The sequence below is a fragment of the Tachypleus tridentatus genome, chromosome 7 (assembly GCF_004210375.1).
Source record: "Tachypleus tridentatus isolate NWPU-2018 chromosome 7, ASM421037v1, whole genome shotgun sequence".
Taxonomy (NCBI): Eukaryota; Metazoa; Arthropoda; class Merostomata; order Xiphosura; family Limulidae; genus Tachypleus; species Tachypleus tridentatus.
Window position 1 is genome coordinate 148,881,934 of NC_134831.1, and position 72,089 is coordinate 148,954,022.

Genomic DNA, 72,089 nt, shown 5'->3' on the forward strand with positions numbered 1-72,089 from the left:
CTATTCACAATGAATGGCTTTGTTAATTTCTTTTTCTCCTTAGAAGTAATTCTGTCAAAATGGAATTCCAATTGCATAATTACTAATGATCTAACAATCAAATGACATCATGTGGTGGTTTGTTAGGACACAGCGAAAACACTGCACTGCTTTACACAAGGACCAAGTATTCCACACAATTAACTTGTTCATTGCATTGTGTGCCACTGGTGGTACATTTTCATGTTTTCTGCTGGATGTTGCGAGCCACATGGTACACGGAACAAATAAGCTGTAACTGCACCTCATATCTTCAGAGTTGTAGATGAAAGTGTTTTTTTGTGTTTTTTTTGTATAGACAGCTATAATAATGCCACACCTTCAATCATGTGCCACTGGCAGAGCATAAATGCCATGTTGAAAGAACAACTGAAATAAATTTACATGATTAAATAACTTGTATTTTAAAATTACATCTAAATTTTAAATTTTCTATTGTGTGAAACTGAAGCAAAAAACTACTACCATCCACATTACAGATTATTTTACCTGATGTCCCTTTCTAGCAACAATAAAACCGGGAAATATTCACAGTTCCCTCTCTCTCTGAAAAAAATTAAATACTAAAATCATTTGTTAAGTCATAGTATGCACCATATGTGGTACATTAAATAGAAGACTGTCAATGCAATCATGAAACATAACAAAGCCATAAAATTAATAGTATCTAAGACAGAGCTCACAGTGAGTGTTTGTTCCTATTAAATAATTAGAGAAATTACTATTACTGTGTTAATCATAGGTGTTGAAGGTCTCTTCACTCAAATGGGTTCTTTTGCTCTACATTGTTTAACAACTTCATTTAATATTTTTTTTCCATAAAACTTATACAGTTCTTCATCAAAAATATTTCAGAATTTGAGTTGTTAAATGGTTAGGAGCATGACACAAAATCAAGACAATATACTTACTAAAAATATGTTAACTGCAGTACCAGTATTTCCTCTTATGGTAATATACTTTTGCATTAGCATACAGATATCATTTAAATGAGGTGTAATAAGCATAACTTTTACCATATGGAAACTTAGTAGTGATATTATGCAAGCCATGAGAGAGAGAGAGAGAGAGAAAAAAAAAGAGACACACACACTGCTTGTTTTTAACATCACACAATGCAATCCTGAAGTTCAAAGTCAATCAGTATTATCATTTAATAAGCATGAAAACATCTCCATATAACAATACTAAAGGAACACAATAAACACAAAAGAATTAGTCATATTCTGATTAACTTGACAAATTTTATTTCAATGCAAGTGAAAATCAATACATAAAATAAGTACTGAAAAACATTCCAATAAAAGGAAAAAATAAATCACTTTGTATTTGCTTGAAACATATTTTTCATACTTCCTACTTTGAGTTGTTTAATTCTTCTATACAGTAAGTTTCTATATGTTTAAATCAAATGTTTATTAATCAAAAATACACAAAAACCGATTTAATTGGGACCCTCATTTTATTATACTAAGGGCAAATTAACTTATTTTATTTTTTCAGAATAATAAGGTACATCAATTAAGATAGTTATTTAATTTTGATAATGTTTATTTCTTTTTGCAAATAAGAAAAGTGCATGTATTATTACAACCTGAGAAAATCACGTTTTACTAGTACAATATAAGTTTGACTTGAGATATCTGATGCTTACATTTATCATATGCAATATAAGGTGTACACAACTGAATAGAAATTGTATATTTTACTTGCACAATGTAGCTGAAATAATTTTCAAAAAGTTGCTAATTTCTTTAATACTTCATCATATTTACCATTTTTAGAATAACAGCATGAAAAAAACAAGTACCAAATGCTCCAAAGTACTTTTGAAACTGAACATTTTTAGGCATTATTTTTAAAATATTTTTCTAATAACATTGTAATTGACAAAGAGACTTACTTCTTCAAATAATATAAAGAACTACACAACAGCTCTCAGTATGAATATAATAAAAAAAAAACACTAAACATTTTAAACATTTATTAAAAACACAACTGTGTTGACAGAATGAACAAAGTCTTTTACTACACTTGTACAGCTTTAAAAATGTTTAACATAGTAGCAATATTACAGGTTTTTATACTTTTATATGAAGTACCATGTTATTTGAAAATACATGTTACAGTGAAATTCACTTTTAAAATGTATAAAAATAAAAATATCTTTCAACTTTCTAAGCTGACCATTTATTCAATTGTTTATAATTATACTCTATAATATTCTCAAAACATGTTAAGGGTATCTAATATTATTCACAAAGTAGATATCTTCTATGATTATTGAAGTTATGATTTTCACTGCAGTCTATATCTTCAATGAAGCCATATATTGTTTAGTGTAGCTGCAATCCTACGCTTCTGGAACAAATGAATCTCGTTTGCCATGTCTGGAGTTAACAATGAAAGAGAAAAAAAAAGATGTAATAAAGTTTTTAATGAAAAGCTTATAAAAATTGTACAATATATAAAACTTCCAAAGCAGTTTTACCTAAAATCAGTTGATATGACTGGAAAAATGAAAAAAAGGGATGTGAATAAAAAATATCTTACACCAATGACTCGTATTCTGAGGGTCACAGGTTCGAATCCCCATCACACTTAACATGCTCACCATTTCAGGCGTGAAGGCGTTATATTGCGACGTTCAATCTCACTATTCATTGGTAAAAGAGTAGCCCAAGAGTTGGTAGTGCCTTCCCTCTAGACTTACATTGCTAAATCAGGGATGGCTTGTGCAGATAGCCTACATGTAGCTTTGACAGAAATTACAAAAAACAAACTTACACCACTGGATGAGATAGGTCAAAGTGCAAGTATTTTGACTTTTTAGAATGTGTAGTTTCATGGTTGCATAGCAATTAAAAGATAGGTGAAAATAAACAAACCCTTATACATGTTAATTTCAATAGTCACACAGTGAAATTTGATTTATTACTACCCAGCCGTAATTTATAATTCAAACATTCCAAAGTGTAGATTTGACATTATGAGAAATAAGAAATAAATTCCAGCATTTTTGTTTTTAATTATTTTCAGTAAAAATCTTAGAGACAGCTTGTTAAAGCAATTGAATGGTAGTTTAAAAGAATCCTGAGATCCTTCCCAGGCTTGAAAAAAAGGAGGACAATAGACCAATGCCAAGCATCAGGAAAAGCATTTTCCTGCCAGATCCAGTTAAAAACAAATCAGAAGAATAGCAAGAGAAGCAGGAGACAGACGGCACAGCATATCATAGTGCATATCATTGGGTAGAAATGATGCACTGCCAGACCAATGAAGGGTCAGTGAGTTCCACCAGTGAAAAGGGATGGTCATAGTCATAGAGACAATCAGCTCAAAAGGAAAGAGGTGATCCCTTTGCCCAAGTCTTGATGGCTAAGAAGGTGGAGGAAGAAGCAGAAGTGGTAGATACCTGCAAAAGCTTTCACCTAGAGTATTGGCAATGCTCCAGATATCAGCTACTTCTTGGCTATCAGATAGCAAGATCAGGAAGGGGACAGAATTATATTGCCCACTGACCTTTCAAATTTTGTTCCATATGATTTTGGAACTGGTGGCAGAAGATATGCTGGTTGTGAACCTAATCCAAGATTCCTTCTGGTTTTGACGTCTTACTCACCGAGCCTGCTGGAAAGCAATGCGGTTCAAGAGTGTGGGATATCTATGGAAAGTATCCCAGGCCCGTTTTTGAGTCTTCAGTGCCACATGGCAGGCAGGATTCCATGGAAAACATGTCAAGGTTTATGAAATACATTGAGCAGCTGCTTGTATAATACAGTCAGACACTGCTGCCACACAGTTGTTTATTGATGGCTTACAGACAATGGCAGGATCAAGTTCTGCAAGAGCATTGAAACAGGGAGAGTTTGGGTGATCCAACTTTCACTGTGACACTCGGGTCGGATGGCATCGATCACAGCCAGTCTCTCTCAAATTTATAGGAAAATGATCACTGCCTCGTGGATTATTGTCAACCCCTCCATGAAATATGGGAGATTAATGAAGGGGAGCAAACTGAGAGATCAAGAGCAATAAAGGACTGACTAGATGTATGAAAATAAGTAGAACAGCCAGTATTGAAAAGAGACTGGTTGTGACTGGAGAGCATACACTCTACAGAGTGATTCCTCCTATCAATATCAGCACTTACCCAAAGAGGGGATGTTCATTTAATCCTGGGGGACTTTATAAGAGAGATGGCAACTGTTCAATGAAAGCATCAAGGTCTGATTGATCATGTCTCTTCAGGTGACAGGTAGAGAGAACAAACAGCGATGGTACGGCTCAAGGAAACACGGATGGCTACGGCCTCCGAGGGTGTGTCAAGTGGCAAAGACAGGATGGGCACATGCTGATCATCCAACAGTGCCACCTCTCCATGCATTCGTTTATCACACAACCTGTCATTTCCGTACAAAGAAAACTGCCCAAAGGTGACTGTATCGGCAGGTTTCAGAAATGTTTCCTGTAAGGAAAGACATACAGGATGGTAGGAAGCAATCAGTGTTTTGAAGTCATTCAGATTACAATATAAACCTAGACAGTTCCATTATATCAAGGTGATCATTTTTATTTATGTGCAGGCAAATTGGGTGGAGAACCCTACTGTTTATGACCACGTCTTTATTCTTTACTGTCTTTATTTGAGGGAGGTCTATCAACCTCTATGGATCCTGCTCTGGGTCGATTGGGCACGTCTTCGTTATTGGAAGATGATTCCAGTGATTGAGGATGTGAACAAATGATTGTTTTGCATCTTGGGGTAGGAGAAGAAGATGTATCTGAGGAAATGCCTGTACCCAGAACTAAAGGAAGTGGATCTTGGGATTTGTTGGGATGTATGTAAAAGTGTTGAAGTTGATTCATCAACTTTTTCAACCATGAAGGTCAAAAAACACTTTTCATTTGGTTTGAGAGAGATTCTTTTGGAGGCACAGAGAAATCTGTCTGCACTACCACTGCAATAGTGGAACTAAATGCAGCAGAATACGTCCAAGATGAAGCAGTGGATAGCAAATTTCAAGTCTCAGGATAAGTAATGTTATGAATCGTTTTCAAACCCTGCACTTCTTTTTCTTCCAACCATTTAGGGCAAGAACAAAAGTAGGACGGGTGCGAGCCATTGCAATTGACGCAATGAGGGTCCATTTCACACACGTCAATGAACCATGACATGACATCTTTAAGTGACCGAACTGCTGACACTGGAAACATTGGAGGGGTTCGGAATGTATAGTCGTACCCTGCACTTAAGATAACTTGCCTTGATGATGGCAGGTGGACATGGTGATCTAAATGTTAGAATAAGGATATTGGTTGGCATAGTAATTCCATCCTTGCAAGTGGAGATATGCCTCACTGCAGAAACACCTTGAGTGAAGAAACCAGCAAGAATCTCTGACTGAGGGATGTTCTTCAAATCTCTCTCAACAATAACTCCTCATGATTAATTCAAAGTAGCATGTGGTGTAACCTCTATAGGTATATCCCCAATTGCCTTTGAATTCAAGAGGAGTTCACTGTGTTGAGATGTGGATGTTTCAACCAATATGTCACCAGATCAAAGCTTCTTTACTGACTTTGGAGAGCCAGTAAGTCCCTCTCATCCCTTCTGAATGAAAAAGGGAGACATTTGCCCTAAAGATTTGTTTGAAAGAGAATGTAAGATAAGAAAATGAGGTACAACAAATGTTACAGATGTTGAAGATTGTTGCTCAAAATCTTCAAGGCATGGTCGTTTACCTATGGACTGTTTTTTAACTATTTTATTTAAGTTTTTATTTGGAGGATCAATAATCAAAAAAGGAAATTTCAGTGCCCACTGACCCCACCCACCATGGAACATTACAAAGGGATGCACCACAATGCCAAACAATAACACTGTAGCAATGCCAGGGTTTTGCGAGCACTATATCCAAACACCAGCATCAGATACAATTGCCACAATAACTGTTGAGAACATCCAACATTGGTACATGGTTGATCCTAGCCCAAGTGGACCAGTCGACTGACCCAAGGGGGGCCACCCAAAGGTTGCCCGTCTACAGGATTTCAAGGCCAAAGTGGTGTGTTAGGGTTGGACCCCTCAACCACCAGGATCCTTTCCTCCCCTTCACAGGTTACCATGCACGGCAAACACATGGGTTAATGTTTAGATCCCAGAGGAGGTAAACTGAAAGAACAGAACCTTCCCTGAGAGGTCCCCTCAACATGTACAGGAATCCACACCGGGCATAGAGAAATGGGTCAGTTGGTTTTGAATATTAATGAGAACTAACATGAAGCAATTTCAGGGCCAGTAGAGAGCTAAGTGAATCAGTATAAATAGTAGTTTGTGTACTGCATAGCTTCTACGTGATCCATGGCAAAAGAAACGGCACACAATTCGGTAGTGAACACAGAATCTGTAAAGAGAATCCTATCAAATTACAACAAGCCATGACAGAGCCCACAGAGTCACCTATTTCGAATGATCTGTATAAATAGGAATGGAAGGATGATTCGAAAAATGTTTGGCAAATGGAAGACAGTACATCCAATTGGGATTATCTGTCTTCTGCAGATAACTCAAAGAAAGGTCACATTTGGGGATGGTAATAAACCATGGTGGGATGTACTGATCAGTGGATAAAGCAATGTTATCCAAGGAAAGACCAATTCATCCAGCTGCACTTGGATACAAAGACCAATAGGAACAATGGCAGACTGTCTATTCTGAAAAAGCACAGCCCACTAAGAAAGGAAAACACAAGCCCAGGTGGGATGCTGTAATAAGGATTGAAGTTCAGAAGTAAACAGTAAAGATAACTGCAAATGGTGGAGGTGTAGAGGAGGTTCATAAGACAGTGTACAAACTCTGGACTGGAGAAGTGCAGAAAGCCCATGTGCAGAACCAAAGCCCCAGATGGTGAATGGAGTCCAACATCTTCAAGGCCAAGGTTCTGGTAGAGTCATAGTCCAGTTTCAATCAAATGAGAGTACGACATCACTGAAATGAGAGTACGATAGATATTGAGCATAAAACATCAAATCTGCTTCTCAAGAGGTAGAAGAGAGGACACAGGGGATGTTCAGTGCCCACGTACATTTGATGCATGACTGCTTGATGTGTGGAACAAAAGTCAGCTTGCAGTTGAATGAAAGCCTCAAGAACTTTGCCTCAGGGACCACAGGAAGCACAACTTCTCCAAGAACATGAAAACCCCACTGGCAGTAGAAGTGCATGCAAACAGTTTTACAGCAAGAAAAGGTAAAAACCATTTGCTGTGGTCCACTTTAATAAATTGTTGAGGGCAGTCTGTAGCTGCCATGTAATAAACCTCATGCTCGACCATGAGCAGCCACCAAGCCACAACAAACCATGGTAGACCCCACAAAGTCACCTGATTCCAAACCATCCATTTAAATGAAAACAGAAGAACGGTTAAAAAAATATTGAGCAAAGAGAAGAGTGTACTTCCAGTCGAACATATCTGCCTTCCTCAGATGGCTGAAATGTTACATGTGAATATGTTAATAAGCCACAGGATGAGCTGACCATTGTAGATGGCAATATCATCCAATGACAGACTCAATTCAACCAGGTGCATCTGGATGCAAAGACCAAAAGGAAGAATAGAAGACTATCTGTTCTGAAAGAGAATAGCCTACTGAAGAAGGAAAACACAACCCTAGATGGGATACTATGGTGAGGATTGAAGCTTGGTAGCAAATTGCAGAGAAAGATGCAAATGGCAGAGGTGATGAGGAGGTTTATGGGACTAAATGTACAAACTTTGGGCTGGAGAAGTGCAGAGCTGAAGTCCAAGATGGTAAATGGGGTTCAACATTTTAGGCGGAGGACCCGGCATACAAGTGTCAGAAACACATAACCAGTTCAATAACTACATCAAAACACAGACTGTGATATAACTATTCAACTTATTTTACAATTTTTATCAAAGCAAATGGCAAACAAAGATTCCATTATAGTAAATCTAGTATGTTTCAAATGTCAGGCCACAGCTAAGATTAATCATATCCATAAGGGAAAAGGTGGGAAAGTGTAAGCCACAATCTTTTACATAGTGCCATTCAACATGGTATTATGTATTTGATGTCAGAGTTGTGAACTATATTCATTTTACTACTTAACTGTTGATTTAGTGTCTGTTTCTGGTAAAGGGCAGCAAGTATTACAAAATGTAAAGGAATAATGAAAAAAAACAAAAACAGTAGATATGCATTTTGGAGGTTCTAGAGGCTACACAAATATACAAAATATGATGAATAAATGTATCCTTATTCTTAATACAAGCATTACCTTGAACTCTGAGTTGTCAAATTCCGATTCAAATTGATGTTATCAATTCATAGATCTATCTTGAACACAAGTACTTTTGTAACATGTTTTTTTTGTCAAGACAATCCACATTATCGTGATCATAAAACTATTTTATGGTTCAATGTCAATTCTGATTTTTAATTATCATTGTTAAATAACTAAAGACAAACTAACAGCAAGAACAACAAAAAAGTGTGCTTCAGACACCTTTTTCAAACACCTTGGATTTAGCATAATAAAAACAAAACAACAACTAGTAAACAAAATTATTGATCTGACATGGTAAATCAACCTGGCAATCCAACTGATATTTTATCATATTCCCACTATGTGGCATTTGAAATTGCAGACAAAAAATTTTAAATAAAGAATAAGTCCAGTTGTGAGGGTTAAAACTACAGATATATAAACATGTATATACACTGTGACATACAGACATGCTTTACAAGTGTAGGTACCTTTTTAAGTCTTTAAAAAGCTAAAAAATCATCCAGATGTGGGCCATTTTTTCCAAGAGGATCAGATGGTACCATAAAGTGGTCACCTACAAAGCAGTACATAAGAAGCCTGGAAAACCAGAAAAATATTTATGGTAAATTATACATAAAATACACAAAACAATGTTTTTCATATTTAGAAACACCTTACACAGAATTTCTTAGAATTCACTTATACTTGCCAATATTAGTATGTGTATAAATGCTTTATAGAATGACAAAATTGAGTTACATGCAAAATATCAAGATAACATTATGAGAAACTACATAACTGGATAAGCAGCATTAACATTTTCCATTTATTTATTTATTTACTTTAAAACAAAGCTACACCATGTGCTATCTGTACTGTGTCTGTTATAGAGATCAAACTTGAATCTCCAGTATTAAAAACTTGAGGCTTATATTTGAGTTGCCAGGGAGCAAATTATTATTATAGTATCATGCCCTGAAATTACTGACTGTAATAAATTATTTCTATAAGTATTGGGTAAGATGTGATTAAACAGTTAGTTTCTCAAAACATTACGACAACTTGTCATTAGAATATTTTCATTAACCACAATAAGTTTTCTTTGACTCTGACAATATAAAATATTTTATAGTTCGAGCACATTGAAAGATGAAATTAACAAAAAAGGATGAATGTTATGCTAGCTCAAATGAAGACTGTCCAAACATGATAAATGATTAGTTGATTTTTATATTGTAATGCACAAGTTTAAACTGTATCTAGTGATCACTTTGTTCTGTGTTTTAAGAAGAAAAAGACACCATCATATGCACATATATTTTATTTTGCATTTTTTAAGACAAGGTTTTGTCAAAAGATAGTGGGAAAGAGGAGCCTCCCCTGCAACTCCAACTTTATTTTTTAATTTTTATCATACTTGTAAAAATATATTCGTCATAATTCTTAATGTTATTTATTACTTTTGAACATGTACGAAAATATATTCTCTAAACTTAAGTATGCAATTTTTATACATTCTAATGAAGATACACATACTTAAAAACTATTCTTTGAAAAATTCTAAACGTATGCAACTCAAAAAAATGAAACCTTTTTTAATATACTGCAGTTTCAAAATGCAAAAAATATATGCTAAACTGGCTAACAAAATAAGCACCTAACTACTCAACCCACCCACCAAGAGAAAAAGAAAAGAAAAAGAGAGAGAGAGCAAGACAAAGGAAGGAGACAAGAATTTACACCTTAGTTTTTGAAGAATAATCTGGAGAGCAAATTCAACTTTGCCCCTGTAGGCCCAAAAGATTACAAAATGAAACCAGAGAGCAGATTTATTTTGAAATTAGACAAAGAAACTGTTAGAATTAGGAATGTTGGCAGTTAAATGGTTCTATACATTAAGTTTTAGACATTTGCAAAACAAATATTTGTTATATATCAAAGTACATTTTGTAAGTGACTGAGCATTTCATTATTGTACTAAACTGAATTTTATTTTTGATATTTCAGTTTATGATGATTAGTGGTTAATAATCTTCAAATCTTTGGCACTAGTAGGGTATATCCCAAGTATTTGAGGTATAAGTAAAATATATCTCAAATTTCTTGATTTTTTACCACTTATGCCACAGTGTTTTTTGTTTGTAATGCTTTATCACAATGTTTCTTTGTTCAATATTATGTTTTATTTCTTACCTCTTTTTCACTGTTTCTTTCCAATCACTTCTTTCATTCATAATGTCACGATAATTATCATTTGACACTATCACTCCACCATTCCTTGTGGCCAAGTCAACAATAAATCTGAAAATGTCAAAAATATGATCATTAAAAAAAAATGTTACACAACATTTTGTTTTGCAATATATACCAAAGTACAGAAAGTTGTCCTGGTGCCATTTTTAAATTTCTTTGTGTATGGTACTGCATTACATTCAGAGTTTAATTAAGCCACTTCACCATCAATGAAAGTAACATAAGATATGATATATTTTGGATTTTTGTTATGCAAGTTTGAATAAATTTGTTTCAAAGGAAACCTTTCTAAAAACAATACTGAGTTGCAATTTGTATGTCACATGATCCACAAGCTTTGAAAAGCCCTGAACTTAGCAGTAGTTCAGTCTTAGCCATGTGAGCTAACAATGCACAGGAATATCTACACAAACTATGTGTACTTGATTTGACATTTATGTTCCTAAAACTGTGTTCGATAGGAAAAAGAAACATCTTCCAACCATTGACAGCACCCACCTTCTAGAGTTTATCTTGAAATCTACAACATGCGTGCATATATATATATAGTTGTCAAAAACCTGTTTATACTACATACTCTACCAATGGCTAACTTAAAATTGGCCTTCAGTTTTCCTTATGGTGTATATGTAATTGCCATTCATACTGTTGTCTGCTTGATTGACTATAGAATGTATGGTGGTTTCTTACTTAAATATGCTATAGTTAGAGAGACAGTTAAATTGCATTTTGGCCTTACTTTTATAATTTAATTAATTATGTATTGTGTTTGAATGGTTTAATAATTTTTATAAATTTAACTTGTTGCCTGGATTTTGAATCATTATAAACAAGATGGTGTGTAAAAGTGTTATATTTTTTCAGCAATGAATATCTGCAGGGTGCCTGCCAAAATACCTTCAAATAAAACCCTGCAGGTACCAGTTAACATATGTGTAAATGATAATAGATGAAGAACATGAAAGGAAAATTAAAAATAAACTACAAGTGAAAAAAAACAACAAAATATTTAAAATTATGTACATCAGATAAATACAACTATTCTAGTGGATTTCTACGAAGAGTTGAAAAGTATTTACATATTTCCACTTATTAATTTTAAACATTTGATTGCACAGTATGTTAATGATATTAGATAGTTATTGATATAGTAGAAAAAAACAGAAATAAAAAGAAATATTTATCATAAAAAAATTGATATTAATTTATACTTCACGTAAAAACACCTTGCAGTGAACTATTCAAAATGCAAGTAACTAAATTAAATAATGATTTTTTTTTTTAGAAATAGTAGAAAAAATCAAAATTATTCTATTTTTCTGAAACTACATACCTTCAGAAACATTCTTATCAAATTTTAAACAATTTCATACACTCATTTTATTTTGGAATGAAATATAAAAAGAGCTGTATTAATAGCCAAAAATCTTGTAGCCAGGTCTTACCATGTTAAGGAGCCACACTGCAAAACTCATCAGCACTGACTCTCAGTTAAGTTAGAATAAAAGAGTAATAAAAAACACAGATTCTTATGAATTTATCTCCAGAAATCTTAATATATTTCTTGGTTTGACAATACGACATTTTTAAGTGTTGTAACATTAAAAATCCTAAATTTCATTTTTATATATGTGTGTGTATGTAATATGTAAAATATTGTAATATCCACTACAGAATTACAAAAATTAAAATAATATTTCCAAATAGATAAGTAATGGGAAAATGACAATACATTACAAGCAAATTCAAATGATCTTACACTTCATACACTTTTGATTTTTATGGTATATTAAGTGGGATATATCAAAAAATTAAATTTCAACCATTAAAAATCAAAATGTTTACCTATCATCATAACTACTGACAAATTTCTCATTTATTTTTCGAGATGGTGTGAACACAATAAGCTGTTTGTCACCTAAAGCTTCTAACAGGTGTTGATCAGTAATTTTGTTTGACCAACTTTTTGAGCGTCGACGCTGTGGGACAAAAGCTGCAATGTCATGATGACCACGGTTGTGAAAGTAGTTAATAGCCAACTCAATTCCTCTACAAGAAAATACTTTTCTGGGTTTTCCATGACTATAAAACAATTAGAAAAACAAATTAAAAAAATATTAACTAGGAGAAAAGCAGAACAAAAAAAAACTAAAACATAATATATCCAAATAGTAATTTATCCATACATCATTTTATTACGATACTTACGACATAGCAATATTACTCCCGTCAATAACAATTGGCCTTAACTTTTTCATCTGAACAGGAACAACAGTCTCTACTGAACTATTGCATCTCTGGCTCAAAGGTACAGAAGCATTGTCTTGAAGTACTGATGTAATTTTCTTTGAGTCGATTTGACCTTTCCAGTCATTACATTTTTTACAATTCACAGTATTACACTTATCACATGACACACTATGACCAATTTCACTGAATGTTGTATGCATTGTTGGAGTATCTTTAATATTAGTTAAGGTTAATGGAATTATTTGTTTTTCTTGCAAGTGGTTAAATGACTTTTCACTTTTTATATGAGCTCCTGAATTAATCATACTTATAATTTTGGAAGATTTATTGTGTTTAGAATTCCTTTTGCAATGTGTTTTTAGGATTTGTGGGGTTTTATATTTTATTGTATTGGTTCTATCTATAGATATCCTTTTTTTATTTTTCCTAGATATCAACCTTCTTTTCTTGTGCTTTTTGTAAGATTTATTTGTAACCGTTGTTTTCTCACTTGAGTTAAGTTTTACAACTTGAGCATCAAATTTGGAAACAGCAGAACCTATAGAAGTTATAGAATTATTTACAATTTCAATATCTACATCATGAAAGGCACTTGTAATTTGTTTCTTTTTTTGTACGTTTTTAATACACTTTGACGGAATGGTAGAACATTCTTGAATGTCAGGAACTGAGACATCATGATCTATTTCAATTATAGAGAGATTAGCAATATCACAATCAATTTCAATCACAGACACATCAGCATCTTGACTCCTTCCTTTCTTTTCTTCAATGAAAATGACACTATCATCTTTTTCACTAAAGCTGTCTTCCGAAACACAAGACCTAGGAACAAAATCCTTTTGATGGATACAAGAACCGTTTACCTTCTGTGCTTGCATTATCAAGGACAGCAGAATTTTTTAACTTTCTGTTATTTCTTCACACAAGTAACTTTTTACATCAATTGATCATCAAGAGTTTTGCTACATAAAGCAGCTGTGTATCTAGTTATCAAGTCTCTCCATTGCTACCTATAGATGGTACAGAGATTCACCTGATTAGTAATATCACACAGTGTTCTTCAACTGATCACATAAATTGGGAACATTTTTCCTGAGTCTGCAATACGTATGAAGCAGTCTTGACTACCACGTACAATATTAACAGAGTAACCTTTCAGTAGTACAATAAATCATGTATAATTAATAAATATAATATGGAGCAGGCCATGGTATATAAAAGCTCAGTCACATGTGGTTCACAAGAAAACTCCAGAATGAATTTTCTACAGAAAGAAAAAATATTTTACATTAATACATTAGAAACACAATATTCCTTAACATGTTTAAGAAACAAGGTATAATATCATGTAACAGGCTTTCCCTATACAATTATAAAAGTGAAATATATCCCATCATGAATGCTTTTCTTTACTCCCCTTTACTGACACAAGTTACATGTACAGACATTTAAAAAAAAACCTTATATTTAAAATTATTATTCTTTAAAATTATTTGTCCTGTACAAACTAAATTTCACCACATTTAGATTTAAAACAAGTTTTATTCAGGAAAATTTAAACACTGCAGAGTATTTCAAAAGGTATAAGATAATGTGCATTTTGCAATGTTTTCCACTTTTCTTACAAATATATCAAACCATTTTTAAAGTGAAGCTGACATAAATATCATCTAGTTTGGACAAAACAATATCCTGCATGCTAATATTTTTTACTCAAATCACCAATTCTGTACTGTTAATAAAAAAGAAAGAAATGAAAGCAATCCTAGTTTGTAAGAATAGTAGTTTAAGAATTCAGTATGATGCAATGTACATGTACAAGCATAATATGCAAAAGACTTCACATAAATTCAGTTTTGCTTTTAAATGAATAACCACAGGATTTTTTAAAAAAAACTCTCTACACATCAGGATTGACTTGCAGTCTTAATTCTCTTAATTTTTATGCTATGCTTTTGTTCACTTAAGTATTTATTATTTTGTAGGGAGTTACTTTATATTCATGGTGCCAATTTTGACAATCAAAAGGTCCTTTAAAACTGAGTTTCTAAGTATTCTCAAGATAGCTGGTATGAGTATTAAAACTTTATTTAAAATAAAGTACAGAACAATGTTTTGACCTTCTTAGGTCCTCTTACAGGTTAACAAAGAGAGTTTGCAAACTTAAGAATACATTTTACTTTAAGTGGGTTTCTCATAATCATGAAACATTGACTCAAAGTTACTATTATAATACAATCTTTATCTCAGAACATCTGGATAATGTATGTAGCTCAAACCTTTTAATTCATTTTATAATAAGAACCAACACAATCATCCAATTTAAAACACCAAAACAACATTAGGTAATAATTTGTTTGTTTTTGAATTTCATGCAAAGTTACACGAGGGCTATCTGCACTTAGGTGATAAAATTCTATAGTGTGTGTAATCAAGTCTGAAGTCTGTAAATATACATTTAAAAGAAATTTAAAGAACAAACATCTGCAGTAAACTATAATTTAAATCTTTCTTTTCAACTTATAAAACTTCATTAATTTGCCAGCTTAGACATTTTAAAACTCTGCATCATTTGTACTAAACACTTGTACTTTGAAATGCCACTTACCTAATCCCACCAAAATATTTTTACATTAAATGAAAAGACATTAAGCTATACACTCTGATAAGACATTATAATAAGAATCATGCTTCACTTTCTAATTGGTAAATTTATGAATGGTACTTCAAATCCAACACCAGTATTGCTCACAGCCACCCTTCCAAGTTAGTGGAAAGTCAACCTGACAAGCTGCAAAATCCAAGAAATAAACAAGTATCTTAACTGATGTTTATTAAATTAGTTTTAAATTTAAGATGTACTAAACCTTCATTTTTATGTGTCTCAGTGACATCTCAGCTCTCATCTCTCCATTTCAGAATTTTCTAACATTAAAAATAGGTTGCAACAGTTTTCAATGTATTAGAAAAACACTAAACATAATTGAAAGCATAAAACTAAAATCTAAACCTCCCAATTCCTTAATCTACCAAAATATTGATAAACTTATTGGAATAAAAAAGTCCCACCACTTTCTCTAAGTTTTGAACTTTCAGTATTATTTGCTAATTAACTTTATAAGACTGATTAATGTTTATAGCCAATAGAAAGTCTATATATAGATGCCAACTATTTCAAATGACTGAGCATAATGATTGTAGACAGAGCCTGTACAGATATTGTACAATCACTGGATACAATTTTAAGTCATCTTTGCCTGTGGATCCATCTGTGGCTAGACTGTAAACACTGTTAGTAAGTATGCTTGAAATCATTTTGACATCTTCACAACCAAACATTTGTACAATGACTGTAGTTTTGGTTCTAGCACAGCCATATTTTTTCACTATATCAGATTCTGGGAACATTTTTCTGAATAGATGTCCTGCATGATCGGGTACAGCTAGGGGTAAATTATGAGCAATGACGAATTGTGTGAACATCACACTTCTGCATTTATGGTTTCATATTCAGAATTCTTACTCATAAGTGTCGTTATCTGCATAGTTTTTGTTTTTGCCTCAGCCTTTTGTTGGTGAGATGCCGATTTTGTATGTCTGGAACAATTGTTTATCCTGCCATGTGCCACAGAAAAATCGATATGACAAACTGTACAAAACGCATGACTGTCACTGACTTTTGATAGAATGACTGGATATTTTGCACTATAATATTTCCTAAATTTTGATTCACAGTTTTAGTGCTTTTAGATTTGCCAGAAACAAGACATTCTGGTGAACGAGGCCTCTTTTTTTCCCATCTTGTGAACGGTTGCATTGGTGTTTCTATGCAGCTTAGAAAACAAGAAAGCGCTGATTGGCTGGCAAGCACTGATAACATAACTATGAATTCTCCCACATACTCAGTGTGGAGAAGCACCACACTCAAACTATTGGTAGATGTCGGAGATACAATTTTTTTTTTTTTATTTCAAGCACAAACATGATTATTACAAGTAGCCATTTGGACTATGTTTTTTATTTATTATCAAAATTTATTTGTATCTCACTAGAAATTTTCTTTTCACCCCTTTCAAGCCCTGGGGGAACAATTAATCACTTTATTGTATAGACCTATATAATACATAATAATTTGGGAGTTGCAACAAGTTGTAATATTTGTCTGTATGAGTGTATAGTTATAATGTATGCACCAAAATTGTAATGATTATGCTCAAATCGTAATGGTTAGCATCTCTGTATATATAAATCTTAAAACTTTTTAGTTTCTATCTCCATAAACTATTAGTCAGTAGGATTATTTTAAGCCTATTCATAACTTATTCCAAAAGTCAAATATAATAGTTATGGAAATTCTGTTTTAGTGACTGACATATTTTGTGTGTTCTAAATTGCATGTTTTAAAGCTATATTAATTTGTTGAACAACAAAATTTGAGAACCACTGATGCTTATGGAAGAACATCTAAAGTTCCTAGTCAAACTGAAAAAAAAGAAACACCTTAAATATACAGTAAGTACTATGGATTTGTTTAATTTGTGTGTTTTTTATTATAAATAACAATATATAAAAGTGACTAAATCATCATCAGTAAAATGTAAAAAATAAGGAATTTCTATGTATCATTAAAATAATGCATTTTAAATTTTATGAGCTTGAGCACTCTGTGTAACATTACACTCAGTAACTGCATGGTGTTTTGTTCAGTTTTATAGGCAACAACCAATAGTAATAGGTAGCTGCTGCAACCTATTGATTTTGAAGTGAAGTTTAATGTGTTTAGGTAGTACAGCAACAAAAAAAAAATCAAGATTAAATGGAAACATGAAAAACTTATGATATTCATGTTTGAGTTTATTTGAATGAAATATTACAACTATAAGGTGAGAAGAAGTATTTTTAATTTTATTCTTTGCATGAAGATCACCTCTCACTCAAAACAGCTCAGCAAAATCTTCAAATGTTCTTCAAATGATCCACTAGAATAACTACTGTATCGTCTGATTGTTAATAGAATTTAGTACTGATGCATCATCTTTCTTACACTTTTATGGGGAAAATAACAGGACTATTGGACACATGTAAACTATAGCAAGGTAGGAGCCATTTTATGCTATGAAAGTTATAATTTTCTAAAAGATTGGTTGTTCTTGGGAATAGAATTTTGCTTTTTTAATCTCTTGAAACCATGGCTGAGCATAGCTTAGTGGTTAGTATGCCAGACCATGAACTTGCAGGTTTGTTATTTATTTACCATTACCATTAACCAAACTTATGCTCAACACTTATGGGCCAAGATGTGGTGTAAAGGAATAGTGAAATTTCACTATGAGATCAGATGAGTCCCCCAAGCAAAAGCTTGTAGTGGTGTTCTGTTTACCAGTATCAGCTACCTTCCCTCTATTAGGTTCCAGTTTATCACTATCAGTTCAAAATTAGTAATGACTAAAGCACATAGATTTACATTGAGTTGATTTACGCAATCTTTCCGTTTTGTTTTCATTAACAATTATATGATGATTTTCTTGTTAAATTAAATTTGTTTTACACTTTGGAATTCTTTCTAGTTTTAGTCTAACGTATAAATACTAGACGACGGTTCCTTTGTTGTGATTAAATGAATATTTTTATGTTTTAGAAATTGTTAGACTAGGCCTATAAATGAGGTAATTTTTAACCTTTTGAGTCAGGAGTTCTGTTAGTGTCATATTGAAGTTCGAATAGTTGCTTGCATTTTTTAAAAATGAAATGCAATTACAAGCGTCTGTAGATGATCATGAAGTTACTAACTGATTAATCGATGACAAATAACACGGAGTATTTAATCGAACTAATTTTACGCAAAAAAGTAAAATAAAGTGACAAACTGGACGTATTAATATTGAAAAATAATAATATACTTACTACTATTCTACCGTAGATATACTTCTCCCAACACTGACACAGGGTAATATCACTTTGTATCTTAACTGTAACGTGACACTGTAACTCTTAGAAAATAGTTAAATGGTCAAATTCAAAATACGACGGTCGTTTTGATTGGATATAGTATATCATGTCCGGAGTGAAAATGAAGTCTTTGGCATAAAAAATTTTAAAATTTAAACACACAGAAAAATACGTGTAGATTTTTAAGTAGTACTGTCATAAGCAAACTAGAAATAAGGAAAAATGCAGAACATTAAGAATTCAGTGAAGAGGCAATATTGCATTTTATTTTATACAAAAAACGAAGGAAATCCAGTCTCAACGATCAACATATTCTTCAAAGGTAAATAGAGTATTCACAGTCTCTGCTTATGAGCCTTAATTTTTACAAATTCATCAATGACCTCGTCAAAATTACCTTTGCATATCATATTCAGTTAAAAGTAAAGCCAGATTTATCAATCTTGACTGACTCATGGTTGAGCGAAAGAAATTTTTTATCAATTTCAATTTGGAAACACTTCTTTCACATAAAGCAGTAGACACACAGACGGTCAAAAACAATCTCAGATACAATGACAAGCTAAGCAGAGATTCACAAAAATCTCATTTCACAATAAACTTCATAAACTACAACGCTGTCCATTTCTTTGCTTCTTCAACGCTGATTCTGGCAGCTTCCAAATGCTTCCGAAGTCATTCAATTTTCATACTGATATCTACATCAGATTCATCACAAATTTGAGTCAATTTTGGAATACATTTCCGAAGTTCTCCTTCTTTTTCAACAACCAAAGTGTTTGGATGAATAACAGCGAAGATTGATAGACTTTGATCCATTGCCTTAGACTTAGAACAAATATCCAATTATTGATGAAAGTGATCAAGATATTCAAACATAACCCTTTTTACTTCCTCTGACCATGTGAGACCAGCATCCTTCGCTATTTCTCCTGGCATCCTCTTCTCTCCATAGAAATGTCTATTTCCTTACAGTTCATAGTAGTATAATGAATGGCCTTCTCCACAGCTTCATTGTGCTGATCTTCAGCAAACAGTTTTAGGACTTGATGCTTCACAATGCACTTTTCAAGGTTGATTCCAACTGTTTGCAAATAATTTTGTGTGAGAGTAATTTCTTTCAGGACTTCCCATCAGACAAAAAATGTAATTCAAAAAAGAGAAATCGCATACAGCGAGCAGCAAAATCTTAGCTGATCCTCAGGTATTCACATTTTCTTTGGAATTGCACAGTACTTCAAGGGTTGAGTTCAGTTTTTCAAAATTTGCCTTCACTGAGTTCACAGAATGATAATGAGCACTCCACATTGTTTGGGAAAATATTTTAAGTATCACGCCTACATAGTCCATCAGCCTTTCCCATCGATGAGGTGAGACCGAAGAGAAGGAATAGACTCTTTCCAATGCTCCAAAAGAGTCATACATTAATAAATGCTTCCAAATGAGTGCACTTCGCAAAGGTTCAGAGAATAATTTGTACAAGACACAAACAAAGCTTTGAGATTAATTGCTCTGAGCTTTGACTTAATACCACCATGAATTCTAACCACAGTTGCAGCGTTCTCATATTCTTAACCACAGCAGATATTTATGTCCAGTCCATCTCTCTCTATGTTTCAGGATATCTTGTGTGAGCTCATCAGCAGTCTTACCGGCAGTAGGGAAGAAGCCCAAGAATGATTCCTTTACTTCAACTTTGTCAGAGTCAGTATGGGTGTATCTTATCACTTCACACATTTGATCAGTGTGGGAAGCATCAGGAGTGCTGTAAAGAAGAATCCTAAAACACTGTGCTTTCTTAAAATCAACCACTATTTTCTCTTTGACGTAATTCCCTAAAAGGCAAATGAACTCATTCAAAATCTATGAAGATAAATACGAAGTCACTCTCCTTCCAAATGGAAAAGATTGCTTAATCCTCACAAAGTGTTCTTTCAAAATTGGATCATAGTTTGACAGCAACTCTACCGATTTCATGAAGTTTCCTTTGCTTACTGGTGACATGTTCTCTTTGTGACCACGAAAAGGAAGATTTTGGTGAGACAGAAACAAGGTTATGTCCAAGAGGCAGTATAAAATATCCGTCCATTTCTTTCTCTCCTTGTCCATTGCTGCTTGATGAACTTGATCAATGGTTTTTTTTAAGCTTCAACCATGCTACCAATGTCTTCCATATCTCCAAGCATGAGAGATGCTGTTCAGAAGCTTCATGGACAGGCACTTTTGGGTTTAGCTTCCACCTAGCCTGAAACCCAGTGACAAAGCTGGATATTTCATTTCCTTTGACATCAAGAGCAAACAGTCTGCAGCAAAAACAAAACAAGCTTTATTTTAAAGGAAAGTAAACAATTCATTTTCTTCAAACTTTCTCGCCATTTAGCAAAGCCTTATAGAACCATGCCGTAGTCAGCTGTCGACTCTTCCCTTTTGATTTCTCTTCCTGTCTTTGAACTGCATTGAAAGGTCCATCCCTATTTTGGAAACATTCATTTCCTTTCTTAATAAAATGAATTATCAAGTTATTTCAAACCAAGACTGGCTGAGCAGCAACATCAGAATAAATTGAAAGTTTATCCATCTCCTCTTCTTCATCAGTTTCACAGCTTTTAGAAGATAAATTGTCATCTCCCAATCCTTGCTCTCTCTCTCGTTTGAATTCTCTTGTGAAGATGCTTCGTTTATTTGCCCTTTGTAAATTTCGTATTGCCAATAAAAACCACACACCATATAATGGAAATTAACATTAAGCTGTTTTAATAGTTTGAATATTTTCATTTTCCTTACTTTGGCGAATTTTTCATTTGGGTTGAAAACTTGTACTAGTATTTCAACTCTCCCGATGGCACCCCCCTCTTGGCTATCACCGGGAGCGGACCAATTTCCTCGCGTCCCCTTAGTATGCCACAGTACCATGTGATATTTTATGTTTATTTCCCTAGATTATTCCCGTAATGTTCTACCTTCTTCTGTTTGTTTGTTTTAATTTCGCACAAAGCTAGTCGAAGTCCATCTGCACTAGCCATTCCTAATTTTGCAGTGTAAAACTAGAGGGAAGGCAACTAGTCATCACCACCCACCGCCAACTCTTGGGCTACTCTTTTACCAACGAATAGTGGGATTGACCGTCACCATATAACGGCTGAAAGGACGAGCATGTTTGGCGCGACGGGGATGCGAACCCGCGACCCTCGGATTACGAGTCGCACGCCTTAACACGCATGGCCATGCCAGGCCCTAGCTTCTTCTAATTTATTGCCTTTGTCGGTGTTTGGTCGTTGAGTGCGATTTGAGAAAGTGAGATTCAATTCAGATCTTTTCCTCCCTCCTTTATTATTATTTATTAACTGTGGAATGCTACAATGTTATCCAAGAAATCAGGGATTGAACACTAATGTTGAACTATGTGGAAACACTGATTTTTATTTCCTTCTTTACGATCATGCTTCTTTGAGTTGCTCGGAAAAACGTAGATGTTTAATTTTGGACCGTTGTTTTATTCGCCATTGTGAGCTGGAAGTACAGCTACTGGTGGTGTGTTAAAATACCAATTCGATGAACAATACAGTCCTTAAATTTTTGTGGCACTTTTGTGTGAAATTAGCACTAAATGGCCCGATTCTTCAATTAGGTGACCCTCCTGCTCCTGAAGTTGAAGGCACCATGATAGAGGAAAGTGTCGCAGTTATATAGTCTCTAGTAAAAATTATCATCTTAAAACAGTTAAAACTCATCTTTTCTTTTCAATAATTAACTGTTTTAAAATTTTACAACACGCCTTATCTTTACCATGCAGTGACTTGTGCATTACTAAAATTAACTACCTTGTTAAGTAGAAAATTTTAAAGATGTCGCATATAATTTTAAAAATAATTTCAGTTAAGAATAACTATAAAAAATAGTTTGCCATATGCTAGCAACTTAATTAAAAACTACCTTTAATCTAGAGATAATAAAAATATTTCAATATTTCGCTATTGTTTCTCATTAGGGCTGGTAGTGCAGAAACCTGTCATACCAGTTAATTCTTCTCCTTAATCCTTATTACAAATGCCTCTTGATTGTATTCACTTTTTTAATTTTTTACCTCAAGATAGCGAGTGCTGAATTTCACTCTAAGTTAGGAGTCTTCTTTTCTTTTTTCTTTTATAGTCACTTTATTATTTTTTTTTTTGGAGGACGGGGTTTGCGTTTTTTTAACTTATCATAATAGGAATGTGCTTGATACAGCTTCAACTGTACGCATTACAAAAACCAATTGTATATATTTATTTCTAAACGGCGTATTCTCCTCCTCTCTCTTAGTCGTGGCCCGGCTTAGCTAGGTGGTTAAGGCGCTCTACTCGTAACATGAGGGTCGCGGGTTAGAATCCTCGTTACATTAAGCATGTTCGCTCTTTCAGCTGTGGGGGCTTCATAATGTGACTGTCAGTCCCGCTATTTGTTGGTAAAAGAGTTGACGGTGAGTGGTGATGACTAGCAGCCTCCCCTCTATTCCTACACTGCTAAATTAGAGATGGCTAGCTTTGCGCAAAACTCAAACCAAACTAATTTAGTGTCGGTATTTAGTCGTTGAAGACCTAAGAGGGTCAGGTGTATTTGAATTCCTAACTCTCTCTCATTTTGGTTTCAATTTCGGGCAAAGCTACACGAGACCTATATGCACTATCCGTCTCTAATTTATCACTAGACTATAGGGAAAGCAGCTGGTCATCAACACTCACCGCCAGTCCTGGAGATAGTCTTTTAACAACGAATAATGGAACTGACCGTTACATGTACTAAATTTTCAGAGACGTTTTTTTATGGTGTAGTTTCAAATATTTTTAAAAATTAAATTAAAGCTTTGTTTATGGATAAATGTTTAAATGGTTATATAGAATGAAATATATAATGATGTATTATTTTAAAAGACTGTAACTGTTCTTTTTAATTTAAAAATGTGATTAAATGTAACGTAGAATTACATACGGAATTGAAACTTTCTATTATTGTTATGGCCCGACATGGCCAGGTGGGTTAAGGCGTTCGACTCGTAATCTGAGGGTCACGGGCTCGAATTCCGGTCGCACCAAACATGCTCGCCATTTCACTCGTGGTAGCGTTGTAATGTAACACTCAATCCCACTATTTGTTGGTAAAAGAGTAGCCCACGAGATGGCGGTGGGTGGTGATGACTAGCTGCCTTCCCTCTGGTCTTACACTGCTAAATTAGGGACGTCTAGCACAGATAGCCCTCGAGTAGCTTTGTGCTAAGTTCAAAACAAACAAACTACAGCATCTTCAGCATTGTGTTTAACTGCAACCAAAACTTTTACTTTGTTATATGATTCGTTTAAGAAACTTAGGGATGTTGCACAAATTCTTATTCTTGCAAACATTATTACATTTGCAGTATGTATTTCGTGTTTTAAGCTTAATCATTACAATTTTCTATAAATTTCTGGGCTTATATTGTAACTTCCACTATAACAATTAATGCATAACTTAGATATCGATTAATAAAAATATGTTTAGCGTCCGATGTTTTCGAAAAAAAAAAGATGTAGGAGGCCCTGTTTTTTGTTTTGTTTTTTTAAATAAATGACTTCTTGTAAAGCAGTGGTTCCCAACCTTTTTAATGCTCCGCACCCCTAAAAAAATTTAATATGTTCTCGCACCCCTCACAATAATTATTTATTTAAGAATAAAGGTGAAGGAGGTCAAAATAAAGGTTATCTCGCACCCCTGGTTGGGAACCACTGTTGTAAAGAAAGCTAACGCGCACTCCTTTTTTCATCATTTGCTTGAAGTTAAGCATAGAGTTTGAATTATGTTGCATACTCTGTGTGAGATAGTATTGACGATTTTGGCAATTGTTTTCAGAATAAACATTAATATTTTGGTTGTGTCCTTGGGAAAATTAATTAAATATTTATTTGATTGCATTAGTATACACAGACTACACGTTTAGTACTGATGTTATACATTTCTCTTTGTATTATCTCATAAGCATTACACTGCACATTATTAAACACTCACATTGAATAACTATTAATAGAAAATACTCCCCTCTCTTTTTAATATAAGTATGAAATAATCCTTTATTCAGAAAAGTAAACAAATTATCATACTTGTTTGCTAAATTTCAATGATAACAGTTGAAATTTTCACAGTTTCTTGGATATAGTCTTAATTAAAAAGGATTATTCCTAAAATACTTAAAAGTAAGACATAAATCCCTTCTAGAATGGAATAGATAGCCTCTTTTCTTTGTACCATAAAATGCCAAACCAACCAACCAACACTTCCGAAATAATTTTGGCAAATCACGTGAAACCATGTTTGCAAAAGTCGGACATTTATAAACACAAAACTTCAACAAAATAAAACTATGTTAAAACATGAAAAACTTTTAATCAAAGTGTCATATTTCATTATTAAAAACATTTTGTTTATCTCAATGAAAATCTTTTTTTCATCTTGCACTTATTCTGTATCTTTAAGCCCCCAAATGGCACAGTGGTATGGACTCAGACTGCTAGAAACTGGGTTTCAGTACCTGTGATGGGCAGAATAGAGATAGCCCATTGCTAGTTTATGCATAAATCTAAACATTCGCTCTATATCTCTTAAGTTGGAAAAATTGCTTACTGCATATGATTTTATCACTAATTCATGTATATATGTCAAGAACTCATTTATTCATATATATTTGTGGAATTTGTGTGTATATTCTCTGACATGAATATTTCTTGAGCACAAATAAAAAACAAAGAATGCCATGGTTTGAATTACTTGAAGTTAATTTCACAACTAAAATATTAAATGCATTGCTTTACACTAAAGTAGAAACAAATGTGAGCAACATACTAATTAATACAACATTAATGCTTTTTTCACTAAATCATTAAAGAATTAAGGCTGAATATATGCAAGTGAGTATTTCATGAAATAAAATGGAGACATGAGGGGGCAAATTAAGAGGCAAAAAAAAATTTGCATACAGTCTTGAATGACCAAATATTCCCTTGTTTTGTATGCAATATATTATTTGATTAGTATTATATATATTTTTGAAACTCAATGAATATCAGTAGCAGATCTAAGCTTTTATGAAAGAAAGGTGCCAAATGTTATAGAAGAGGTGAAGGTTTGTAGGCAAGGATAATGGGAAGATACCCGACTCGATCAGGGGCCAATAGCTTTTTAGTATAAAAACCATAACAGAAACCATATTTTGTTTCACATATTCTGTATACATACAAATAAAATAATTGTACAGTTTTTCTGTTTGATTTGTCAAGAATACGATGAAAAACACTACATCACAATTTTTGTTTTACCATAACTAAAAATGAAGTTTCTAAACTAATTATACTTTAAAATAAATGCATGATGTAAGTATTAAAAGTTATACATATAGGGTGGGCAAAAAAGTCTGGGCACCCCATCCTCAAATAAGAATAGTGTTCAAGAAATAAATAATTTATTACATATTGACACAGATGAACAAAAGGTTCAATTAACAATTCTAAATGTCTGTCTTGCCTTCATTTTCATTACTTAGGATGATGCATCTCCATGTTTGATGTGAAATGTTTTTTAGCATATTAAGGTGACCTTAGGAAAACTTCTTAGAATAGTGTGTTTGAAAGCATCAGTTATTTCATACCATTCCTTTTCCACAATTTGTGTAATAAAGCCCCACAGTGAATTATCACACTTAATGGAGGGGTGCCTATACAGTGAAGCATATGTCACACCATCCATAGAGCAGTCATAAAAGAACTATGTATTATGTTAAAAACTTCTAATACTGTTTAATTTCAAATATAACATTATTGTAAATTATTTACATAAGTAACAATTCATTAAAAAGGAAAAAGATTCATATATACGTTTTTTCTGAAGAGGTAGTTACCTCTTAGTAAAAGTTTGTTAAAAGGAAAAATTCTTTCAAGGCTAGTTTGGAATAAAATAACAGGTCGTGATGTATTGTCATCTATTAGTACAACTTCATGTTAACAATTATTGATTCCTATGAAGAATAAGCTAGTTTTTTTTTTCACATTTGTTGGTTGAGCATACTTGCAGAAAAATCTTCATTGCAGGAAGTTGTTTAATTATACTGATATGATAGCACTTAATAAATTACTGTGTAATCATTTTAATATGGTAGTTCTTGATTAGTAACTATGCATTGGCTAAAAATTTTATAAACCTCCAGGCTGACAACAAGCCAATCAAAATAAGAAACATATATTTCACCAGCCAACTACTTTTTCTTTTCTCATTTTGTACTATATTTATGTTATAACAGTGAATGCAATTATGAACTTTTTAGCTGACTAAGAACGTGAATATTATCATCTAAGATATTTTGATAAGAAATAGCTGTATAAATTTGGAGGCTTAATTATGCTTTAATGTTCTAATATACACAAACAAACTATACAATGCTATAATACTAGTTCTATTGTGGAAATGTGCACTTATAAATATATGCATAGCTCTGAGACATCTAGCGGACTTTTGGTCCATAAAGGATGCTCTGACCTTTAAACAAACATAAATATAACCCCTAAATTTTCTCTGAACACTTAAATATTTATCAGTTCTTTTTAAATTCTATAAAGTTGCAGCCTTTTCCACTTTACATTGCAATTTGTTCCACAGATTTATCATTCTATTGGAGAACAAAAAAATCCTCAACTGGTGATTTGCCTGATCTTTCTAGCTCTTATAATTACAATATCTTGTCCTATTGTCCTCCAAAATTGGTACAAAATATTAATACATCAGTCTTACCAATTTCCTTAATTTTGGATAGTTCAAACAGATTACCCATGACCCTTCTATTTTTAATAGATCTTAATCCATCCTCATATACAATCCATATATGCATTCATTATAGTAAGACCTTTGAACCTTCCATAATAATATAGTATCTTCCTTAAGATAAAGAAACAAAGTTTGCTCACATTATTTCACACAACACAACACTATCAGTAATTCCAATTTAGTTTTAATTTCAAACAAGCTTGACAAATTTTTAATATTTAATTTTTGAGTTAACATGTTATTACAAACAATTTGTAAACTGTATATATATATAAAAGATAAAATACAGAACTATAAGAATAGAGATTGGTTACAACTTAAAACAAGAGTTAGCTTCAATTGTCTGTAATGTAAATAATCATGCCAAGTCTACAGAGCAAAATCAAAACTTTTGATTAAAATAAGTATTTTAAGTGAGTATGAATGTTAACTTAATTTGTTTTAGAACAAATTCATTCTGATATCTGCTGTGTTCACTGGGGGAAATTGAACCCAAATTTTAGCATCGAGGTCACCATGGCCAGATAGCTAGGGCCCTTGACTCACAATCTGAGAGTTGCAAGTTTAAATCCCTGTGACACCAAACATGCTCACTCTTTCAGCCATAGGGGTGTTATAAGGTAATGGTCATTCCACTATTTGTTAGCTATGGGTGATGATGACTAGCTGTCTTTCCCCTATTCTTATGCTCTTAAATTAGGGATGGCTAATGCAGATAGCCCTCATCTAGTTTTGCACAAAATTCAAAAACAAATAAATATTTTAGCATTGCAAGTATGTAGACACACTATTGTTCTACTATGGAACTATTAAGTAAGAAACATTGTGAAAGTAAGTTGAAAAGCATTGAAAGAAAATCACTAGGTTAATCTTTTAGGGTTAATGTGACCAATAAAATGTGAAGGCTTGTCTTTATTATTATCCTGTTACAAATATCAGAACTAGTAATCCAATCACAGCCATTACAAGAGGAAGAGCAAGTAATCTTTCTACTAGTAGTAGTATTTTGCATAATGTATAATATTATGTTTACTGACTTATAGATTATAAAATACTGAAACAAAATTATCCAACATGAAACGTTTTTCACTTAATTCTCATTAAGTAATATTAAATCAAAGCTGAGGAAGATAAAAACAGGACTCATAGCTAAAATTTATAGAAATTTGACACACTATATTATATTAATTTTGTAATTTTGTTCCTGGTCATTTAGTACATGTAACACAAGAGTATTATACTTTATTTGAAATATTATTACAATCTACTCTGTCAGGAGACTTTTTTATTCTTTTAGTGCAGATATTTCATATTTTTTGGAGGTATTTAAAGCTTTGTTATTTTGAAAGAATACAGTTTGCTTATTTTGGAAATCATTTGAAGTATGACTTTGAAATTTGTCTGGTATGCTTCTCATAATAGTACCTTTCTATAATAATCTGTTGGCTTCTTGGTTGGACAATAATATTAAGGTGTCTTGCTTAATCCCATAACATGATGAAGTACTGGTGTAGCTGATATGTTCTATGAAGTCTCTGTAATCACTGGAATAACAGTAGTGTTAACAGACATACACAAGAAAGGTTCTCCCATTGTATATTGCACAATTAATGGTGTTTAATGTTAGAAATTTTTATCAGGTGAAAAGAGAGATGTATTTAATGTGAACCTTGCATTTTCTTATTAATTCTACTATGTATTATGCTGATGTCACTGGTGTTTTATACTTGTTTCATTTTGTCAGTATCATTTTGTGTTTCCTAGTTCACTCTGGTCATGCCCTTTTACATATATTTGATTTTTTTATTACAATCTTTCTGTACTTCACCAGTATCTTGTACACTTTTTTACTTGTTGATGTCATTCTGTTCTTGAATTTTCACCTCATTCATGTTATTTAATAATTCTTCAGATTTGTTGTTACAGTTCTTCTGTATATTTTTATGATATCCTTAGTCTTACCATCAATTAATATAATTTTCATTATATTAATATAATTACTCAATAAACTCTTATGCTAAAATTTGGGGTTTGATTCTCTGCAGTGTACACAACAAATAGCCCAATGTAACTTTGCTCTGAAACAAACCAAACCAAAGTAATCTTTTCTATTAATTTCAGACTTTTATGCCATTTTAAATCTTGCTTCAAACACATGTTATCATAATGGAACTGAGCCTTGAATCTTTTATTTTTACAAAAAATAACGCAAACTCCAGTCAGTTTTATGATAACATAGGCATTTTATTTTTTGTACTGCAATTTCTTCAGTTAGATTAACTAACACTTATTGATATGCCCAAGTTTATAAGAAACATTAAATGATACTTTTGGTATCCCTAGCATTCTTTTAAATCGTAAATAAAATATTGAAGAATTGAACTGATGAGCTGGCTGGCAGTAATAGACAAACTGACTATAACAATCTTCTAACTCAATGATCAGTCCCCTTCTGTTGTTCCTGTACTCTCATATTATACCATTTAAACTATTTCATAAACTTTCAAAAATTTAGTCATTAAACCAAATTCATTAAAGGTTGTCAAAAACATATTTGGCAAAATAACAGTGCAAAATGAATTATTTGCAACACTATGAATGCACTTACAGAAAGGGTTATAGTCATTTGGCATGCAGCTTGATGTAAGTAATAATATGTAAAAATTGAAATGGAAGGTAAGGATAGGTAATCAGTAAATCCATTGGTAGCTTTATCCTTTATGATTTACTGGAGGCATGCTGGTTAGGAAATCCATGCCCTTCTGCAGGTTCAGGTTCTGCTAATGCATGCTTCTTTAGAGTTACCCAGTTGACCATTTTCTCATTGATGTACTTCCAAAGATGATCACAGTAAATTATCTTTGACTTAGATCTCCTCTCCTCCAAACACTTGCATAATTTTGGAATTTGCTTCTCTTATGAAAAAATGGCCATAACATGAAATCTAACTGAAGCCCAGTTAGATTAACATTACATCAGAATTAAATTTTGTTTTGTTACATGCTGGTTTAAGCTTTTCTTGGGTAAAGTGATGTATGGCAACTTTATTCTTTATGTTCAGGATAACTCTGCTAATCAACAGATTATCATGACAAGTAGAATATTTGAATCCACTATGATCAAGTCACTAGGTAAAAAATTATTACTGTTAGATACTTGTCTAAGTGTTTCACATTTGGTGGTGCCATGACCACTTTCTCTGTTTTTACTGGAAGTTTAATTTCTAGTGTTGCAATTCACTTATAGTATATAAAGATCTTCTGGTCATAGGCTGTGAAGCTTTTTTAAGCTAACCTGGTCTCACATTCACATCTTTGCATGAAGTTCTCAAAATGTACACACCTTAAAGTCTAGAGAAGGTTCCTTCAATAGGAGTAATGTTTGATTGCCCTTTATTAAACTTTATATTCACTTTTGTTCACATATACCCCTCTTCGTTCTTCATTTCTGGGGGCAGTTTTTCATTTTTCATTAGCAAATTGGGAAAAGCAGTGTGCCTGTAAAACTAATATCAATCAGCATATTGCAAGGTTTTCCTTCAGTATTGACTTTCCAGTGACTTGTGGACAATTTTATGCTTTTTTGATGTCTCATTAACTATGTGTTGTTTTTATCTGGTTGGGCTCAAAGGATCTTTCTAGGGTACTGTTTCCTTGACTTAATAATTGCTGTTGATTCTTTACAGTTTTTGATGTAATGGTCATACCTCTTACAGTTATTATCTGAGATAAGTTACTATTCCTTATAGACTTTAATATACAGTACTTGGCAATATGTCTTATAAAGTTAGACTTGAAACACTTATTTTCTCAATTCTGTGTAACTAACTGTCTGATTAATTCTTGTAGTTATTCTAAACTTATTGGAGCTGGTGTTTCAATACTGAAGGATTTAATATTCCTATAACTTCTAAATGATGCATTAACAGTATTTCTGCAACTTTGAAGGATTCAAGTTATAACTCCAACATCTGATATTTCTTTAATATATCTATTTTGCTTCAACCTGATCATCATTGTCTCATCAGTTGTGACATCTGTAAGTTTGTCAAGAATCAACAAACCAATAATTTCACAAGAAATGTCTGGGTAAGACATTTGGCCAAATTGTTACGAATGTTCTGCAAATTTGGCAAAAGTCTTTCCTTTCTACCCTGTTGGGCCTGGCATGGCCAAGCGTGTAAGGCGTGAGACTCGTAATCCAAGGGTCGTGGGTTCGCGCCCTCGTCGAGCTAAACATGCTCGCCCTCCCAGCCGTGGGGGCGTATAATGTGATGGTCAATCCCACTATTCGTTGGTAAAAGAGTAGCCCAAGAGTTGGCAGTGGGTGGTGATGACTAGCTGCCTTCCCTCTAGTCTTACACTGCTAAATTAGGGACGGCTAGCACAGATAGCCTTCAAGTAGCTTTGTGCGAAATTCCAAAAACAAACAATTCTACCCTGTTTTGGAATTTTGCATTGATACACTTTTTTCTGGTATAACACTTCAAACATGTTTGGTTTAGATTGCTACCACTGCATGATAGTTGTTATGACTTTCAGTTGAAAACTTATATAATGTTGTCAAAGCTGTTTTATTTATATGGATAAAAAGATTAATGGTTTTGTTTATTTCTACACCCATTAAAACTGAGCTCAGAATGATCCACATCATAATTTTTTGGTTTCTTTATTGGCCAGCCTGGCACGGTCAGATGGTTAGGGTGCTTGATTCACAATTTGTGAGGAGTAGGTTTGAATCATCATTCCACCAAATATGCTGTACCTTTCAGACATGGGACATTATAATTGATGGTCAATCCAACTATTCTTTGGTAAAAGAGTAGTCCAAAAGTTGACAGTAAGTGCCATTGACTAGTTATCTTTTCTCTAATCTACCATTTAAAAATTAGGAATAGCTAGTGCAGATAGCTCTAGAGAGGCTTTGCACAACATTCAATACAAACCAACAAACTACTCTATTGGCCCAAAATTGAGCTTTAAACAGGATTTGGTATTGTTATGGCTGAAATAATACAGGAAGGCCTTTAAGTATCAAGACAGCGGTATTATTAATAGGTGTAGACCAAATTAATTATCTTATTTAATATTTTCATAGCATATAACATTCCTAATTGAAATACCTGACCCACCATAGAAACAGGTGTGGCTGTTTACATTTATATTTTTATTAGATTTTTATGTATGGGCTTGATTCTTTTCAGTAAATGCCTGTGACTTGTTTGCAATAAGTTTCAACAATAAACAAACAGCACACAGCCCACTTGTTGAAAACTACTATATTAAAATAAGTCAAATGTATATACTAATGTTCTTTAAACATTTTGTTATCACAGTTGTATCCAGAGCTTTAAATAAGGGTCTCTTTTTGTTAAATCTACACATGCTGTTTCAGGTATTATAAAACAAAAATTTATAAGATAAGAATTCTTCATACTCTGTTAGTACAATACAGTCTCCAATACTTTCACTTTAAAAATCACACCTATAATTATTGGTTACCACAAGTGTATCCAGAGCTTTGAATAATTCGTCAAACTTCACACAGACTAGTTTAGAACACAACTGACAAATTGTTCTTCTCTAATCTGCTCTTACAATTTATTCTGTGATAATTTCACCATAAAAACAGCCACTGCACGCTCTTTATGGCTAAACGCAACCATGCAGTCTAGATATATCTTTTAAACTAAATTTGTAACAGTATTCATACCCCAACAGATATCTAGAATGTTCTACACACTACTAGATATTATGATGTAATAATACTACATTAAAACAATGAAAAATATTTTAGTAACATGATGCAATGATATAACACTTACCAATTCATAACTTGAGCTACACAATGTATGATTCGTAAACAGTTATATAAACAAACTTGTGACAAATTGTCACTTCTAAAAATTACTAAATTTAATACTTGTATATATAAACTATCTAAATCATAACTCTCTCTTTATCCTCAAACAAAAATAGTTGTGTATGTATAATAATAATAATAATAGGGTTTGTTTGTGGGACTTTGCGTGACCACCAGAAAAAAATAACCTAGAAATCTAAAATTTTGCACCCATACTAAATAGACCCTGAGGGTGTGCATCTGGATATTATTGCTTATTCATGCGCATCTTTTTTTGTGAAGTAAACAACAGAAAAGAATATGTGACCACTATATAACTCTAAAGAAACTAGAAACCTGAAATTGAACATCCATACTAAGTGGACCTTGAGAATGTGCATCTGGGTGTTATTATTATTTATCTTATCCACATATGAGTATACATACACATTTTTCTAATAAGGCAAAGTAACAAAAAAACAAAGAAAGGAAGTGGTTTCTTATATTACAAGTTGAGATCACAGACAGACAGTTATGCCTGGGTGTACATGTGCACGTGCATGTCTGTGTATGTGTGAGTGCCATAGCTCTGAAAGAAAAGAATCTAGAAACCTGAAACTTTGTATCCATATTAAGTAGACCCAGAGAGTTTGCACCTGAGTATTATTACTTATGTACTTTCGTGCATGCATGTGTGGGCATCTCTTTAATGATTCAAGGTGGTACAAAATATTTACCATTTTTTTGTACTTAAGTGTCCTCCTCTCACAGTTGGTTCATGAGCTAACTTTATCCCAACTGAGTCTGGTATTCTGTTGGTACAATGATATATTTATCTTCCCCGGTAGAACTGGTACAGAACTCTCTTCAAGTCCTCTATTCTGTAAGTCCCTTTTTCCTTTGTCTTGTGCTCACCTTTCTCTCAAGTAAAGGGTCTCTTTACTCTGCTCTCTTTATTTCCTTTAGAACTAGCTCAGCATGGCCAGGTGGTTAAGACACTCAACTTGTTATTTAAGGGTCACGAGTTCGAATTCCTGTCGCACCAAACATGCTCGCCTTTCAACTGTGGGGGCGTTGTAATGCGACAGTCGATCTCACTATTCGTTGGTAAAAGAGTAGCCCAAGAGTTGGCGGTGGGTGGTGATGACTAGCTGCCTTCCCTTTTGTATTACATTGCTAAATTAGGGACAGCAAGAAAAGAAAGCCCCCGAGTAGCTTTGCGCGAAATTCAAAACAAACCAAACCTTTAGAACTACATTTAGGATGTTACCTTTCGAGACTTGTAGAGACTTGGTGTCTTGCCTGATCCTCTGTTCTTGAGCTCTTTAACTAACTACAGATGCCTCATAAGCCTCCCTTTTGTCTGTTTCTCCCAAACTTCTACTGCATGGTACATTGCCAATCACCAAGTTATAGATGGTTGCCTTCAAACACATGACCTCTAGACCTTCCCACATACTATGAAGTGTTTGCCTTTATTCATGCCATTAGAATTCATTCTTGGTGTCCCGTAAATTAGTACAAACAGATGTACCTTATCTGTCATCTGTTCCTCGGATACTAAAGTGGTTCTTATTGCTACACTCAGTGTCTTAAAGGACTTTAACTTTTTTCCTTCAGATTTTTACCTACTGGTATATTGTGGTTTGTTAGCACCTCTTAATGTTTGTGACGTATTCTTATCACCACTGGCACGGTTGACTCATTTTTGGTAACTTGAGTTGATCGTGAATCATGCACAGTTTAATCACGATAATAGCACTTCCTTCTTGGAGTGAAGTTGACAAGTTGTTTGTTTTGGCAACAGTATTTATGATGACAGTTACTCTTTTTTTATTTCTTGCCAGCAGCATCTTTGTTGGCAGCTCTAAATATTTTACTTTGAGAATTTTTGTTGTTACTTGTTGGTGACAAACTTTCACTAACTCACAATGTGCCCAATTTTATAACAAGCAAAGCATCTTTTCTCCCTTTTGTCTGTTGCTTTCTTGTCACCTTTTGTAGCATCCTGTTTCTGATGAGCTACCTCTGAATTTGACTTTGACTGGTTATTCTTGAACTTGCCAGTTGTATTCCCTCCATGGGCTTCCTTATACTATTCTGCAAGTGCGATAATCTCATCCACATTTTGTAATGCTCTGTCTCTTAGAAACAGTGACAAGTTAATGAACCACATGATCATGAGCTGTTCATATATTGATAGATCTGCCAGTTCTTCAAATCTTTCTTCAATTTTGACCATGCCAGTCCACTTTATGTAGTATTGCCGTAGATGTGCCACAAACAGAAATACAATTTTTCCATTGTTAGGCTTGACTTCTCTGGCAAATTCATTGTGTTTCAGCAAAGCTACTTTTAACTTGCTATAATCCAAGGCATCTTCTAATATCATGCCAGCATACACTTGCAGGCTTTTTTATGTGAAAAGGAGGCTGAGAGCAACTGACCAATTGCTTTGCCCCAGGTATGTCCTTGGGTGAATTTTAAATACTTCACCAGGAAAGCATCCATGTCATCTTCCTGTTCATCAGATTTGGGCAAGCTGGGTCAGCTGACCCCATTGTTATTCTTGGGTTCTTCAATGCTGTAAAGGAACAGATGTTGTATCTTTCATTGGATAAGAAAAGCAAGTTTACATTATAGATCCAGAAAGACTTTCTTAGTTCAGTTGTCAACTAGTCAGTATATGGGAAGCATCTGCTTTCTCATTGGAGATCACTGTGCTTGACACTTGTTGAGAAAGTGGTTTCACTTGCGAATCCCACCAATTCACGATGGAAATTGGACGAGACGATGTCCTATTTAGAAATTTTGGCTATATAAAAGCAGTATGGATACAAAACGTTTTATAAGATTGACTTACATGCACTATTTCCCCTACCAACAAAAATGAACTAAAGTCACAGTAAAAATGTGAAATTTCGAAAATTCTGATATATTTTAAAGTGTTTGACATAAGCACTTTCTATAGAAAGACTTGGTAAAGATCGTTTTAATCTGGTTATAGCAACTTATTGCTAATCTGTTGAAGGTGGTTAGATGCCCATGAAATTGTTTCGGACATTCTTGTTGTGCGACTTCCTTTTCTTTTTCATCTAGATTGAGAAAGTATAATATAACATGGCACCTATTCAGTGATGTCGAGAAAACCTTTGTGAACCTGACGATAACCGAAGAAGGTCGAAACGTTGTTCGCTCTTCTATGTAAAATATTTTCTCAACCCAAACGAGCCGTTTTTGCATATATATGGCACCTATTGGTCCATCTAGGCTGTTTCACATTCTCAAACAAATTAACTTAAAAAATAAAACTTAAAGCCAATCCTTATCATTCATATAGTTCTCAAGCTTTTTCTTAAACTCATTTAAATTTACTACCTCTACAACATCTGAAGTTAATCCATTCCAAAGGCTAACCACCCTGTTAAAAATATAAAATTGTCTGAACTTAATCGACTCCTACTCGGCCAAAATTTATACTTCAGTTCTCTAGTCCTACTATTGTCAATACTAAATATGAAAAAAGATGATGCATCAACACTGTCGATTCCCTTCACAATCTTAAACACTTCAATCAGATCCTCTTAACTCTTCTTTTCTCAGCGGTATGTATGCGAACTTACAACGCTAAAAACCGGGTTTCGATAGCCGTGGTATGCAGAGCACAGATAGCCCATTGTGTAGCTTTGTGCTTAATTCAAAACAACAACAACTCAAGAGAGAACAATTTGAGAGATTTCAGCCTCTTCTCACATGACAACTTCTTCATCCCAATTATAATTAATTGCACCTATCATAAGGCATTAATAATATAAAATATAATCGTCCTAATAACAATGTACACGTAGGCCAATTACAGTTAATTGTTTTACACAATTTAAACAATAGCGTCGAGAGTCCTGAAGCAAATATCCTCGCCGAGTACCCTTTCTCTGTCTTTTTAAAAATTTAAGAATTTATATATATATATATATACATATGTATATAAAAAGATCCTAAACTAGGATAGCGACGAACTTATAAACAAGGTAAAATTATAACAGTAACCATTTGTAGCTCATAGTAAAAGCGTAAAATCGTGCTTTACGGCATAACCAGTATTCACTCGCCCAAATCCTTGGATAGTTGTCCTTCAGGTCGTGGTCCTAAAACACAAACAAATAATTGAGGCACTGATTTATTGCACGTAGAGCGCTCACTTTTGTATATGTCAAACTGCAGGATTTGCGTTTACTATTTCGGCATGTTACCAAAGTTAATGTAAAGTAATTTTGCCATCTCTTTGAAAATAAAATTTAACTTCAATTTGCTAATATTGTATATTTAATTAAGGACATATATATACTTTATAGCCTTTTAAATGTATTTACATACTAATAATTGACTATTATATTAGTCAAACAGGTCTTGCCTTTCCAATGAGTATACACCGCAAGAGGGCAATGATATTCATAATGGTTGTGAGAAGGGAGATTGATGCAATGTAATTTCGTGATATTAGTTGTTTTTTTTTAGATTAACACAGTTACTTTTAAACTATTTAAAGTTAGCTTTTATGATGTACATTGTGACCAAGTTTTTATAAATACTTTGTGGGGAGACAGATGGTTCAGCAAACAAATGAAAAATAGAAGACATGAGTAACATTAGTAGTAGTTTTGATAATTATACTACCGTTAATGTTAGTGCGAAACTTTGTACAAATAGTACCCGAACTAATAGTACTAGTAGCGTTATTTGTGAACCAAGAGAAAAGATTTTAATACAGTTTCAGAACTCATTTATAGAGATTGACCATCAGTGGAAACTTTGGGAAAATAGTTTTAAGGAAATTGAACTCGATGTTCGTTTAAAGATACTGTCTAATTTGATTGACAATGCTCAGTCTTGTCAAAATGCAAATTTAGGAAGTACCAACCTTATTAATCATTTCCCTGATATAAAGGGAAAACTTTTATTTAAAATTGAAAGAGATATTGAAGAAGAAAAGGATATATTATCATCTCTTTTGTGAGTAAGGGTTGTGTTTTTTGCTTCTGAATTGTAATATTCAACTTACAAGTGTTTACATATTAGGAATGTAGTGACCAATATCATGTAACTGGATGCTAAAAGAAAAATTGTGTAGTATGTCAAACCCATTAAATGATACCTCTTTTTTTGTTTCAGGGTATTAATGCCTTTTTATTTTACATTTATTTTGTGGTACTGACAATAAGATAATGTCTTCTACTAGTTACTCAAAATTTTGTGTGCTATATGCATGAGAGGACATGCGTTTGAAATAATAATAATAAAAATCAGTTGACGATAACAGTTACTCTCATGCCAAACTACAAACTTCTTTTCACACACGCTAGTGTATGAGATAATTTCAAAGTTGTGGTATGTTTTCATTTAAAATCTATTTTGGAGGATTTCTTTGTTCCATAACTTTTGAATGTAGCAAGTGATGCAGAGATATTTTTTTAAATCTTCATGTCATTCATATGAAGGGTACAAGTTGATCTTTTTTCCTAAAATATACAAAATTTTAATTGTTATAATTTTGTTGAGGTATAATTCATAACATTTTCCCAAGTTCTAAATGAAAGTTGGTGCTGTTAACATTTCATCCATGTTCACCTATAGTTTTGGGGCTATCACATGTCAGTATATTTTTGGCATTTGACACTAAGCAGGTTGCATATAATGCAGGGTGCACAAGGTACATCACGTAGCAGGTTATATGTTACATGATGAATAAGGCACTTTGCAGATTGCATGTCATGTAGGGTGTCCAAGGTATTGACACTTGGCAGGGTGCATAAAGCACAGTCATTTGGTGGGTTACAGATCATGTAATATAGTTACACAGTCAGAATGCAGCTCGGCAAGAAGCTTACAACAGTGACTACAAATTTAAATTTATTTATTGGAATTGAATAAACAGTTTCCATGTCTCAACAACAAGCATTATCCACATTACATAGACATACAGTTCAAACCATTTTGTTATTTTGAAAACAGAATTGGGCATTTTGGAAACAGTATTTTAAATATTTTAAGAACATTGAAAAAAAAATGACAGTTTGACAATCTGAAATTCTAACTCAAAACACAAAATCTTCACTTGGGTCTTGAGACTTGATGATAAGAAACCTGCTGCTAAAAAGAATACATTTTTTGTCTTTTTTTAAAGCAGCTGTTTATTACTATCTGCTTAACAATCCAAACCTTTGGCAAAAAAAAAAAAGGTAGTTGTAGTAGTAATGATTTTTTGTTAATAAAAGGAAGATAATTATATTGGTTCCTCAAATCTTTGATCACTGCATTACTCTAGACCATACACAATAAACCTGTGGGAGAAATGTCCTGTAAACTTCAATGGATGATTTGGTCCTTTAAGGCTATCAATACACATACATACTCCAGAGAAAAGTAAACATTTAAATTTACATTTTCAGGTAATCTTTAATTCTCTTCTTGAATCATGTAATGTTCCACACTTCAAAGTTGTTAATAGTAGCTCATTCCATAAGCCAGTTGCCCTATTAGAAAAATTAAACTTTTAACTGGACTGTAGCCTGTTTTATCCAAACCTTAAAATTGTATTGAAAGTTATCTTATTCCTACACGTATTATTTACTTCTGATAGTTAATTGCCCCAGCTTACACTTACAACTGGTTTTTGTTTTCTGCCTAATCTTGAAGTGATAGTTAGGTAGAATTGAACAGAGAGAGCCAGAAGTGTTAGGAGGCTGTGTCATAGTCTTTTTTATGGAGGGTTGTCTCATGATGATTTACCTGTAAAGATGTAATGAACTATGTTGATTGGGGGTAGGTGAGAGAGAGTTTTGTAGTTAATCAGTATTAAGATGAAGCTTGTTATTTATTAAATTGCCCACCAGAATCGATAATGTAATTAAATAAATTATTTTGAAAAACAAGTTATCATGCATAAAAAATCTTCATTGAATTCTAAAATAAATATTTACCTATCCTGTGTTACTTGTGACTTAAATTTTCAGTCCTAACCCCATGTTATTGGACTGCTAGTTGCTACTTTTTTGAAACATTGTTCAGAATATCAGAATTAGTCATCACTTGTTTTTTTTGTTTTTTTTTACACATATTGGTTTCATATTTCAGATATTAGGGTTAAGCATATAAAATATTCACATTTGAGACTTAAGTTTAATGCTATATAGGCTTCATCTGACTTTCTTATGGGCATTTCATTTTACGTGTTTGTTGGATTAAGTTTTGAAATATTTTGTTAGTGAGCAGAAACTCCTGGAATTGTTAGAAGGAAGTAATTTTTGTAATGCTAATTATTAATAACATTATTACTACATAAGTTAAAAATAAGCATCTTTTAGTTAGGTATTTTTTTGTGTGTTTAAGACCTTCAGTGTTTGTTAATATTTTGAACTTTAATTTAGAATAACACTAAATTGTTGTTTTTGTATTTTTAGAAAATCTCTCCAAAATATTTATTCTTCAGTATCCAGTCAGTGTGATAACAGTTTTAAAATATTTGAAAAATATAAACCAGAGTTATCTAGTGTTGCTGAAACTCAGAAGACAGAAGTATGGCCATCCATATCACAGATGTTGCAGTGGTTAAAAGAGCTAGAAAAAGCTTTTGAAAATGAGTATCCTTTCATCATTTACTTCAAATAGTTGTGTATTGTACATATTTATAGCTCAAGGTTTCTTATATTTTCATGTTATGACAATTTATTACACTCATATAAAAAGATGGACATAGTAATCCAAATTTAGAAATGTTCTGAGTTTAATTTTTAAAATATTCATATTAGGTATTTTTGAGTCATTTGACAAATATGCATATCTTTAGCTTTATATTGAAATAGTATTTTTAACAAGTATGTGTAATTTGGAAAGAATATTCATGTGAAAAACTTAACATATCAAAATCATAATGTGTTGTATTGTTCATATCATTATTACTTTTCCAGATCCATGAAAATGAATGCTAAGACCATATTTGATGTAACCTTTTTGCAACATATCAGAGTTTAAAGGTCACGTCATTGCATTTGTTGACATGCATTCAAAATTTTATTGAACTACTATTTTATGAATTTATGCCAATAAGTTTGAAATCAAATTGTAAATTATAATTCAAACTTTAATATTATATATGAGCTAATTTCTTAATTTAAAAGTCAATATTAAAAGAACACATTTAAATAAAGATTTTAGTGAGTCACATGGTATGTTGAATGCAGCATTATTTAGAATTAGACGTTTATGATGTCAAAATACTAAGTCTATAGTTTTGTACAAATTAATAACTCAAATTACTAATATTGACAAGCTAGAATATAAAATAAGAACCTCATATTTTTTTACTTTGCTGAGATGTAACTTATTTACTGAATCAAACATGGTGGCCCCCCTTTTTCCATTTTTTGAAATGATTCCTCATATGCTCTAACTACAGTATATTACATATGAATATCCATCAATAGCTTAGAATGTCCCCAGAGTAGTTTTCTTAGCCATTGTAATCTTTGAAAAAGCTACCACATCCCTTCAAAGTTTCAAGGAGGTAGGTTGTGTTTTTAATCTGCTCAAAGTTTTATATTTTTTTTAAACCTAAATAAATCTTAGCTACTAAGCTTAATAACTTATAGTGAAATTGTGTGGTATCACTGTAGTTATTTATGATGTTTTGTTTATTCGACTGTATATATAAAACCAAAAAATATATACATATCCTCACATGTGAAATTTTAAAAGGCCTAGCAACCTTTGTCCAGTGACAACTGAGTACAAAAGTTGTAATGAATAGAGATAATTACAAAATACTGGTCCACTAAAACACAGCCAGCATGGAAATATTTCACACATTTGGCATACATTGCACCATCAAGGTAAGTATTATACAAACAAACAATTATGGAAGAAAACATTTTACCTGAAAATTAGACTAGCTCTATATGTAGGTGTATAATGCTTATAATTATTGAAGCCACCATTTGCACTGTTATAGTTCTAAATATAAAAAATATAACTTTTTACTTTACAGATAGTTCTAAATATAAAAAATATAACTTTTTACTTTACAGATAACTTATCCATGCCTCAGAAATGCTGAAAGTTGAAATCAGATTGCTTCTGTTTCTTTCATGATAATTTATGGAAGTGTGATCTTCCATCTACCTTGTCAAGTAGGCTGGCTTCATTCACAAGAATGCTCTCTAAAGATCAGGAACTTTGCCAAAGACTCCATATTAGTGAGAATAGCAATATTCACATTGAGTCCATAATGAACACTCTTTACCAGTATCTTATTTTAAAAATGATTCTTCAAAGTAGCTATAATATTAAATTACAATACTTCATCAATGAGAAGTAAAATTAATTTCAAATTCTTTATCATTTATATTTATTTCTTTATGAATAAGAAACATATTAGTAATATCCTGTGTGTCAGTAACTTGTCAACCATCTAAAAAATCTCGGAAACTAATTTAATCTTCAATGGATTGAGTCATTAGCAGAAAAAATGAATCTTGAACCCCCAGAGTTCTTGCCTAACTTAAGTTTTAAAAAGTTGTAAAATACAGTATATTTCAAATGGACTACAATTACTACAGACTTCATTTTTATTCAAAAATATTTTAAAACAGCATTTTCTTCCACTTTAAATCAAATATTTGTTGTTCATCACCATTATATCCAAATGACTCAGTAGTAAACCTGTGAACTTGCACACTAAAAATGAGATTTTCATACCTGCTGAAGCCAGAGTATTAAATAGCACATTGTGTAGTTTTATTCTTAAGACCAAATATTATTATAAATAATTTCCAAGATACGAAGTTTGATTTTTATGTGTGAAACTTCTGTTCAACATTTCTGCTAAATACTTTTTAATTTTTTCACAATAACTTTGCCTATAATAATACTAAATAGACAAATTTACATTTAATTTTTTTCTCCTGTTCTGACATGCATAATACCCTTTAACATTTGAGTTGAAGTTCTGTATAAAATCTTTCAGTCCTTTTTAGCATAACATTTATAACTTTATATTTCAATTATTTAGTTCATAAGTATTTTTAACTGAAAGTTTTATGCTTTTTATTGTTTATGACCTTGATATATCCTTTTTCCTTTTTAAAATACTTTTTGTCAAATTAGAAGTTTCTTATAATAGTTTGCTGTATTTTGTACCCTGTTTAATTGAAACTAGTAATTTTTTCCAAGCAGTTTTTATGTTTAGGCCATTTACATTTTTTAAGCAACTAATTAAGTCCTGTATCTTAGGCTTTTAATTGGTCTAGTCTCTCTTAACACAGGGTGGGCTGTCCTTATCTGTTCAGTTCTACCTTTTTTTGGTGGTGGTGGGGACAGGTCTCAAATCTTCCATTTATCTCATAGGTGCCCAGTATTTCCATCTTCAACTTATCACAATGACTCTATCGCAGTGTCTTTCCTCGATCTATCTCTTGTCTGAAGTTCTTCACAGGAACCATCAGGGTTTTCTGAAGGTGTCCTCTCCCTTCTTGCTTCCACATTGACCCACATCTTTTCATTGTTGGGACCTTTTGGGTCATGATGTCATGCTGTTGTAGACTTATCTCCTAGTTCATTATCTAAAAGATCATTGTGTGGCCTATTTTTGAGATGCTACCTGTTTGACACTATTCTGGAGCCTTTGGAGTCATGGGTCACTTTGGTTCAACAACAGTCCACCCTTTCTCATCTGGTGGCATGATTGTCCCAGTCAGGGCTAAGTATGGGAATTATTCCTGTCTTCTGACACTTACCTTTCTAGTCCTTGCTTGTTCTTTCTTTCTGTGGTACCACTATTTGTTGTTTCTCAAAACAATACATTGTGCATCAACAACAGTTACAATGACTACCTGATGGGTTGTGTTTGGTGGGAACTTGTGGCATTTATTTATTGTTGGAATTCCTTCTTATTCAATGTTTGTGTTCACCAAGTATTGTCAGATGGTTTTATCATTCCATTTCTTACTCCTGTTTCCTGTCCTCCTTCTCAGAATCCCTTGTTATTTCAGTGTTTCTTTGAGGCAGTACAAAGCCTCTTCCCCTTGGTGTGGATTCCTGTACATGGTGAGGGGACCTCCCAGTGAAGGTTCTGTTCTTTCTGGTTATCTCCTCCAGGATCTAAACATTCACCCATGTGTTTGCTGTGCGTGGCAACCCGTGAAGGGGAGGAAAGGATCCTGGTGGTTGAGGGTTCAACCATAATACACCACTTTGGCTTTGAATTCCTATAGATGGGCAGCCTTTGGGTGGCCCCCTTGGGTCATTTGGCTGGTTCACTTGGGCTAGAGTAAACCAAGTACCAGTGTTGGAAGTTCTCAATGGGTGTTGTGGACATTGTGTCTGATGCTAGTGTTTGGGTATAGTGCTCACGAAACCCTGGCATTGCTGCAATGTTCTTGCATGACATTGTAGTGCGTCCCCTTGTAGGGCTCCATGGTGGGTGAGGTCAGTGGGTACTGAAATTTGCCTTTTTTACCATGGATCCTCCTGTGAAAAATTTAAATAAAATAGTGAAAAAGCAGTCAATAGGTAAACGACCATGTCTTGAAGACTCTGAGCAGCAATCTTCAACATCTGTAACACACGTACCTCATTTTCTTATGTTACATTTTTTTACAGAAAAACCTTTAGGGCAAATGTCCCTCTTTTTTATTCAGAAGGGACTAGAGGGATTTGCTGGCTCTCCAAAGTCAGTAAAGAAGCTTCGATCTGGAGACATATTGGTTGAAACATCCACAACCCAACACAGTGAACTCCTCTTGAATTCAAAGGCAATTAGGGATGTATCTATTGAGGTTACCCCTCATGCTATCTTGAATTCATCATTAGGAGTTATTGTTGAGAGGGATTTGAAGAACATCCCTGAATCAGAGATTCTCGCTGGTTTCTCCACTCAAGGAGTTTCTGCAGTGAGGTGCATCTCCACTCGCAAAGATGGATTTACACTGCCGACAAATATCCTTGTTTTGACATTTACATCACCATATGCACCTGCCACCATCAAGGCAGGTTATCTAAATTGCAGGGTATGGCCACACATTCCAAACCCTCTCCGATGTTTCTAATGTCAGAAGTTCGACCACTCAAAGACATCATGTCGTGGTTCCCTGACATGTGCTCATTGTGGTGGCAAGGACTACGATGTCTGTGAATATGACATGGAACCTTATTGTGTCAACTGCAATGGTTCTCACCCTTCCTACTTTCGTTCTTGCCCAAAATAGTTGGAGGAAAAAGAGGTGCAGTATATGAAAATGACTCATAACATTAGTTATCCTGAGGCTCGGATTTGCTGTCCACCACTTCATCTCGGACATATGCTGCTGCACTTTATTCCACAACTTCAGTGGGAGTGCAGACAGATCTCTTTGTGCCTCCAAGAGAATTGTTTTCAAAACAAATGAAAAGCCTTTTGACCTCCATGGTTAAAAAGGTTGATGAATCAACTTCTACACCCATCTCTGTTCCTTCCATACATTCCAACAAGCCCCAAGATCCACATCCTTTGGTTTCAAATACCGGCATATTTTCAGATAAATCTTTTTCTCCCATCCCAAGATGCAAAACAATCATTTGTTCTCATTCTCATTTGCTGGAATCCCCTTCCAACAACAAAGACCTGCCCAGTAGACCCAGGGCAGGATCCATGGAGGTCAATAGACCTTCTCTAAATAAGGACAGTAAGGAAAAAAGACGTGTTCAGAAACAGAAGGGTTCTCCAGCTACTTTGCTTACCCGTCATTAAAAAATGGCCACCTCAATACAATGGAACTGACGAGGTTTACGTTTTAATCTGGATGACATCAAAACACTGATTCTTTCCTTACAAGAAACATTTCTGAAACCTGCCGATACAATCACCTTTTGGCAGTTTTCTCTGTACAGAAATGACAGGCTGTATGATGGACGAGTACATGGAGGGGTGGCACTGTTGGTTGATCAGCATGTGTCCACCCTGTCTTTGTCACTCAACACACCCTTGGAAGCCGTAGCCATCCGTGTTTCCTTGGGTCATACCATCACTGTTTGTTCTCTCTACCTGTCCTCTGGAGAGACATGTGATCAATCAGACCTTGATGCTGTTGTTGAACAGTTGCCGTCTTCTTTTCTAATCCTGGGGAACTTTAATGAACATCATCCCCTCTGGGTAGTGCTGTTATTGATAGGAGGGTTCGCTCTGTAGAGCGTATGCACTCTGATCACAATCTCTTTTCAATACTGGTTCTTCCACTTATTTTCATGCACCTAGTCAGTCCTTTACCGCTATTGATCTCTTGGTTTGCTCCCCTTCATTATTCTCACATTTTTCATGGAGGGTTGAGAATAATCCACTGGGCAGTGATCATTTTCCTATACTTTTGAGAGAGATTGGCCCCGTGGTTGATGCCACCCTACCCACGTGCCCTGGTGGAAGCTGGATCGAGCAGACTGGTCCACTTTCGCTGCTCTCACAGAACTTGATCTTGCCATTGTGAGTCATCCATCAATAGACGACAGTGTGGCATCTGTAACTGACTGTATTATACAAGCAGCTGCTCAGTGTATTCCTAAAACCTCAACACGTTTTCCACGATATCCTCGTCCATGGTGGAATCCTGCTTGCCACATGGCACCGAAGGCTCAAAAACGGGCCTGGGATACTTTCCGTAGATATACCACACTTTCAAACTACATCACTTTCAAATGGGCCCATGCACATGCTAGGTGGGTAAGATGTCAAAGCCAGAAGGAATCTTGGATTAAGTTCACAACTAGCATATCTTCTACCACCAGTTCCAAGGTCATATGGGACAGGGTTCGAAAGGTCAGTGGGCACTACAATTCTGTCTTCCTCTCGATCTTACTCTCTGATGGCCAAGAGGTAGCTGATGTCCAGAGCATGGCGGATACTCTAGTTGAAAGCTTTTGCCCGGGTATCTTGCACTTTTGCTTGTTCCTTCACCTTCTTGGCCATCAAGACTCTGGCAGAGCATTCACCTCTTTCCTTTTGAACTGACTGTCTCTTTGACTATAATCATCCCTTTACACTGGTGGAACTGAAAATGGCCCTTCATTGGTCTGGCAGTACATGTGTTGGACCTGATGATGTGCACTATTACATGCTGCGCTATCTCTCCTGATTCTCTTGATATTCTTCTAATTGTTTTTAACCAGATCTGGCAGGAGAATGTTTTTCCTAATCCCTGGTGCCAGGCTGTTATCTTACCTTTCTCTAAGCCTGGGAAAGATCCCAAGATTCCTTCAAACTATCGTCCAATTGCTTTGACAAGCTGTCTCTGTGAGACCTTAGAGAGGATGGTTAATGCTCATCTTGTTTGGTTCCTTGAATCAAACAACCTCCTCTCGCCCACCCAGTGTGGGTTCTGATGACAGCACTCCATCACGGACCACCTGATTTGACTTGAAACATCAATCAGAGAAGCCTTTCTTAAACGACAACATCTTGTATCAATATTCTTTGACATTGAGAAGGCTTATGACACAACATGAGGTATGGCATTTTGCAAGACCTCCATATATATGAGTTAGGTGGCCATTTACCCATGTTTATTAAAAATTTTTTTGTGGACAGGAGATTCCAAGTTTGTGTGGGTTCGACACTTTCCTGTTCTTTTCTACAGGTACTTGGGGTCCCTCAGGGCTGTGTTTTGAGTGCCACACGTTTCAGTATAAAGATTAATGTCATCACTGAACAACTCCCTCTCACTGTTGCAAACGGGCTCTATGTCAGACTTTCACATCTCGTGTCAGTTGTCGAACATGAGATATATCAAGCGGCAACTACAAACTGGCCTTAATCATGTACTGAAGTTTACCACGGCAAACGGCTATAATTTCTCTCTCTCTAAAACTGTTTGCATGCACTTTTGCCGCTAATGGGGTATTCATTTTGATCCTGAACTCCGTATCGGTGAAGTTTTGCTGCCAGTGGTCCCTGAGACCAAGTTCTTGGGGCTTGTCTTTGACTGTAAGCTGACCTTTGTACCACACTTAAAGCAGCTATGGGTCAAGTGCACAAGAGCATTGAACATTCTCCGTGTCCTCTCTACCACCAGTTGGGGAGCAGATTGATCTTCTATGTTAAAGATATATTGTGCTCTTATTTGATCGAAACTTGACTATGGATCAGTGGTCTATGGCTATACCAGATCCTCAGTCTTAAAGATGCTGGACTACATTCATCATCAAGGACTTCGACTCTGCACTGGGGCTTTCCACACTTCCTCTGTTCAAAACTTATATGTAGAATCTCATGAACCTTCTCTGCACCTTTGCCGTTTGCAACTGTCTTTACTATATTCTTCAAAACTTTGTTCCTTACCAAAGCATCCCACCTGGGAATGTGTTTTCCTTCCTTAGTGGGCCATACTTTTTCAGAACAGACAATCTGCCATTGCTCCTTTTGGCCTTTGCATCCAGGCACAGTTGGATGAATTGGGTTGGCCTTGGATAACATTGGAGAATCCACTGGTCAGACCATCCCACCATGGCTTATTACAGTCCTCAAATGTGACCTTTTTTTAAGTCATCTGAGAAAGGCGGATACTCCAGATTGGAAGTATCATCTTTTATTTACTGAATATCTTTCGAACAATCTTTCCATTCCAATTTATAAGGATGGTTCCAACTCAGGTAACTCTGTGGGCTCTGCCATAGTTTGTTGCGGTTCGGTGGTTGTGCGCAGAATCCCCTTTACAGCTTCTGTGTTCACTGCTTAACTGTATGCCATATCTCTTGCCCTGGATCATATTGAAGCTAAGCAGTACTTCAACTGCACTATTTATACTGACTCGCTTAGTTCTCTACTGGCCCTGGAATTGCTTCACGTTGGCTCACACTCTGTTCTCGCTGATATTCAAAACCGACATCTACTTCTATCCAGTTTTTCTGGATACCAGGCCATGTTTGTATTCACAGAAACGAGCTTGCAAACACGGCAGCTAAATCTATCTGCTCTGGCACTATCACTGTTGTGCCTATTCCATACATGGACTATGGTCTTGTATTCAAGGCTCGGCTCCGTGCCAGCTGGCAGTTGACTTGGAATGAGCAACGCGAAAACAAGCTTTTCCAATTAAAATCCTATATTGGACTTTGGCCATCTTGTTTTGGTAGGGCTTGGAAGGAGGAAGCTATTCTAACTAGACTACACATTGGTCACAGTTTTTTAACTCATCGTTTTTTGTTTTTTTTTATCTGTAACTGATGCACCAATGTGTAATTTTAGTCACACTAAGATCACCATAAGCAACATTTTACTTTCTTGCCTTCGTTATGACTCTCAACGACGGCACTATTTTAAACATGTTCTGTCCCAAGGTTTGTCCATAACATTAGACAGTGTTATTGGTGACGGTTGCACTGTCCACCTTAATAAAGTTTTTAGTTTTTTAACGGCCATTAATCTTTGTAATGTCATTTAAGTATTTTATATTTATTTATTAAACCTTTTCTATTGTGATTCCCTTTTAAGAGTTACAATCTCTGTAGTTTGATTTGAAATTAGAAAATGGCCATAACATTAAATAACTCTATACCAGGACTGGAAAGGCCAACTTCAGGTGACTAACGCCGCTGTTTGAACTACCCGTTATTCATCCTGGCGAGTTGTTATTACAATTTTGCTGCATGTCTTTTAACACTTTTCTTACTTTACTTTTTGATTCTGGCCATAATGACACATAACCTGGAACCAGGACTGGAAAGGTCAACTTTAGGTGACTGACAGTGGTTTTTGTACTTACCTGTTAGTCTTCCTCGTGGGTTATGATCATTACCATTATGCTACAGAAAGTCCTTTACAACTTTGTAGACTGGATGTCAACATTGGTTTTATGCTATTTGTGTTTTTAATTGCTGTTTTGTTTCACCTTCTTTTCCTTTTATGAATTTTACCACATTTACTTCACTTTTACTTTTTTACTAGACATTTGGCAAATTATTATTACAATTTTGCTACATGTATTACTTTACCTTTTGATAATGGCTGTTATGACACATAACCTGGAACCATGACTGGAAAGGCCAACTTCAGGTGACTGATGGTGGTTCTTGTACTTATCTGCTAGTCTTCCTGGCAGGTTATGATCATTACCATTATGCTAGAGAAAGTCCTTTACAACTTCTCTTACTCTGCTTTCTTTCTTAACATTGTAGACTAGGTGTCAACATTGGGTTTATGCTTTTTCTGTTTTTCAATGCTGTTTTGTTTTACCTTCATTTCCCTTTATATATTTTACTACATTTAATTTATTTTTACCTTTTTACTGGATGTTTGGCACAGATAGCCTAGCTGCTTTGTGCCATAAAACACTAAATCAACCAACCAACAAAGACTTTTTACACAACAAGCTATCAAATATGTACCGTGCAGTTTGGGGACTACTTCTGCCTATTTGTTGTTCCCAAAAAAATTAGGGACTGGAGGCCTGTCATTAAGATGCTCCATCTCAATCAGTCAATTCATGCTCCACAATTCACCATGGAATCCTACCTTACTCTTCAGTGGGTTTTTCTCTGGGTGTTTGGATGACCAAGATGAATGTCACCAATGCTAATCTGCATATTCCCATCTCGAACATTCTCGTCTTTTCTTCAGTTTGTCTATGGGGTGGTGTATCAATTTCATGCCATGCCCTTTGGGCTACCTTTGGCACCATATGTGTTTTGTTGGGTGCTGTGAACTTTCATTTTGCATCTTCATGCTCTGGGGTTGAGTTTTTTCTTTTACATGGACAACTGGCTTCTTGCTCATTCCAAACAGGAATTGGACTGTCTTACTCTTCAGCTCCTTCTTGAAGCTGTTTGGATGGGCTGATTGATTAAATTGGAGAAATCCTTTCTTTATTCCTGTCTTCCTCTCTCAATTCTTCTCTTTGCATTGTAGATCACAGAGGGTATATGCAGGTTATTTCTGGCTCTATCTTAGGCATTTTCTCTTGTGATATTAGTGAATTTTGGATGTTTCAGATCAAGTTCACTGTAGTGGTAGTTAATTGCATGTGATTGACTTCTCTTGGATACCAGATGTTGCATTTCTGGATCCTTGGCTCAGTGCCATTACTGTGTCATATCCTGGTGTTAGTCATTTCCTCACATTCACAATTTTAGGACATGAGGTGATGATGGTATGATCCTCATCCTACTCTTGTGCAGATCTTGGTACCCAGTTAGGAGATCTTGGATGTAGTTGACTTACTGACTGCAGTACGATGGTCCCTAGTGATTTTACATCATTGGATACTTTCCTTCTGTGGGAATTGACTTACTTATTTATCTCATTGGAATCACTTTTCTGAGTTATCATTTCACACTCAGATATACTCCCTTCCTTTTTCTCTTTATTTTATCATAACTGTTCATGACAAGAAGATATCTGGTTCAGAAGTGGTGCAGTGCCCCTCCTCAGATCATCTGTTTCTCTCATATACAAATGTATTCTTTGGATGCTTTCTGGGAGTATGTCTGTTCTGCTCTTGCACTGGCACCTCTTGCTTTTCAGTGTGGGATTGTAACTAATTTTTACTAAATTGAAAATGTATTTCTAGTAGGTGCTTCCTTCCATTCACAATTCCTCCCACCATCATCTAGTTTTGAAGTGATAGTTTGGTAGTGGTGCACAGAGGGCATCAAATGCATCAAATGATGGCTGTGCTCTACTGTTGGTGTAGAGATGATGAATGTAAATTTGCATGAGAGACATTTTGGAATCTATGGTTCCAATGTTAGAGTGTGGAAGGCTTGTGGCATGCATTATAAAAAGTTTGTATGTAGAGGTACCACTACATGGGAAAAGCTAATCTTGTGAGGGGAGGGGTAGTGCCTATCAGAAATACATTTTCAGTTTAGAAAAAATTATAACTTCTGGCATCACCAGTTTCCTTTTTTATTTGAAAGGGATATCTTTTAGTGTAATAATTTAAGACACTGGGTACCATGACTACTTACTCAAGTAGCAAAGAACTACCCCTACCTCTAAATAATATCAAGTTCTTGCTGTAATTTTGCAGAGACAATTGCTACATATCGGCCTATTCTCACTACTTTAATATGTCCAATGAATATAAACTAATGTTTTGTTACCTGCTTCAGAATGAAATATGTTAATTAATACATAAAAATTATCTTGGATACTCTTAGAATCATAGAAAGATTTATACATATGAATATATCACTTATAACTAACATTTTAGTATTATAGTCTTACAAGTTGACACTGACAATTTGTCGTACATATGATTATCTGTTTACTGATAAGAAAACATTTTCAGTGATCTGTAACATAAATATCTTGTCAGAAATATTGATAAAACTATTCCACTTGAACATAACTTAAAAACTCTGCATAAAACCTTAAAACACTATGATAATAACAGATAATTGGCAAATCTAGTTTATTTGTGAGTTGTTAACTGTCTTGGAGCGACTATTCATCACCCTCGATTTGTGATAATTAATTAATAAAACGGGCTGTTTCTAGTTAGCAGAATAACTTATTTACCTGTACATATCCCTGTCAGTGTTAAAATCTTGTTAAGAATTTCTTTCCCATCTTATGATTAAGTAATTTAATTCAAGAACTAAAGTTTTATGGATTATTATTATTACAGCTTTTATAAACTTGCATGATTCAATTTTGGCAAACAAGATGACCTGGCTTCTTTTCCTATTTAAATCTATCTGAATAATCTTAAACAATAAAATAATGGCATTATAGTCTTCATTTAACCAAAAAAATGTAACAACAGATACATCTAATATTCCAACAACAACTAAACCTTTAATTTCAACAACTTACTGCAATGAGTTTTAGTACTGAGCAGCAAATGAACTGAAATTGTTAACTCATACCACTTCACTCTTCTTTCTACAGAATGAAAGAGCTACTGCTGAAAAGTTTCGTACATCAAACTAGCCCTTGGAGGGGCTCCTACCTCTGCATGTAATAATGTGAACTTCACCATTCTATGATGTATTCATCAGTAACATACACTAATAAAAGAGTGATACATTTTCCTGACATAGTACACTCTTTTAGCAATATGTAAACCAAAAAGAAAATTTTCCTTGACATTACTCTGTCTAGTTGTGTTCTTTTTATTCCGAAAAACGTTATAAAAACAATTGGATTTATGTGTTGCACTTAATTTGAAATTTCCATTTTCAATTCACTTCCAGTTTTTTATAATTCTTAATATATCCTGATATATCCTGTGATATATTTTTGTGATATATCCTGCAGTTGATTAAAAAAAGAGAGAAGAAATAAATTTATTTCTTTTTTTACAATAAGTTATTTCATCCACATTATTAAAACCTCCTTATGTTCAGGTGCTGTTTTCTACAACTTCATTGGTGATTGGAGGCACTTTTACAGTGAGAGATGTGACCATTTTGCAACAAGGACATGCTTCAGTAGATTTTTGCTGAGTTTGCATTCTCTTTGAACATATTTGATGAACTGTTCTCAACATCTGCATTTACTTGTGGCCCTTTTCACCCAGACAGTTAACCCCACCTTGTTTATTCTCACTCTGATAACTCATGTATATTATATTATTTCTCTCTTTGCAGTTGTTTCTGCTGGTCCACAGATAATTTCATTAACAGAAAAACAATATGGATGCTTTCCTGGAGATGTATGAGAAATTCATCCAAAATAAGAACTCATACAAAGATGAGTGGGTAGTCTGCCTCAGCTCTCTTCTCACAGGAAAAGTCCTACAATTATTTGTTGGCATGATCTCAGGAGATGCCATGGATTATGACAAGTTAGAAACTGCCTTGTTTGAAATACTATGAACTTGCCAAAGAAGGTTTCATTGGAAGTTCAAAGAAGTCAAGCATAAGACAGGAGAAACTATTTCTGTTTATTGCACATCTATGATGATATTTCATGAGGTGGACTGATATGGTCAAATGTGAAAACAGTTTTGAAGGATTGGCAGATTGACAGTCTGTGAACAGTTCATTATCGCATGATCCACTGACGCGTTACTGTTCTTAATAGAGATTCACCAGAAGATTTGGATGAGACAACCAAGTACAGAATAGCTGTGGACATGATTGTACCACAGGCATCTGTATTTGAGAAAGGCAACCAGTATATGCTGACAGTAGTTGACTGTGCAACACGTTACTTGGAAACCATTATCGCTGCTAAAGATAGAAAAGAAGGGAGTAGCAAAAGCCCTCTTGGAAGTATTCTGCAGAGTAGGCTTTCCAAAAGAAGACTTAAATGGCAGAGGGAACCAGTTCACTTCAGAACTGACACAAAGGGTTTGCAGAGTCGTCATTACTAGGCAGCTCTTTACCACCCTGAAAAACTCTAGATATAGTGGATTCTGTGAGAGAGTCAATGGAGTCTTAAAGATCATGCTGAAGATATACCAGAAGATACCATGTGCAGGATTCTTACTGTGTGGAAGAACAGTATAGTGTCTGATGCAGATATTGAAAGAATTGTGGGTAAGAAAATAAGAGTCAAAACTAAGGAGTGCATAGTAGTGTGTGTTAGACCTCAGAAACTGATTGAAGGAGACAGTTTGTGTGCAACTCAAGGAAATTGGAAGCACTTCTGTGACAAGGGGTCCAAGGATTGATATTTCAAGGTCAGACAGAGATCTTGGTTCTACTACCCACAGACAACAAAAACTTGCACTGTAGTTGAGTTGAAATGTAAAAAGTTGTCAACAGAATTTAATGTAAAGTGAAAGTGGATGTGAATATCAAGATCTAGCACACCAATTTCTTTAAGAGGTACTTTGGGAGGGAGAAGACCTAACTAGTGCAGCTATTGAGGCACATGTGGATATTGCAAGTGTAACTGTCATTGATGAAGAATCAGAAGATAGTGTTTTTGTCACAGAAGATGAAGATCTACTAGACCTGAGACTGCTTGGTTGAGATGAAACATACAAAGATTTTAACATCAGTATAGAACTGATTGGCCAACAGAAGAAAGATCTACAAGATCTACTCTTTCAGTATGCAGATATCTTCATGGATAGACCAAGCAAATCAAACCTTGTGCAATAGATCAAGATCACGACTAGAGATCCACTTAAGGCGAAGCCACTTACTAGACACTCTATATCAAGGGTTCCCAACCTTTTGACACTCGCGACATGAAAATGTAATTGATGAAATAATATTAATGTTATCCCAAGCTACTTCTAACAAGGCTACGCGATTCTCCTGCCAAGGCTTTGCGACTTCCCAGGGGGGTCGCGACCCACCGGTTGGGAAACCCTGCTCTATATGATGAGATCTGATTAAGCAAGAACTTGAAATTGTGTTAGAAATTGAACTCATTGCACATTTAAATTCAGCCTACTCTTCATCAGTGGTAAACATGAAGAAGAGGAACAGCTCAAACTGCTTCAGTGTAGATTTCCAGAAGCTGAAAGAAGTTTGATTTTGAACCTATGAGTAACCCAGAAGCTTTTATGGCAAAACTCTCTTGGGCTAAGTTCATTCTGAAGATTGAACTCAAGTGTAGGTTATTGACTGATTTTAATGGAGACAGAATCAGAAGAGAAAGTTAACATTTTCCTTACTTGAAAATGTATTTCAGGTAGACACCTCTGTAAAATCACCTGCCAAACCTTTCCATTTCTGGAATGTATTTACCTCTTGAGGAATGAACTTTTGGTCTATGCAAAGTAGTGCTTAAGGGAAGTAATATCCAAAGAGAATATGCCACCTTGCTATTGATGGAGGGGTATACTCTAATACTGATTTCATTATAGACAAATGCAGTACATTTTATTAAATAACATGTAGTGGTAAGAGTTTATTAAAACATTTGGTACATATACAGAAACTTTAGTAGTACCTCTGAGGTGCTAGGTGTTTTGTTTTGTGGAGTGGTAGCTATCCACAATATGTTTTCTGGTAAGGATGTTAAGCTTTTATCTGACTGAAGTAATATTCATTTATTATTTTTATGTCTGTTGAAATCAAAGATGTTACTTTTTCCAAACCAAACACTTGGGGCTCATATTTTATAAAATTTAGGTTCAACAATTCTCCTGTGAAGTTATTAAACACCTCTCCAGATACACTCCTAACAGACATGCAGTTCTCTCTTACTTTAAATGCATTTTTCAGATTTATCCAGTTTACATTTTCATTCTGGAAGTAATCCAACTTGTCCCACTACATCTTGGTCAAAATTTCCTTCCATACCTGAGAGAAAGTATTTGAAGGTCCAACTTGATTATTGCTGTCCTCAAAGTAGCTTTATATATAAAGCTTGAACTTGGATTGTAACTTCTTTGATCTGTCATTACCAGTGTTATTTTAATGTGGTCTTCAAACAAATTCTTCCTCAGTTCATGCTACAACTTTGTTAGTAGCATACTTTTGCTATGAATTTTATTACACACATATATTTAAAACTTTTATTTAAATTAATGAATACCTTCTTTAACAAAAAAAACTTTGTTTGTGTGCTACTTAATACTCAAACCATTTTATTTCAAATGTCTTAAGATTCTTTTCACTGGACATTTAATACCACAGAAAACTTAGCACTTTTTTCCTCTTTCCTTAGAACAATTGGCCATGGTATGGCCAGGTAGTTAAGGCACTTGTAATTCGAGGGTTGTGGGTTCAAATCTCTGTTACACCAAACATGCTTGCCTTTCACCATGGGGGCATTATATTGTTACGGTCAATCCCACCATTCATGGGTAAAAGAGTAGCTCAAGAGTTGGCAGTGGGTGGTAATGACTAGCTGTCTTCTCTCTAGTCTTACACTGCTAAATTAGCGATGGCTAGTGCAGATAGCTCTCGTGTAGCTTTGCGCAAAATTCAAAACAAAACAAACGTTAAAAAAATACCCTCTTTGATGGCTTAGTAGTAAATTTGTTGGCTTGTAATGTTAAAAATGAGTTTCAATACTCACTGTTTGCACATCACAGGTAAGTTCATTGTGTAGGTTTGTGCTTAATAATGAACAAAATGAAAATAACCTTTTATTTCTGATTTTTTTTCATACTTAATACTATAACTCGCTTACACAATATCAAGAGGAATTCATTTTAATATCAGTTGAGATATTTTCATAAATGAACAATGTATGTAGTAAGATATTATGAAAGTTGTTAATGGAGTACTTTGACATCATGAGATTTATATGATAATGTTTAGTTAGTTTCCTTAATTCCTCTGTCAAGATGTTTGGTGAGAGAATTTGTCTTAGAAAATATGGATTTACATGAACCTAGCACCACTGAAAACTTGATTAAGATATGGCAAGATTACTCAAAATTAAGGATGCTGGTTAATGGTAAGTAAGTAAAAAAAAAAAAATCATTTGATATAATGTAGTCGAAACTAGATATAGCAGATATGGTATGGCTGCCATATTATTACAGTGTTTTTTATATTCACTCAGAATTTCTTATTAATAACTAAATGTTAATACTTTTATTTCAGTGTTTTTAATAATATTAAATCTTGAGAATTATCTATACTGAGAACACTTAAAGTACAAAGAATAATGGCCAGTCTCAAACCCTATTCTCAATATATATATGAGTCTTTTTATACCATGCTCAAGACATTTCAAGCATAGATCTTAAAGGTTTACTCAAAAATCAACTTTAGATTAACTGTACAGGTTATACAAACTTTTGAAAGCCTTTTTAAGAGAAGAAACTAAAGACCCTGTCAAATGTTTAATACTTTTACAACTGTGGCACTTGGTATAATTTTTTTTGTTTGATAATGTGTTATAATTATGCTATGTGGTGAATTCTTCATGATTACAATAAGTTTTGGTATATTTTTTGACATCATGACTATCAAGTTATTGACTTTCATATAGGTATATATATTCTGTTTACTATCAGAGAGGCTCACAACATGGACCCAACTCATTTAGATGTGAAAAATTACATATTAATATTTCTTAAATATGTTTGTCAGGTTCATTTTTAGCTTATTATACAAAAATATTCAGCATTAAAAAGCTTTAAAATTGTATTTAAGAACTACAAAGTGAGAGTAGTATGAAAATAAACAATGTATATTAATAAACAAAAAAAATCTTTAACTGTCAATAAATCTGAAGGATTGTAATTTTGAGAATTGGGTTTTGATACTTATGGAAAGTAGAACATAAATAGTACATTGTGTAGCCTTGTGTTTGAGAACACTAGTCATTAGTGATTAATTCTTTTTGTGAAAGCTTAAGTCACTGAAGGAATTTACTTCTGTGTAGCTACTTCAAGTCTGTAAAGGATGTTATGTGTCCTGTATTCATAATGTATTACTTGTGCCTTAAATTATTTTGTTGAATGAATTGTGGTGGTGCAGTCTTTACTTTTTTTTTGTCTCTTTATCATATTATATTATTGTGTTTAAAATACAGACAGAAGCAGTCACTAGCAGTGACTAAAGAAGTGATGATTTCTTCATTACTTTCAAAAGATACAACATATTTGCAATTTATAACAGTAATAGTGAAACCTTTAAATAGGATATATCTCTATGGCAAAATGCCAGTCTTTTATACACCTTATAGAAGACGTAATATGATGCACTAAGCATATAAGTGGATGAAATCATCTACTTTTTGTATAAGATACATAGACAATCTTAGCAATAATTAATGATATTAATGATAATATTATTTTACCTTTTTGTGATTGACTCAAATGTTATCATGGGCCCACAAACAGTTTGGTGCATAAAGATATGCTTAATACACCAGTGGTGTTCTGTGTAGATACCAATGATAATTTTGGGTTAATATGATAGAATGTGCAGCTTGGTTAACTTTCTAAATTATTAAAGTTTATTGAGAACTGAAATAGTATACAACACTTCTATTTGTTTACATATTATGATTAATTGAAACTCAATTGATATAACTCACTAAATTCAGGATGATGGCATTCTTACTGATTTCTTACTGCATGATGCAAATGTGGATATTGTTTTACTTGTATGTAAGTAGGTCTTCTGGGCTAGAAGTTGAAAGAAATTTGTAATATATAATCACTGAAACATAATTTGTAGAAAAAAAGAATATAATATTTGTATTTATCACAGTTTGAGAAGGCACAAAGTGATGCTGCTTTATAATATTCCTTTTTTTTATATAACAGATGTGATGGCATTTGTTAGCTATTTCATTCAAGCAGATTTGACCAAAATCTCATGAGAAGACAAAGTGTTGAAGGCTCCTTGACCATCAGTTTTTGGGAATAATGATTTGTTAGTTTTATAGCAAAGAATTGGGAAGATTTCAAAAGAAAAAATGTACTGGAGAAGTACGTACAATTGTGTTAGTTTTAAACATAAGATAACTTATGAACTTTCAAATTAAGAGCTGTAAATTATTCCTGAAAACCTTAATTTGAGTTTTTATCACATGCATACTGAAGCTGGATTAATAAAGAACACCTTAAAGTATGATTTTTTTTGTTTGTGTTTTATTTTAAGAAATTCGTAAATTAAGTATACCAGCTGGGGTAGGTGCATCCTGGATGGAAGATATGTAAATTCATGATTAATGAAAGGTTATCTTAGGACATGAAAAATTGTTTCCTTTATATATAATTAAAAAAAAAACAGTAACAGAAAATACAAAACGTGAAACTGTAAATTTGCATATCTCATGGACCCAACAAATCGTTATATCAAATTTAGTGAAGATCCAACAACAGGGGCAAAGTAGTGGTAAAAAAGAAAACCTGCAAAAACACTCGTAAAAGCCGAAAAATGCAAAAATGAAATTTGTGTGTATCTCCCCATGGACATAATGACCTCCATACCAATTTTGGTGATGATTCATCATACCCTGCATAGTATTTACATGAACGTACAACAGACAGTACTGTTATATTTATGTAGATGGCGCCAGTGCATTAGATCAGTGTGTGACATATTCATGACGTCATCCCTGCACCCTGATAATGGAGAAAAAGTTCTTTGCGACGGAGACGAGACGGAAAACTTGACTCCTATTGCAATTCTACATGCACATAGAATAAAAATTTCGCGAAGTTGGTGGTTGTACATCGCGTAATAAATAGGTTTTTATGGTTTCATATAAGCAAGAGTATTATAGTATGATGATGATTTGTAATAAATTTGAAATAAATTGTAAAATAGTATGTATTTCATTAAAATATGCATGAACCATGCTTTCATAACAGAATTTTCAGAGTTGCTTTGTGCAAAAACTTTAGGTTTCACATAATGTAAAGTTACATACGTACAGATGGCAACTACAAAGTTCAAAATAATTTATATTTGAAAAATGATTTTAAGTAAAATACACAAGTATATTCATCTTTTACTCGAGAAAGATTTACGATACTACTTGGGACATTTAAACTCTAATCTTAAATGAAAATTTTATGGTGAATTTTAGAAGCTGCATTTTAAATACACGGGATCAAATATTTTTCTTAGTTTACTGTACTATATTCTTACCTCTAAAATTTGCATCAGTAGTACCTTATGATCATCAGAATGAAAGTAGTAACTTTTATGTTTATAATTAGTGCTTCTAAATATTATATGGATAAGTATTTATCATTGAAATGATTAGGCCAGGAGAAACTTGTAAAAAACGATTTTTCAAATTTGAAATTGAAATAAATTACAGTAAAAATATTAATGGAGGATACAGTGGAAATATTTGAGTTTTCTTGTAATGAAAAATTGATTTATGCAAGACAGATTTGTTCTCCACGTGTTTAGGCGAATAAAGTAACCAATAAGTACAGAGGTATTCGTAATTCTGAGCTCAGTTTCACTAAATTTCGTACAATAATAGGTTTGTTGTAATTTGTTTAGGCTAGAGCATCTGTGCTATCTAGTGGCAACTCCTAAAGTAATATTTAATTTTTTTTATGATTTACTCTAAAAGATAAAAATGGCGAACTAAACGTGCAAAATAATCAACACAGTAAGATATGTTTTTAAATACCAAAGCGTTATTGCTAGTGAAATTGTTTTAAAGTACTTGCGTTATTGGTGGATCGGATTATTTGTTCGTAAACATACTAGATGTCGTTAGTTACCAATAAAACTCGTAATGTTGAACTTTCAATTCAACAATAGCCTGCCACAAAATGTTTAGTAAATGCTCAAATGTTTCAGTAATAAAAGTATGAACGAACAAACAATGAAATATGTTTGCTTTTAAAAGTTAAGTTTCAGCTTGTACATATTCTCAAAGTTTATGCGGTATGAAATACGAACATAATTAAGTGTTCGTACTCTTCAGAGTACAAATGAATTATTATAATTTTTACTATAGACGGGAATACTTAACTTTTATTGCAAAAAAAAACCGTGAAGGACGTGGCTTTGTTATGGAAAGAAAAACTCACTAAAAATATGAATATATATACTTAGTTGCATACAACTATTTAGTTGTATTTCAACTATGTAGTTGAAATTTAGAAATTAACCTATTTTTTATGTAAAAACGGGTAAATTTGCACATTTTCATTTACGTAAGGTCTGAATAAAGCAACATATGAATCAAGATTTACATGTATTTATACTAAAGTTATACAAAAATGTTTTAAAATGGGTAGTTTTTTGAGATTTGCGACTGTAATGTAAATCACTTTCACGTATCAGCTCCCAAATACAGTCTCCCATTATGTTCTTTTTATACGCTCTTTGGTAGCAGCGTTCAAAATCCAGAATATCTTGGTGGAAGCGTTCGCCTTGCTCTTTAAGGTGCACTGAATGAGCCAGGGGAAGAAATGGATACTTATTCCCGTTATGAAGCAGCATAGCTTTGAGGCTTCTGGATGAGCTGTCAACGAAGAGACGCCACTCGTTCGGGTTACAGGCAATTCCAATTGCCTCGCACAGACCGGATACATTGTGGCAGAAGCAGAACCCATCATGATGAGTGAAGAAGCTTGAAAAATGTTGGTGACACTTCTCTGACTTGCAACTTGCATACTTTCATCTAACAAATCCCATTCCTTGAGTCTGAATGTCAAAAGCTCGACATTCGACTTTGTTAGGCCAAGATCTCTGATCAAGTCATTAAGGTCTCTTTTGTTGGGGTAGTATGGGTTTCTTTTACCAGTTGCACCTCTAAAATAGTAATCTGGATCTTTAACGTCTACCTCCTATTCTGATTTGCTACTCTATTCTGAGGATGGCTACTTTCTCTCTAACGGAATGGGTACAGGGAGTTGAGGGCAGTGTGATACTGGGGCAATGGATGATGGAAGGTCCAGATACATGATAGCAGATGCATTCTTCTCAACCCGACGTTTCGAAGGGTCGACCATGCAGAAGTAGCAATTGCGTGAGTGGTGAGTGGTGAGTGGGTTCACGCCAAATTCTTGGAATAGCGAACTTCATGGCTCTCTTTTCCTTTCTGTACCATCCTGCAAAAGAGCAAAATAAAATTATTATGAATAATAAACTTATTTCACTCACAACTAATGTGTAAGAGGTTCATGCAAAATATTTTATATGTTATATTTTTCTATACTATTGGAAATAAAAAAGATATTTAAATTTTAAAAGGTCTAAAATTTGTGTAATCTAAAATCTTACTATTCAAGCAAGCAAAAATTGTCCGTTTTATCTTATAGAGTTTTTTTGCAGTGTTCGCAGGTAAAATAAGGTGCCCAGGGTTTGTCTTGGTCCCCGACAGGCATGCCGAAATATGCCTTGTAGGCTTTACACATTTTAGCAGATGCTGTCACAGAGTACATTTTCGCTCTCGTCTTGATAAATTGGCCACATACATATTAGAATGCGTCTGGAGAATGCTTGCAGCTTCTTGATGCCATCTCTGATAAAATCAGATAGGTCTATATGCTCACTTAGGCAGCCAGAACTAAACTGAAGTGGTGAGTGGTGAACCCCTGTATATATATTAGGACAGTTCTAGAAAATTCTAAAGGTTCTTGAATATTCTCCCAAGTTCTACAACATTCTAGAAGTTCTTGAAAATTATTGTAAGTACGAGAAAATTATCTATCAGCTACTCAGCACTGAATCTGCTCGGAATGTTCTGAAAAATGGGTAAATTCGAAAATTTCATTACCCAGGTCACAAAAGCAAAGTTTGAAGAAAAAATAGGTCTTTTCCATTTACTTTAGGCATAAGCAACTGGGAAATAACACTTTATGCCCAGGAACAAGAAAAAGTAAGAAAATTGTTATATAGTGTAATTTATAGTTATCTATATTTAAACGATCTACGACAAAAAAAAATAACACAAACAAACTTGAAATGTATTCCATTTTTAGAAGTAATATCGCACTAGCTGGAAATGAAATGTTGTAAAACTATTATTTGTGATTTTTATGTAATTACACTTGTCTAAATCTTGTTACAGAAAGCCAACGATATTGTATCTATTGAAATGTAAATGTCAGTATGAAAATGATATAACACAAAATGATGGTATAAAACGATATAGTGAATAACTCTTACCGCTTCAACTGTACTTGGAAAATATTATAGGCTGGATGCTGTTCATTAGATGTATAAATATATACTAAAGAATGAATCAGATTGGATTGAAAGGAACAAAATTTACAATGACGAGTTCAAAACATTACCAAATGATGCAAATCTGACTGTAAATTTTAATGACCTTTTGTGTTTTTAGTCTATATATACGTGGCTTTCGTGGTTTTTTCCCTACAATGACGGTATTGAAAATTTGTCAAGACGTGTGGTATGTACAAAATTGAGTTCAGCGTTCTTTGCAGCAGTTCGTGATAACGTAAGTTAGAGTGAGAGAGGTGCATAACCACGGTTATCACTATGAGTACGTGTGATGATGCCGATAGTAGCTCGAAGGGCAGCACGAGTTTTCGAATATTGTTCTTTCTAAGTTCGACTTAAAAGAAACATGTGAGGCGGAACGCTGTACCTAAGAGTTAACGACCTACTTACAGGTGTAGATATAAGAGAGATTTATGAGACAAACCTATCACACTTCTGAACAGAGATATAATTAGTGTAATAGTTATCATCAGTATGTGTAGATCATATGTTAATAATTAGAATGGCTTGAATTTTATTTGTTTCCGATCTACTTTTGTAACTATGTCACAGTTCCAAATGTGAGAAATTGTTTGTTTTGAATTTCTCTCAAAGCTACACTAAGGCTAACTGCGTTAGCCGTCCCTAGTTTAGCAGTGTTAAGACTAGAGGGAAGGCAGCTAGCTAGTCATCACCATCCAGCGCCAATTCTTGGAATACTCTTTTGCCAAAGAATGGTGGGATTGATGGTAACATTATAACGTCTCCACGGTTGAAAGGGCGGGCATGTTTGGTGCCATGAACTCGCGACTCTCAGATTACGAGTCGAATGCCTCAACCACCTGGTAATGCCGGGCCATGTGGGAAATAAAACAAGTTTAAAGTAAATTTTGTTCCCCGCTACTACAGCGGAAAGTTCATGAATTTACAACGCTAAAATCAGGGGTTCTATTCCCCTCGAAGGACTTAGCAGATACTCCGATATGGCTTTGCTATAAGAAAACACAAAGTAAACTTTATTTAAAACTTAACATGTATCAAGAATTTTATTGGTTGAGCTTATTCGGATAAACGTAGCGCAGGTAGTCCCTTAACATCACAAACCATGAATAAAAAAAGACTTGTAAAAGTGTTCAATATCGTTATTTACACGCAATCAATACGTCACTTCTCTTTTCTTCTAAATAAAATGACCATCGTGACTTGTGGTTTGAATATAATAGTAATTGAACAAGTATATTATTTTACAAGATAGTCTGTCTTTCTTATAATTTGTTAAACTTGTTGCATTAATATTATATCAAACTACAAGCCCGATCGTCATTTTATTTAGAAGAAAAGAGAAGTGACGTTATGATTGCGTGTTAATAGCGATAGAGAACACTTTTACAACGAAAACTGGTTGATTTGAAACAGTTCAGATGATATATATAGGAAATACAAATAAACAGTGATAGCCAAATCAAACACAATTCATTTGACATTCATGCTTTAAATTATAAAATTAACAGCTGGTGAGAATGAAGTATGTTTATTATCTTACATTTTATCTCAAAGTTTGGAAGGAAATGTTAACACAAGTCCCTGGCTACGATTATTTCGTGTTTTATTTTCAGTCCTACCCATTCTTTTCCCGCACAGTTTGGATGATGTCTGACTGTTATATTTTCCTTCAGGATATACGGGGTTCGTAAAGCGTTCAGCTTGAACTGGACTTTTCAGGTGTTACAGTTCGATGGTACGCATTACAGTTTCAAACAACTCTTTATAATTACTGTTTTGGATACTTGAGAAAGGAAGCTTATTATGCTAACATAGAAATAAACAGGCAAACAACGATTTATAAGCTTAAGGAAATGATTAATATACCACTGCGTTCAATTTTCAGTTCACAGAGTTTCTTCTGTTGAGGAATTTTGCATTATTGATATTTGTGTTTCTAATGCCAGTTTTGTGTTCTGTTAGTCTTATGTTTAAATTTCTCTGTGTTTTACAAGTAGAAACCTTTCATGCGATTGGCGTCTAACAATTTAACACTTGTGTATGTTACGTTCTTTGGCCCGGCATGGCGAGCGCGTTAAGGCATGCGCTCGTAATTTGAGGGTCGCGAGTTTGCATCCCCGTCGCGCCAAACATGCTCGCCCTTTCAGCCGTGGGGGCGTTATAATGTGACGGTCAATCCCCTATTCAGTGGTAAAAGAGAAGCCCAATAGTTGGCAGTGGGTGGTGATAACTAGCTGCCTTCCCTCTAGTCTTACACTGCTAAATTAGAGACGGCTAGCACAGATAGCCCTCGAGTAGCTTTGTGCGAAAATTCAAAAACAAACGTTACGTTCTTGTACGCTTTCGTTTAAAGTTAAGTTAGTGGAATCGCATTACTTTAAAGACAAAATAAAGACATTTTGAACCATACTTTTAATAAGCTCAAATATTTTAGTTATTAGATGTACTTGCGCAGAATCACCGAAAGTGTTCTGTTTCCGGTATAAATAAAACCAAGCCCAGCATAGCCATGTAGTTAAGGCACTTGACTCGTAATCCGAGGGTTGCGGGTTTGAATCCACGTCGCACCAACCATGCTTGCCCTTTCAGCCATGGGGACATTATAAAGTGATGGTCAATCCCACTATTCGTTGGTGAAAGAGTAGCCCAAGAGTTGGCGGTGGACGGTGATGACTAACTGCCTTCTCTCTAGTCTTACACCGCTAAATTAGGGACGGCTAGTGCAGATAGTCATAGAGTAGCTTTACGCGGGATTCAAATAACACCAGACTGAAGGGTAACAAACATTTTTAATTCTTGGCGTTGAAGTTCATATGCCATGCTGTATTGTAGCCTACAGAGTACATTATTTTCATCGTGATCTATGGCATGCGCACGTTTTACTGACGTCGCAACAGTAAAACTTGTAGCGTTAAGCGTCCCTTACGTGACGCAATTTTAACGTCTACTTACTGACTGACAGACAACACACTAGTATATAATGGTGCGAGTGGTTAAAATAAGTGATCCACTCCAACTATCCTTCTGTCTCCTTTCGGTTAAATAGGAATCACGGGTTAAAAAGTATAACATATTGTGTAATAAGTAATACATTAATAAATAAATGAAAACAACGTCCAAGTTTAAAGTTCGGTCTGAAGCAAGAAAGATGAAACCTTTTGGTTATCATGTCTAGCTCAGATTTAAACCTTTGTTTTGGGATCTGATGATAATCCCAGATTGTTGTAAAGGGCTGCGTAAAATCTACCTGTGCATTGCCATTCCTAAGTTTAAACTGGTAGGTTAGATGGAAGGTAATCACTAAATATCACTCGCTACTAACTCTTGGCTACTTTTTGAACAACATATCTTGAATCATATTTCATAAGTATTCAAATAAACCTGTATTGTCCAGCAGTAAATGATTTTTAATGAGTTTGTAAAGTGAGTTACACAAGAACGATTTAAGACATTTTGGCGTCGTCCATGTCTATTACGTTGCATTCTTGGCAATGGTCCTGTAATGTAATTTCCGTTGTATGTGACATCCAAAACTTTCTCCTCATCATTTCTTCTTTTCGCTATCTGTCTAGTGAGGAGAAGATTACTTCAAAGTGTATATTTCAGCAGTTCATTTTCACAAAAATCTAAAATGTCTTCGTATGGAATAACATGCGGCAGATGAACAGAAGGCAAGACTAAAAGCTGTGTTGTTTTTAAACACATGACCTATTGATATTGTTTCCAAACATAATTCATTGTTGATAATTTGCACATCGTTGCCTGGGGCACGAAGACAAGTTTTCATACTGACCTTTGTGTTCGTGGATTTTCCACCCATTATAAGACGTTGAACTTTGGTTAATACCGGCTGGGGTGCAACTCATTCCTGGTTTCTTTCTAGGTGTTCCAAGTATCCCAATTTGACTCATATTCATTTCTTTTCCAATGCAAGTAAGTTAGTATCTCATTAACCAAGCAGAGATCCCTAATCTCATTATATACTTTTGAAATACGATCTTTATCAACGATCACGTTTATCGAAAAAACAAACTGACTTATGTGAAAGTCAACATGTTAAAACCGATAAAAGCAATGAAACAAATGTTAAGCAGCAAAACAAAATAAAAATAAAAATCAAGAAAAATAAAAATATTGCACTAGCACCATGAATTTTCAAATAGGGAACTTAATTAAATATTATCTTAAAAAAGATGAAACTTTTTTTACGAAATAACAAAATCATTTGAAGTGATTAAAAAACCCGACTATGCTGTAAATATAATCGATATTCACACCCTGGAAATTCTAGATCCTCAATCTGATCATAACACATCTTTATGATTTGAACGTGTGAATATTTTGTGTCACAAAGTGTTGCTACATATGTTCCCCAAAAGCAATTAATTTGTGCTGGTATCACATTTCCTACGAACGCCAAACAATGTCAAAATGTGGTTCTGATACAATCTGATTAACCTCGACTTTGGCTGTGGTTGTCATGTAATTTGCTATTACGTATGTACAAAATCGTTTTAGTATGGCATACGAATAAATTATCGTAAAATGTTTTTTTGACAGTATATTTATAACGAGGGGGTATGTTGGTTTGTTATAGCTTATTACTTAAATACAATAGTTCTAGAATGCATAATATTTTCACAAGAATTTGGAAGAGGAACCTGAAAATAAAAATAACGAAGAAAGGACTGACAACATTATGTGAGTTTGAAATTCTCCAGGTTATAAAGTAATATTTTTATAAAATCCGAACACTCTCAGAGTCTCAACGGTAGGTTTGAGGGCTTATAATACTAAACTTCTGGTTTTGACACCTGCAGTTGGAAAAACACGGATAGTCCACTGTGTAGCCTTTTGCTTGATAACAGGGAGAATAAAAGAAAACCTTACTTATATTTTAAGTGTAGAATAAACGTTTTCTACGCGAGTTTGTATAGCAATTGTGAATTAGTTACAGATCACGGTTTTAATGCCAGTAATTTGTTTAATGATAACAAAACACACACTCATATATTTAGCACAAACTCTGAAAAAGTAAATTTACTCTCTATTGAGAGATCACACATAAAAACACTTTTAGAAAAAATACTTATCATACCTATAAACTCTCTCTCTGGACACACAATTTAGAAACCTAACTTTAATATCTGAATCATTAAACCTGACGATATTAATTGCTGTGTGACAAATTCAGGTTTGTAGATATGTTACTATTTTGGCCATATGAGAAGGAACACGTCTATAGTGAGTTACATGTTTCAAACTGGTGTGGTGTCTCATGAAACTACTAACATAGCGGATAAAATCATGGAGCCAATCATGAAAGATCTTACAGAAACATGGTTCTTCTAACATCGCTCTATAAACCTTATTTCCAGACTATATAGACATTATTATATAAAACAAGGACAGTGTGTCGTGTCAACTTGTACTATCATGTGCTGTATTAATAGCTTCGTGTTCCATTTCTTCATCCCGAAAAATATTTAATAATTATATCAGTATAAAATTTTAATTTTGTAATATGAAAAGTAATACATTTCACTGCTGACTAAAAATGTTTCAGTAAAAGCCAAACCTACTATACAATTTACATTTAGTTACAACTTAGGTCACTTCTAATGCAACGTGTAAAAACATGGAATTGTCATAGGATATATACATACATATAAATTATGAAAACAATCAATATTAATAATCATTATATATCACGTAATATCCATAAACATTAAAACCTGTGAACAATATTACATAATTTAAAACAAAACATTACAAATCCACTAGTTATTAAATAAGATTCAAACTATATCCAATTGTTCTTATAAAACAACTTTCACAAAACAATATTTTTTATTGATCATCACAACACTAAAATGGAAAACAAAAAACAAGTTTTTGTAATAGGTTATGGGTACTTAAGATACAATTGTGAAAATGTTCTAAACATCTAATTTAGGTTTCTGAAATGAAAATTATATTAATCCTTTAAAATATTAAATTTTTAGTTTAACTAACATAAATATAGTTGTTAGAACTGTAAGAGAAAGATATTTTAATTTGAAACAAAATAAGTCCATCTTTGTCTTCAATATTATCAGTCTTTATAATATAACCTATATTACAGAGTTGAATTTATGTAAGTTTCTACACTGAGTTGCCCCCCAGTGACGTAGCGGTATGTTTGCGGACTCACACCAGTAGAAACCGGGTTTCGATATCCGTGGTGGGCAGAGCACAAGAAGCCCATTGTGTAGCTTTGTGCTTAATTCCAAACAAACGAAATACACCGAGTTATACCTTCTGGTCTGTTTCCAGTATTACATTTATTACAAAGCAAATGGTTTAAGTGTTACGGTTCTTCCTGTACGTCCAGTAGTGATCAGACGTCTCGATTTCGGCAGGACAGTACTGTTTCCGATCTGCCTGTCCTGCTGTTCTCGAGGAACCTTAGGGGACACAAAAATGAATTTAAATGTCCTGCATTATCAAAATTAATGCTGGTAAGCGCTACCATCCTATGACTGCACGCGAGATTTGTTCTGTCCTCGTACAATATTTTTCATTTTTCATGTGTTAATGTTCCAATACATAGATAATTATATACTTATTATGGATGTACTAATAAGAAATTAGCCTATTTACTGTCTTATAAAATACCATTAGGCGTTAGTCATTGACGTTTATACTATGAAATCATTGAAAAGTCGTATATTAGCGTTCAGTACATATTGTTATAACTGAAAAAAAACGAAAATAAATAATTTTTTTATTTCGAGATATATATATATATATATATGCTGAATGTTTAAAATATTTTTGACAATTTAGTATCAAATCTGTTATATCTCGAATTATTGCAACTTATATCGGTCTATATATAGTTATTAGTAAATATTTAACTTGTAGACAGATTGTTATTATATTATTTTATTAAATAATTCTTATGTGTAGATTAATTATAATTACATAACATATTATCGTTTATTGTATAAAACACACAAATTTATTGATTTCTTTTTTTAGTGCAGCTTGCCAGAAGAACACATCCTAACTTGTTTAAGAAAATAGTTTAAAAAAGGAATTGTAATTAGTAGATATATTTTTCATGAATGTTATTCTTTTCTATTGCATGTTTTACAAACCCACCCGTGATTTATTAAAGAAAAATATTTGGCGGAAAGTATAATAAAAACATGGTATAATTTTTTGTGTGTGTGAAAACAAGTTTATTTTAATGCAACTAGTTTTTTATTCATCAGTTAAGAGTTGGTCCCGGTTTGGACTTCAGAAAATATGGTTACTTCATACAAGAGGCAATTAGAGAAAAATAAGATGTTGGTCATTGAAATTAAAATACGTCAGTACACTTGTGTTATTTTAATGTAGAGGTACGCAATGGATTTGTGCTCTGTTCGTTGCATGGAATAGCATGGTAAAGCTTAGTGTTGCAAACCAGAACCCTTTGTGTGACCAACAAAAGAATCAGTATATCTGACACATTATGTACGCCTGCCGTGCGTGACCAATAGTCGGAACTGTTTTATTAAACGCGACAAAAATTTATGGAACCATATGTAAAGAGGCTAAAGCTGAGTTGAACCACGTTGTAATAGTACTGAGGATAATAAAGGATTTTCGCCCCACATTTTAATATTAGCTCCTCCTATCCCACAGTAAAATTCTCACGCGTATCGAGTTTTTAAAGAGTAACAGTTTGTATGTAAAACATGAAGAAGATTGCTTTTTGTTCGTATCTTAGCTTGTATTCAATAGTGTGATTTCACAGTTCCACATGACCAAACATTTACTGATGCTTGGCGAAATAAAAATAGGATTTCCTCGTTAGCTCACGCATTATACTCGTAGTATGCAAAATAACTATGCATTTTGTTATAAAAGCATGGCTTTTGGCATGCAAATAATATAAAATATGAACATTATTTTAGGACATAGAACTACGTTAGCATTGCTTAAATGGCGGCTCCCAGCGTGTTTGCCTTGTACTCGTATAGTTATTTTGAATACTATATATTAATATGATAATAATTTTCAACTTATATTGGTTGATTATAATGGAAATTGAACATATGGATGTGAACTG

General features: G+C 33.9%; 2 protein-coding genes across 4 annotated transcripts; one reads left to right on the forward strand and one right to left on the reverse strand.

Moving 5' to 3' along the window:
• Positions 1 to 1,269: 1,269 nt before the first annotated feature.
• Positions 1,270 to 19,353, reverse strand: LOC143256880 (uncharacterized). Of its 2 annotated transcripts, XM_076514687.1 has the most exons (7): positions 18,746 to 18,916; positions 15,538 to 15,632; positions 12,797 to 14,105; positions 12,434 to 12,670; positions 10,529 to 10,636; positions 8,824 to 8,932; positions 1,270 to 2,429 (listed from the first exon to the last, which is right to left on the reverse strand). In XM_076514687.1, exons 3-6 carry the CDS (start codon positions 13,717 to 13,719, stop codon positions 8,836 to 8,838), a joined length of 1,365 nt encoding a protein of 454 aa, XP_076370802.1. In that variant the 5' UTR covers positions 13,720 to 14,105; positions 15,538 to 15,632; positions 18,746 to 18,916; the 3' UTR covers positions 1,270 to 2,429; positions 8,824 to 8,835. The 2 variants fall into 2 exon arrangements, with proteins under 2 accessions (XP_076370802.1, XP_076370801.1); XM_076514686.1 differs by lacking the exon at positions 15,538 to 15,632 and having other exon boundaries at positions 18,746 to 19,353.
• Positions 19,354 to 37,867: 18,514 nt separating this feature from the next.
• LOC143256881 (AFG2-interacting ribosome maturation factor-like) lies at positions 37,868 to 59,914 on the forward strand. 2 transcript variants are annotated; one of them, XM_076514689.1, is made up of 4 exons: positions 37,868 to 37,934; positions 40,909 to 41,088; positions 57,667 to 57,779; positions 59,605 to 59,914. In XM_076514689.1, exons 1-4 carry the CDS (start codon positions 37,870 to 37,872, stop codon positions 59,658 to 59,660), a joined length of 414 nt encoding a protein of 137 aa, XP_076370804.1. In that variant the 5' UTR covers positions 37,868 to 37,869; the 3' UTR covers positions 59,661 to 59,914. The 2 variants fall into 2 exon arrangements, with proteins under 2 accessions (XP_076370804.1, XP_076370803.1); XM_076514688.1 differs by having other exon boundaries at positions 37,882 to 38,461.
• The last annotated feature ends 12,175 nt before the right edge of the window (positions 59,915 to 72,089 follow it).

Bases quoted from the DNA above. Each gene is read 5' to 3' on its own strand.
- LOC143256880 (XM_076514686.1), bottom strand. From the start codon at position 13,719: ATGCAAGCACAGAAGGTAAACGGTTCTTGTATCCATCAAAAGGATTTT. The intron at 12,671-12,796 runs GTAAGTATCGTA...ATTGTTTTATAG, and splicing joins GGGAGTAATATTGCTATGTC to TCATGGAAAACCCAGAAAAG. The intron at 10,637-12,433 runs GTAAACATTTTG...TGACATTTTCAG, and splicing joins GTCAGTAGTTATGATGATAG to ATTTATTGTTGACTTGGCCA.
- LOC143256881 (XM_076514688.1), top strand. From the start codon at position 38,088: ATGAGTAACATTAGTAGTAGTTTTGATAATTATACTACCGTTAATGTT. The intron at 41,089-57,666 runs GTATCCTTTCAT...TCCTCTGTCAAG, and splicing joins GAAAAAGCTTTTGAAAATGA to ATGTTTGGTGAGAGAATTTG. The intron at 57,780-59,604 runs GTAAGTAAGTAA...TTTATATAACAG, and splicing joins ATTAAGGATGCTGGTTAATG to ATGTGATGGCATTTGTTAGC.